Below are 72089 nucleotides of genomic sequence, written 5' to 3' on the forward strand. Positions count from 1 at the left end.
GACCATAAATAATAATTACTTTTGAACCCGACTCGGTAAAGATGGCGAGATACGGTTCTCGAGTCCCGTTGTTTTCGGTTATTACATCTTGCACAAGGACATAACATGGTTTTCCCCTCAATAAAAGAAGTTTGATTGGAAGAAAATGCGATAAAAACATCAACACCTTCCTTAAACTCACGAGAAACACAATTATTGACCGGATCAAAGTGTCGATCCATCCACTCTCTCGAATAAAAATAATCAGACATTGTACTCACGATTTCAACACCAACACATTTGAAAGAAAGCGTTTTATGTTTGATATCTCACTCGTTGTTATGAGAGTGGAGTGCTTGGTTGTTTTTATATAAAACACCTTGCTACGAAATCTGCCACGAAATGCTACGAAAAATGCTACGAAAATTTTTCGTAGCTTGCTCAAAATATCTTGAATTATTTTGCCTACACATTGTCGGACCGAGGGGACGTTGCATTCAGAAAAAAAAACACGATCTTTGCTACGAAAAGGTCTCGTGGCTTATTACGTTTTGTATTTTTCTCCCGACACTTGCGCACGATGGATGATGGGACGTTTCTTTCGGTGGGTTGCTACGAATTTGCTACGATTTTGGTAACCGTAGCTACGTTTTCTTTTTTAAAATAAATTAAAACTAAACTTACGATAGAATCGAACAATTCGTAGCTAGGTTAAACACGAAATGACACGTTAGTGAAACGTAGTAAATTGCTACGTTATTTTTAGTAGCAAAATCGTAGCAACCACTAGCTACGATTTTTGTACGTAGCACATTCGTAGCAAATTAGCTACGATTTTGTTACGATTTGCTACGTTTATGTTTTCGTAGCTAAAACGTAGCAAATCCGTAGCTTTTCTATTGCTAGCTACGATTGTACCGTAGCAACTTCGTTGCTATTTGAGTTTTTTTTACTAGTGTTCCATCATTAAATTGTCCCTTTAGTATAAACTTTTCCTAAATCCCAAAACTAACCTTGAATTAATCTAATTAAACATAATTTAATTGTGTTTGTTTCATGTGCTATAGTAAAAATTTAAAAAAAAAATCTGTTACAAAGATATATTAAAAAAGTTAAAACAAAAAGGGAACAAAACCCGTAACCCTAATTTCTTGTTGGTTTCTCCGCCTTTCCCTCAAGAAAAACAATCGAGACTTTGAAAATGGCGATCCTGTGTAATAACCGGTGAATTCAACGGCGAAATCAAGCTTCTCCGCCTCTCTGCTTCTCGCTGCTTATCTCTGTTTGCCTCCACCTCTGAACTAATTTCGTTTTCGTTTCACCGCCTCTCTCTAAAGGCCAAAAAATCGAGACTTTGAAGATGGTGATCTTGTGGACGAACCGGTGAAATCAACGGCAAAATCGAGCTTATCCGCCTCTCTGCCTCTCCGCTTCTCTCTGATTCTCTCTGATTCTCTTCACTTCTCCGCTACTCTCCGCCTCTCTGCTTCTCGTCGCTTCTCTCCATTTCTCTCCACCTTTCGGCTTCTCTCCCCGTCTCCGCCTCTCTCATCCGGCTATCTGGTCTCAATTTGTGAACGGTTTGTTTCTTTGATTTGTCTTGGTCTTTGTTTCATTATTAAGTTTGTTACTTTGACTTGGATCAATATTTGTTCGCTTGTCTGAATTGACTTTTTGATTATGTGAACCGATTTTGTTGAACAATGTTAGTGTTTGTGTTTGTCTTTGTGAGTGTTACGATACTGATTTCGCTGAACAAAGTTTGTGTGTATTTGACTGTTAATTGTCTTAGTTTGCTGATTTGATTGCGAGATGGAGATTGACTTGTCTTATTTGATTAATCGATCTACTGTGTTTCTAAATTTAAATTTGATTAGACAATGGTGTTTTGCTTTTGATTATTATCTTGTGTTTGTCTCAGTTTCACTCTTACGCTTGTTTCGGACGTTTGCGTGTTTATGATATTTCTGTTATGTCTTTTGGTATTAACAACCATGTGTTTTATTTTCTTTTGTAGATATGGAGCTGGAGCTACCTAAACGATTGTATGCAGAGGGTTCAGAACCTCGGGTTAAGAAGATCAATAACAGTTGCCGCATTGAACTTATCAGAGATCTGAAGAAAGCTATGTGTGCAGAGTACGATGATGTGAAGAGAGATCTTGTTTTCACACATATCATGGCTATTGCCGAAAATGATCTCAAGTTCTCCGGGAAACTAGTGGATAGCTTCATATGTAGGCAGCTGATTACCTCAAAGCTGCATGAGAAGTGGTTTGTTTTTGCGAGGACGCCTCTCCGGTTTTCGCTTCAGGAGTACCATGTTGTGACAGGCCTCAAGATTACACGGGAAACCAACAGTGACGTAGTGAAATGGAAAAACGACGGGGGTTTTTGCAGTAACCTACTGCACACAGGTGGTAAGATCACCTTGCAGTCGATCAGAAAGGTTCATCTACAAGAAGTTCACACCTGGACTCGGCTTGATAGGATGAGGTTGATCTACTTGTGTGTAATAGTGGGTGTGGTGATGGGGAGAGATGAGAAGGTGTCCATCCCTCATATGTACATCAAGTTGGTGATGGATTTTGACAAGGTTCGGAAGTTCCATTGGGGTCTTCACTCGTATGATTTCCTGCTGATTTCGATTGAGAAGGCTAGGAAGATGTTGGGTAAGAAGGAGAGCTACATTTTCGAGGGTTTCTCCTATGCTCTCCAGATTTGGATTATGGAGGCAATTCCTGATTTTGGAGAAATATTAGGCAGAAGAGTCTCAGAGAGCTTCAAAGGTCCAAGGTGTGGCAATTGGAAAGGAGTTGCAAAAGTTTCTTACGAAGACATCATTGAGCTCGAGGACTCCTTAACTAAGAAGGTAACATTCTCTCTATTTTTTTCTTTAATATGGCTGTTGTATATATTTTGTTTGGATTTTAATGTTTTAACTGTTTGCAGGATAACTTGTTCTCGGTCATATAAGTGACTGGTAATGGTGATGTGTTTCTAGATGCTGACTATACAAGGAAGGGTGAGATGGAAGATGAATGAGTGGACCTTCTTTTGGAGAGGATCAGGAACAACTATGATTGGAGCAGCACAGACTGGCCTGTTTTAGACCCTGAAGAAACTAAAATGGAGGAACCCGACTGCCATGATAGAGGGTCAGAAGCTGATAAGAGCGTGGATCATATGGATGTTGTAGCAGACGAGGAGACCTCTTCGGTTAAGGTTGCAGAAAAAGGCAAGAGAAAGTTTCTTGATGAAGGAGCAGAGACAAGAAAGAAGAAGGTGATGTGTAAGCAATCAGCAGAAAAGTATCTGACTTTTGGTCCTAAAACTAAGAGTTTCATTGAGGGTCTTATCCGCACATCTGTCACTTCATTGGGAGATGTGCTCAGTATGCAAATGGTGAATATGGAGAGGGTGTTTACAGAGAGGATGGGGAAGATGGAGATTGAGGTTTCACAGCTCAGGGACGCAATCAGTTTGACTGGTGAAGGAAGCTATCCTAGCAAGAAAGAAGCTGAAGAAGCTCCACTAAACAGCAAAGACAAGTCAATCTCCATCTCGCAAACCTTATTCCGCTTATTGTCAAGGCAGTTCAGCCTATGAGACACTAGAAGGATTTCACAGTCGGTGCATATACTGTTTCCTATGTCCCCGTTGGGAATCTGAATAAAAGTGCATGTGACTGTGGCGTCTATGCAGTGAAGTTCATTGAGTGCCATGCGCTTGGATTTGAGTTGTCGTTGTTGCATGATGGTAACATTATCGAAGCTCGCCACAGGATTTTATGGGATCTTTGGGAAGCAGCTAATGATCCGGAATTGATTGACAGGATGTCAAAGTATCAATCCCCAGAGTGTCTCTCTTCGACTGTAGAGGAGATTCTGTGAGACAGCTTGGTTTCTAGTTCTAATGTAATGAACAAGATTGCTTAATCTGATGTAGAACTTCTAGTGTTTTATTATCATTTTTAGGAACAAGAATGCTTAGTCTATTGTACAACTTCTAGTGTTTTATTATGATTTTTAGGATCGACTCTTCAAATCTAATGTACATCTTGTGGTTTTATTATTAAGAGTTTTTAACTGAAGAATTCTAGAATTTAACACTGTTTTAAATTAGAACCCTAACCTAAACCCTAAACATACCCTAAACAAATCCAAAACCCGGAACAAGACCACAATCAACCCTAACCTAAACCCTAAACATACTCTAAACGAAGCCAAAACACGGAACAAGACCACAAGAACAGTTATCAAAACTGTTTTACTAGATCATCCCGTAGGAGTAAATAAATCGAATCAAATGTAATACACTTAACTTGGCTTCTTGTAAACCAGACTTTTGATCCAACTCAGCAATCAAACCCGACCAGAACTAGATCCACAATAAACCTAAAACCCGACATATTTAAGACCAACTCAGCAATGAAACCCGACTTTTCACATTTTTCAGATCTTATTTTCCTTCAATCTCCTTTTTCTCTCTGAATCAGTTTCTCACACCCATGAATACTTCAAGGCAACATTCGTACGGGGTGCCATCTAGGTGCTGGTGCGGGAAAGGGGTTGTGATATTCTATTCGAGAACTGATGACAATCCTTACCGATGGTTCTATAGATGTGAAATAGGGGCACAGGTTCATAGTCTGATTCGATTTTCGATTTGTTATGTTCTTTTTTTGTCTGATTCGATATTCGATTGTGTAAGACAAACATGATGTTTTTTCAATCCATTTTGTTTCTCCTAACTTGATTTTCGTTTCTATGTAGTGAAAGAAGGAAAATCATTTATTTAAGTGGGTTGATGACGCCCTGCTTGATGAGATTCGAAAGGTAGAGGCTGAGCAAGGGAGAATTGTCGAAGAGATTGAAGATCTGAAAAGTAGTATCACACAGACACTAGAAGAAGAAGTTAGGAAGCAGAAAAATTCACTCGAATTAGGTTGCTTAGGAAGCATTCTATGGCTTTTTGGAAGATTAAGAACCCAAGAATGAGTGAAATCAGTCTACTGGTTCTAAGTATCTTCTTCTTACTGTTTTCTTGTCGTCTTTACCAGTCTACTTGTTCTTAGTATTGGCTTCAATTTGTGTTTTGTTGTTACATTGTTTGTGTCGACTTAACCAGTCTAGTGGTTCTTTATATTTTGTGCTCAGTGTTCTGTTCTTACAATCCACCTTCCTTGTTGAAAAATCGGGCAGCAGCTGTTGTCAAACAAACTCAAATTCAAACTCAAACTCAAAAGCATAGCTGAACATAACATAACTAAACAAACAGAGAGAAAGAAGTGAGGAGAAAATAATGCCAATGTATAACAATGAAACTGAGAAAATAACCATACGAGAATTATCCAAAGTATAACAATCAAAATGAAAACAAAGTTGATTGTTTTTAGAAGAAAAAACCATACGAGACAAGGCAATACTGCACTTTCAAACACCACAACTTGCATACTTGAACAGACCAACCTGTAACAGAAACACCCATACATGAAACACAATTAAATCGAGATTGAAAACATATAAACGAACTGGCTATATAAGCTGACCCTTACCATATGTGACTGACTATATTGGTATTTTACAAGTTGCTCTGTTGTGCCCACTAATACCACATCTACTACACTTGCGAGGCTGCCTCTTTTGTGATGTTTTCGATGACCGAATTTTATCTTCAACAGTTTCATATCTGCGTTTTCTATTCCTTCCAACTGATTTTCTTGACTCTGGTGGTAGCACATTGACCACGACAACATCTTCTGGCATGGACCAAGCATCCTCAGGAACAGCAATAGGATTCCATATCAAAATCCTCCAAAACCATTCTTTTAAAAACCTCTAAGGTAGAACTTGATTCCAATAACAGTAGCCTAGCCTCTTTCTCATCAGCTGAAAAAACCCATCCCGTGGTTGCTCCAAACTCCCAAACACCACATGTTGTATAGATATGCATCATAGAACAAGAGTTTGTGAAAATCACAAGACAAACTATAGAGAAATCATAGGGAAATCATAGATTGGTGAAGAAGAACATTCAAAATCGTTTTTATTTTATTTTTCACGAAGCAAATCAATGAAAACACGTTTTAGGAAGTTAGAATATTTTTAGAATATTTTTAAAACGGCAACTTCCTTAATTTTCGAAAATACAGTTTTTTTATCCGTAGAAGGCACCTTCTACACTGTGTAGAACATAACAAAATTCCAGAATGTAATTTCTACACTAAGTGGATGTTCGTGTATGTTTTAGATTTTGCATTCCTGATAACTTAGAATACTCAATAAAAGTAGAAACATCTTTCTGAATAAAAGTAGTGATCATTACAAATAGTAGAATTCGTATTCCCCATATTTAGAATTATAGTAAAAAGTAGTTTGTACGTTCTAGAACAAGTAGATGGATGTGTTCATTCTAGAATTCATTTTTTACTCACCCGTTTTGTATAGAAACAGAATTCTACTATTAGTAGAACGTAATTTAAAAACATTATTTATTATGTTTTTCAACCCAAAAAAATATGTATTTGTGTAAATGGGTGTTTTATTAATTATTTATATAATAATTTTTTTTATTCTTATAACTATTTATTTCATTAATTTTAACATATGGAAAGGGTAAAAAAGAGAAAAAATGAAAAAAAATGAATTTATACCATAGGAACAACTATGATGTTTTCTTGTTCTCTTTTGGCAATTTTCCATATTAAACTATAATTATAAACTAGAGTTTCACCTACGCGTCCACGGTTAGTTTTTTGTGCTCTTATATAGATCAAATTTTAGTTTGGCAATCTAGTCTTTTAGAAAAACAAAAAGAAAACAAAGACTTAGATGTTTGTTGCTAGATGATGTGTTAGAGCTTTTATCTCTAATCTATATTTGAAATCTTGCTAGCCCAAATTAGCAAACTATTAAAAAACATTCACTACTCATAGATTAATCAAAGAATAATTTTAATGATCTGTTGTGATTTTAATCCATAAAATATTATAAATTTATAACTCAAAGCTTTGACTCCAAATAATTAATTGACATTTCTTATAAGTGCTTTTTGCAATTGACTCAAAACTCAAAGTCAAACCTAAAACTAATTCATGGTTTTCTTGGATTTTTCTTTTGTCCTATTCACCTAACAAGTTCATGATATTCACGAAAATGCCATCACATTTTTTTTATTTTTTTTCCGAAAATGACATTTTTACTCTCTCACCCTCATCATCTTCAAGTAATTACAAGATTGTCATTGTCACCAATACCCCAACCACCATGAACAACCAATTTGAAGCTCTTAATGCACCTAAAATCGATTTACACTCTCTCTTTTTCACTTGTTATGAACTAAAAACAACATCTCTTTCACTTTGCCTCCATATTTATCCAAAAAACTCAAGCTTTTGATTCAAAATTTTTTATGGCTTATAGAGCCATTCAAGCATACTATTCTTGGTGGGTTACTTTCGTTTGAGATTCTGGGTGGTTGGAGAAGACTCTGTGTGCTAAGGAAGTCATCTCACTAGTTTAAGGTATGAAACAGAAATTTTTTTCAGATCTGTTTGTGTAGAAGACTTACCCGTAAGTAGTCTGGCTGTGGAAGACTTACGGGTAAGTCTTCTGGTCAAACGGACGACTTACTTTTAAGTTGTCATCTTTGTTTGTTAAAAAAAATCTAGAGAATACCCTAGACGACTTACTGATAAGTCGTCTAGGATAAATGGGTTAGTTTTGCATTTGACCAAATTGTGTCAGATATTTGGTTTTTCCTGGACGATTTACCAGTAAGTCGTCTCCGGGAAAATAAAAATTTCAATATTTTATTAAATCTGGACGACTTATCTGTAAGTCGTCTCAGGTTACTTTTGCAATTGGAAAATAAAACTTAAATATTTAACTTTTTCCAAACGACTTACGCGGAAGTCGTCAAGTAAGACGACTTACTTGAAAGTCGTCCAGGATAAGCAAAGTCGTCCAAATTTATTTCCTAGATTATGGTCAAACCTTGCTTATCTCGGACGACTTTCTTGTACGTCGTCTACCTGGACGACTTTCAAGTAACTCGTCTGGGTAAAGTTAAATATATAAGTTTATTTTTCGAATTGCAAACTAACCTGAGAAGACTTACAAATAAGTCATCTAGCTTTAATAAAATATTGAAATTTTTGTTTTCCCTGAGACGACTTACTGGTAAGTCGTCCAGGAAAAGTCAAATATCTGATACAATTCGGTCAAATGCAAAATTAACCCATTTATCCTAGTCGTCTAGGTTTTTTTTTTGTAACAAACAAAGCTGGACGACTTACAAGTAAGTCGTCCTATTTAAAATTCAATTGCAAAAATGACCTGTTTGGACGACTTACTGGTATGTCGTCTGCGTCAATGTTTAGTAAACTTTCATTTTCTCTATGTTTACTAATGTGTTTTATTTTGAATTTTTGTAGATGATGCGTCAGTTACATGCAGTGTATGGAGAATGGTTGTTGAAAGATTGCCGTTGCGATTTTGTGGTTGATAATGTCAAAGGAGCGAGAATCATTTTTTTGGGAGAAGGTTCGACACATGCTGAACTTCTTGCAATGGCTCAAGAAGATTATAACCTCGACATGAGCACAGAATCTGTGGAGATAACCTACTCATTACCAGCAGAAATGATGCAGGCTCCAGACACCCCTCCTATTCATGTTTCAAGTAATAGACAAGTTTGAAACTTGCTCAAGATAACCAAAACGCATGGAGTACGGCTTTGTGTATCAAGCCGTAGCAAGGTGGAAATGGTTTCAGAGTTCAGGGAAGATGATGAAGCTGATGAAGCTGATGAATGTTTTGAAGATGATGATGATGATGATTTGGTTGAAGATGAAAATCATGATGGGGAGGAGGACGATGGGGAGGAGGACGATGGGGAGGAGGATGCTGGTATCTCTATTGTTGCCGAATCGGACGAGAATGGTGAGGATTACAGTGTTTATGGAAAGGTTGAAGATAAGGATGAGGAAGATGATGATATGTGTTTTGAAGATATCGAAAAGATTGAAGGAGGAAGATCGAATGGTAACATTATCTATGTTAACCAGAGTTTTGTTAGCAAGGATGCACTGCTTTCAGAGCTGCGGTTGACAGCAGTGAGGTTTAAGTTCTCCTTCAGAATATACAAGTCAACGAAAACTCTCCTTGTGACAACATGTCCGGTTAGTGGTTGTCAATGGAAGGTCAGAGCGAGTGTGAAACATGGGACAAACACGTTTTGGGTAACAAAGTATGTGGAAAAACATACATGCTCAGCGGGAGACCGACTCGCTCAGCGGAGACACTGTACTCCGAAGTATGTTGGTAGGCTTTTCATTGATCGTGTTGGAATCATTGATGGGTTGAATCCGCAGCATATCACTGATGCAATGAAGAACATGTTTGGCATGACGCTTGATTACACCACTTCATACAGAGCACTTTTATATGCACAAACATTGGTGAGATGATCAGCAGAAGATGGGTATTCGCGTCTGCCATCATATCTCGAGCAAATCTCCTTAGCAAATCCCGATTCTATCACGGCTATAGAACTTGATTTTATCAATAGATTTAAGTATCTATTTCTCTCTTTTGGAGCTTCTATCAAAGGTTTTAAGTATCAGAGAAGGGTCATTGTGGTGGATGGAACTCACCTAAGAGGGAAATATGGAGGTGTTATGTTAGTTGCAGCCGCACAAGATGGGAATTTTCAGATATTTCCATTGTCTTTTGGGATCGTAGATGCTGAAGATGAACCTTCTTGGGAATGGTTTTTCACAAAATTGGCTAGTTGTGTATCTGATGAGCAGCCTCTGGTGATAGTCTTTGACCGGCACGCGGCCATTAAAAGTGCGTGTGATAAGGTGTTTCCTTGGGCAACCCGAGGAATATGTTATTATCACCTTCAAGATAACATTGTCAAAAAGTATAAAGGGAAACATCTCTTGTACTTGGTGAAAGGTGCTGCTTATGCTCATACGGTTTCAGATTTTGACCGGTACATGGCTGAGATACGGAGTGCAAACCCGGACCTTGCAACGTATCTGGAGAATGCCGATGTCAGCCTATGGTCAAGGGTTTATTGTCAGGGGGACAGGTACAACATAAAGACAAGCCACATCGCTGAATCTATTAATTCCGCTCTGAAGCGAGCTAGAGGATTTCCGGTTCAGTTCTTGTTGGAGTTCATAAGGAAGAAGCTAGGAAAGTGGTTTTGGAAAATGAGAGAAGATGCTTTGAGTCTCCCAACTCAACATAGTCGAGGTGTTGAATACTTGCTTGCTGTTCGATCGGAGATAGCGGATACGATGACGGTACAACCAATTGATGGATGGCGATTCTTTGTGAAAGGTGGGAAAATGGACTGTGTGGTTGATTTGGAACATAGAAAGTGTGATTGTGGTGTCTATGCAGTGGAGAAAATACCTTGCTCTCATGCTATAGCTGCTGGAACATCTGTTGGTTTGCATATCTCCACACTTGTATGTCCAGTGTACTCAAAGGATTTTCTGTTTGCAGGATACTCAGAGAATATATATCCTTGTGTTGGACAACAAGTTGAGGAACGCACATGCTTTCCTCCGGAAGTAAAACGTGGTCCGGGAAGACAGAAGAAATCAAGATGGCAATCTTGGTTGGAGCTATCCAGGATGAGAGGACGCAAACCCTGGAAGCAGCACAGGGTTTATAGATGCTACAAATGCAAGGAAACTGGCCATACGAAACCACAATGTAAGTCGTCCAGTGATTAGTCTTCCAGAAGACTTTCCATTAAGTCGTCCAGAAGGTCGTCCAGTTAGTCGTCCAGGGTTTTTTCTTCCAGAAGACCTTCAAGTTAGTCGTCCAGTGATTAGTCTTCCAGAAGACCTTCAATTAAGTCATCCAGAAGGTCGTCCAGTTAGTCGTCCAGGGTTTTTACTTCCAGAAGACCTTCAAGTTAGTCGTCCAGTGATTAGTCTTTCAGAAGACCTTCAATTAAGTCGTCCAGAAGGTCGTCCAGTTAGTCGTCCAGGGTTTTTTCTTCCAGAAGACCTTCAAGTTAGTCGTCCAGTGTTCAGTCTATGTACTAAAAATTTGTGTTATGAACTTATTTGTGTCAACTTCTTTGTCAAATTGCACTACCAAACAAATTTGAGATGGTCTTGCCCAAAAGTAGCACCCAATTCCGGAAAAGCTGTGTACACCCAGAACTGGAGAGCTTGCGCAAACCCATTAATAGTGTAACAACCCGAAATATCTTTGCCCTTCACAGAGTCCATCAGCACCTTAAACGCGACTCTCCCCCATGGATAATTCTCAAACCGTTCTAGCTCCAGCACTAGCCTTGCCAGACTAACCCGTGTAGGGGTTGAATACTTTCTCCCTTCAATGTATCCAGTGAAGATGGCAAGGTACGCGAGCCGCTTGCGATCATCCCGAGACCACCCTTCGCATCTCTCAAGTGCTACTATTATCTCCTGAGTAGATGGCCCAGCTTCGACATGAACTCCCAGCATCTCCCAAAAAGAAGTCAACTCCTTTGTAACAACAGAGTGAGGTCTCTCAAGGTCCTCGATGTACTCGCAGTTTAGACCAGTGAGGTGTTCAAACTCTAACAGTGAAAACCTCACAGGTTCTAGACCAACGAGACTCCACAGCTCATACTTCTTCTTTATGTCCAGCTGGAAATCGAGCATGTAGTGAACCAGCCTTGAAGCCCAATCAAATCCCAGCTCTTGGAACTTGATGAAAACTCTCAACTTCGACTCCTTCAGCTCTTCATATTCGTCATCATGAAGAGCTTTCTTTAAAGCAGCATGCAACGTCCAACAAGTATGATACGAAATGCTATGCACTGCGGGGGGCTCTTCCCCTAATGTATATATCATACGGGGGAGTTCTGGCATCTCCATTTTTTTTGCCTCCAAAGCAATCAAAGACAACCATCTCAAACAATCAAAGACTTATAATTAAGTCGTCTGGCAAGTTTTCCAGCTGGAAGACTTTCCAGACGACTTAATTATAAGTCTTCCAAGACTTCCAGTTTTATGTTCATCTTTTCCTCAATCAATCACTCGACAGTAAGAGATATAACATACCGGCGGCGGAGTTCAACGAGACGCCTCTGAGAGAATGTGCGCTAGGGTTTCCTCGCGGATCTTAAATAGAGGAAGCGGCTGTGAGAACGGTGGTGAGAACGACGGTGATAACGGCGGAGAGATAACCGGCGGAGAGATAACCGGCGGTGAGAACGATGAGAACGATGAGAACGATGGATTAGAGAGAATCGACGGAAATCGCCTTCGAAATCGCCTTTGAGAGAAACGGCTTCTGATTTTCGATAAACAGTGAAAAAAAAACACCTTATATATGGCCGGTAAATAATCCGGTTAGGTTTAAAAGTACATTGTAATATTAAAGGTTTGGTCCGGTTTGGACGACTTACTAGTAAGTCGTCTGTTGAATACTGTACATCAGACGACTTACTAGTAAGTCGTCCCAGACCCTAAATTTAACCCCTAAACTAAATTGACTAAATTAACTAACTAACCACGTTATAAACCCGTAGTTATACTTAAATAGTGTTTACTATACACAGAAATAAAAACACTTAGGTAAATTTTAAAGTTTTCAAAAAAACATTTATGCATTCCAAAATCTAACCCTAAGAACACATACAATATTACAACATATGTTGGCAAAACCTAAACCAAAGAATATCATGACTCACTATTTTCACTCATCTATGTTGAAAACAATTAACTTTTGTTATATCTTAATTTATATCTCTTAAAACATATGTTAATTACATGATTTCAATTTTTCACTTATCAAAATATTTTTTACAAAATTTTTAAATTATTTCTAAGTAAAACTAGTCCAGACGACTTTCTAGTAAGTCGTCTGGACGACTTACGGGGATTAGAAACGTAAAAAAATTTCGGTTTTTTTGTTTGTTCACAAGGGGTTGGTTGTAATTTCAATAGCTTTTTAGATTACTTTTGCATTTGATTCAAGTTTGGGTTAACCTTTGTATTTGAAATCAAGTTGTGAGTCATATTTGGCAATTTTCCCTTCTTATAATACACATCTTAATAAAAAGCGCTAGTTTTTATATATGCCACACACAATTTGTATCGAAGTAGATTTTCTAAGACTACATAGAGTTCAATTTCTACTATGTCATTTCTTTAAAATATCAAATCTCCGGTTCGTGCATCAAAATATGAAATTTTTATTTAATAAGTTTTAGAACCAATAAAAAATTACTACTACATTTTTATTGGTATTTCTTTAATTGTTCTTATTTTCATATAATTTTTGCTTTAAAATTATTTTTTTCATTAATTTTAATAATTAGAAAGAAAAAATGATAACAAAATGTTTATCCCAACATTAAGGGGAGTGTTTCTAGCCAGTTTAATATTAATAATTTTTATGTAATTTAGTTAAAGGTTAAATTTTAAATCACAAAGTTAGTGTAAGCTAATAAGAAACAGCATGTGTAAAAAGGATATCTTACCCTTTTTTCAGGTTCTTAGCCGAGAACTTGTTTGTTTCTCTGACACCTCTTTTTCTAGTTTTTTTTATTCCTAGTAAGTAGAACCTGTCCACTACATACCTCCAACCGGGTTGCTCTTAGGAAAAAGATGGTGAATTTTTGTCCTATAAAATCAATTTTCCCAAAATAAAATTGTGCCTACTTGTAAAATTTTTAGCAACAATAAAAAAGCGCTGAAGAGAACTTATCAACTATTACTAACCTTCCACAAATTTTCTTAACCCTGTAAACCATGCTGGTTTCTAAATGAACAAATACAAGTGATCTACGCAACCATTTATCTTCTCATCTCTATCGCTTCCGTCTCTGACTCCTCTTCTTTGTAAAGGCAGCAATAGAAGCAGGAATGCCTACAGTTGTTCTGCCTTTCCTACAGCCCCATTTCACCGGCAAATCATTGACTATGTTGCTGATATCATCTGTTCCGCTTAACTTCACCAACTGCTTTATCTGATCAAACATCTGCAGCGTCAGTGCCATGGAAAGGTCCAAGGCTATAGAGTCATCCATTGGTTTCATCTTTATGCTTGTCAGTTTCTCTTTGAAGGAACGCAATGACATTGAGTCACCATATCCTTCACGGTTTTCGCACATTGTGTTTACCTTTATGATGTGTTTGCATAGGTTCCCTTGCAAAGACCAAGCACAATCGCAGAAGGCAAACTCCGAACCTGGGTTCCACACAACTCGTGCTACGTTGGTATCCCTCTGAGACCGAACCTTTGCAACAACGGTGTTATTACTGTCTAGTATAACAGCAGAGTCTGGAATCTCCGACGCTCTGTGCCATGAAGTAGAAGCTATGTATTCTTCTTTGACATTTTGAAAAGAATCGCTTTCATCAGCATACCGATCAAGCCAATAACTCGAGTGGAGTTCTGTTGTCAGCTTGTGTACCAGCCAATCTACTCTCTGAAGAGCATTGAGATGTGTATCGTCAAACAGCTTCACTTTGAGTTTTACATGGTAAGCTTCTATAGCACCACATGCTTCTTGGCTTGCAAGTGGGAGAATTTTTATAGATGAGAGCCACATTCCTGCAAAATATTCAAAGAACACATTAAGCACTAAACCAAGAGTTACATGAATCACTTGTTAGCAGTGATACCAGAAGTTCTAACCTATTTTAGGCAACCAAGTGGATGTGAAATAGTGCATGAAGGCGGTTTGATCAGAAAAATCCAGAGTTAACCTTTCTAGAACCTTTGATGTATCTACTCCATCCCAAATGCTGTACACGACTTCTCCTAAACATTTGAATAACTCTCTTTGGACCTCAATGGTATCGCACTTCTTCACTACATTCCGAAGCCATGATCTACGAATACGCCAGAGAGAGAAAAGGACGGGGCAACGAAACGTGTCCCTGAAAAGAGAAAACGATATAAATGAGTTACAAAGACACTCCTGATTCTTATTTTAGAACTTTATGCAGAGTTGAAGCATGCCTTATGGGATCAATCTCCATTGCAGCATCGTCAATGATGAAGCCATTGATCCTAAAGCCAGGCTCAACACCCTGTGCGCGTTGGAGCAGTATTTTCATCCATTTCTCGACATCAGATTTCAAATTGCTACGAGAGATAATCCAAGCAACGGGTAGAGCATGATGTCTTGAATCAAATACAAGAAGCGTGCATAGAGGATACTGCCAATGGTGTTTAAGAGATCAGGACTAAAAGCACATAAACATGAGAAAGAAAACAAAGATCATCAATGTTGTTACCTTAAGTCTCTTGATCCCGAAAGTCGAATCAGCAGCAACGAGACTACAATGACCAAAGCGCACGAACTGCTGCAACTGCCACTCAGTTTGAATCCCAAGCATGAACTGGTCAGTCTCGGAAGACTCCTGATAAGAGAAGATTGATTTCTTGTTCCTCTCAGCCCAAATCTTGATACTAGCTTGATCATCCAAGTCCAGCTCATGAGTAGACCGTTTGATAATCATCCCAAGCTTATGAACATACTGAGAGGCAAGAGTATCAACCGTCGCATCAGAGCCACAATACCTCTGAATCCCTTCGATATGTTTCTCCAAAACATTCTCTTCAGGGATCCCAAGATAGATCATCGACATAGTCTGCTGCTGAATCTCGTTGCATATGTAAGGAATCTTCTTAGCACCAGGGCCAATGGCGTCTCTATCAAGAGGTCCATGACAGACAAAGCCAGCCTTGTTCACATGCCGTCTCTCGTTGTAAACGAGAAGCGCAAGGGAAGGACGAGCGTAGAGACGCTTCACCACGAAATGACACGTGCATCCTCTCATGGACTGAGGTCTCGCGGCTCGGTTCCTAGTGTTGAGACGGTACTTTCTACTGGGCAACACGCCGCCTCCTTCTCCGTAGTTCTCAGGACCAAAAGAGCACCAATACCTTTTTTTTTAACAAACAAGTTTAAAAAAAAAAAACAATTCAAAACAGGAAATGGAGATTAAGAGAGAGACCTTACAGTCTGTATTCGAGATACTCATCGGGCTTGTACTCCCTGAGGCTGCCTCGAGAGCGTTTCCTTCCTCTTTCGATGTGGAATCGAGTTGGGCACTCTGGGTTTGAGCATTCTCCGATGATGAACTCTTCGACCCTCGCGTAAGGGATGAGTGCTACCTCGTCGTGATGCTCCGTTGTGCCGAACTTGGTCCAGGACAAATCAGAATATGAAAAGTCTTCTGCTTGTGGGTTTTGTACTGGAATCTCTTCTAGAGACTCGATAATCTCCATTTTCGTCTTTGGTTTTGAGTCAAACAGTGGCTCTGAAAATTAGGGTTTATTTGAGGGATAATTGATTTGGGAAGAAGATGGATTCAACAGAAACGGTAGGACACTGGAAAGCAGAGGTCAAAGTTTAATAACAAAAAGGGTCTTTCACTTCTTACTTTCTTTTGATATCACCCTTTTGTTTCAATTTCTAAACTTTTTACCTCCCCATAGTACAAGAGAGTTTAGTGATCTTTTTTTTTGTCGAACCTTATTTTTAATAAATGGAAAATTGGACTTTACGACGCCGCAATAATGCATAACTAGGTTGAATTGCCTTAGCTTTTCTATACATCGATACAATTTTATGTTATATTGTTGTTTTGTTCCTAACCCCAACTGACAAAACCTCCTGAAAAAAAAAAAAAAAAATTTAACTGTGGGAAGTAACTCGTGGCGCTATTAGCATCACATTATTTTTTTTAATTTGTTTTGGTAACATTTGAGAAAAATGAAAGGTTGTTGTCGATGGTTTGCTCACCTTCTTCCAACCTACCGATTTTCTCTCCACAATCGCCACGTCGACCTCTTCTGCGTTTCTTTGACTCCTAGTAGTGCGTTGCAAAGGAGAAATCGTTTGCGCTTGTGAAATTGGTTGCGAGAAGAGTTCGTAAGTGTGATCGGCGTGAACGACCACCAGAGCCTCATCTCTTTCATATCCGCGATTATGTTGAGATCTGTTGTAACATTGTAAGTTCTCTTTTTGGGGCCTAGATTCTATTATTTCAATGTTATTTCCCCTATATGGAATAGATTCGGCCCTAGTCTATTCTAAGTTGATAAATCTATCTCATCGTTTCTGTTGCATACCCGATCGGGTAAGCTGAGGTAAACAAATTGATTTAGGGTTGAACTTTTTTCAGTTTATCGTATTCATCTGTTTACTGCGAAGGGGGATAATGATTATGGAATGAGAAGTCAATTTTACATTAAAAAAAGTTTAAATTTCTGGAAAATGGAATATCTTATGGAACATGTGCTATTTGAAATAGAAAATCTTAGTTTCAGAAACTGGTTACGTGTCATTCCATTCTTCTGCTATTTCTGAAAAATCGTATCAGAACTAATATACTATTCGCTTTTCATTCCATCTGACCATATGTTTTGGTCCATATATAAATTATATATAATATTAGATGGTACAATTCTAATTACATATGTTACTTCTTTACTCGCATATGCTATTTGGGATTGACAACTAAACATTTAACCTAAACATAAAATAATTCATATACTAGTAGCCTATCTCATATTCATATTAGACATTTAAATACTCTTAGATTATAAGTCTTGATATATTTTTTTATTTTATCTCATAATTTTTACACTTGTTACAAAATTATTAAATAGTCTTAATATATTTTTGATATTTTGTATGTTAAATTAAAATGAAAATAAAGAAAATTAAAGCTAAATATTTTTCCAAATGTCTTTTTTAAGACATACAACATTTCTTATATTTTTCAAATATAACAAAACTAATTAATTTATGAACATACGGTTCGGTTCTTCCGGTGGTCCGGTAAGTTGTCCGGCTCAATGTCGAGATCGGTTTTAAAACACTCTTTTCGAGCTAATCATATCACTTTATGTCAGATTTGTATCAGTATATACATTCATGTGATTAGATATAGTTATCGATTAATACTCGTGTCCTATTCAAGTTATCCCCTAGACTATATTTGCGAAGTGATTTTGCCACATATCCTTTCTACAATCAATTTCACAAAATAAATATGACATGGCTACTGAAATTGATGACATGTCTTATAGCTTAATATGACATGGACAATTACATTTAATGTTAATTTATATTTTTGGTAATTTTTTAAAATATGGCAATAACTCATATATTACATTTAATATCAATTTCTATTTTTGGAAATTTTTTTAGAATATGGAAATAACTCATAAATCATCATTAAAATAAATATATTCAAATATGGCATTATAAATTTTGAAATATAATTTAATTATATATTTTTAAATTATACAATTTTATTACTAAAATTTTTAAAAATGTATTGAATTTTTTAGAAAATTATAAAAATTTAATCGTAAAATCATTATTTTGTTATATATCTAAAATTTTTATAAATATTGTTTAATTTTAATTTTTGGTAATTATGCAACTTTTATAAATTTATTTAATATATTTAATCAAAATAAATAGATAGAAAAATCTATCTAAGATTATAATTTCAAATATATACATGCATATTTTTAAATATATACATGCATATTCTTAAATATAATTTTTATGTTTAATTAAATCAAATTTATATTAAAATATTGATATGAAAAATAAAATTTAAAATATTAATAAAATTTTATTTTAAAATATAATTTATATTTATCTGTTAAAAATATTTTTACTGCACATGGTGCAGGAAGACACCTAGTGTATAGTAAGATATCATATTTTTAACTAAACAATTTTCTTTGTATATTGGATGCAAATTGCTTATCTATACTATTATTTATGAAGTGATTTTGCTTATTTGTCATGTTCTCCATGATTTTAGTTAATTTATCTATTTGTCATATTTTTATTAGTTTTTATCAAAATTATTAATTTATTAACTTAAATAAATGATTTTGCTGATTTGTTATGTTCTCCATAATTTTAGGTAATTTTACTTATTTGTCATGTATTTATTAGTTTTTATTTGAGTCATTAATTTTAATAATCAATTTTAATTAGACTGATTAAAATTTCTATATCTTAATGAATATTTATGTAATTTATTATTTAACTGATTGCAAATTAATATTATAAAACAAAACCTCTAAAAATAAATGGAAAACATGTTTGAAAAAACAAATAATTCCATGTATGTATTTTCTGTTTGTCTACATCTTTTTTTTCTTATTTGTCAGTTTCTAGCATTATACTAAAATATTAAAAATATTTTTATTAAAAAACATATTTATATATTGTTTTAAACATAATATGTCATGACATATTTGTTTTTTAATAATTAAGTTTATTAACGAGGTATATAAGAAATAACAATAAATTTAATATATATTTGTTTGTTAACGTGGTCTTTATTATTCAGTTGCAAGAATAACATTTATTTGTTTTTTAAGTCGAACAAGTTAATATTTTTTTATTTTTTATTTTTCTAAATATTTTTATCAGAATATTATAAAATATTTTTAAAAAAAAACTGCCTCCTAAAGAGAATATTTTCAAAATATTAATTTTTTGTTTAGAAGAAGTACCTTATATTTATAAAATCAATTAAAATTAAATTTATTTACTTTTTCAAGAGTGTTATGACATTGTTTAAATAAGAAAATTCTATTATAAGACTATTATGTAAAAAATGTGATTCTATATTTTTATATAAAAACTGTATTTTCCAAAATGACTTATTTTAGTTATAATTATTAAAGTTTGAAAGTTTATAGAACATTTGAAAATAACAAATTATGATTTTATAATAAAAAATAATATTTTATAGGAAAACATCAATTTCTATTTTAAGTAAAAAAAAATATTGATTGACTATAGCTTATTTTTCTCTATTATAGAATTAAAAAATGAAAATAACAATATATAGAAAATGTTATTATCTTATACATTACATATTAATGTTTTGTTTGTCAACACGGTTTGTTTGAGTGTTTATTCAGTTATTATGGAAGGTATTTCACAATATAATTATACATATATCAATATTATTATTTACTTTGATTAATATAAAATGCTAAGTTGGGTTCCGTGTGTCATTCGTGTGCTTTTGATTTATTTTTGGGGTTTTGTGAGTTTTGGTAACTCCAAGAATTTGGTTTAATAATATCACTTTATATTAACAATTATATATTTATTTTTTTAATTAAATAACTTTTATAAAATAATATAATAAAGATAGTTAAAGATAAAAAACATATTAAAAATATTAATTTTCATCCAAAAATAATATTTTTAGATCAATAAAAATTAAAATTAAGATGTTGAAATATTCATAAAATAGTATAAATTTGAATTTTATTTCAATCTTTTTATATTTAAACTAATAGTATATTTATTAATAAGTATTTATAAAATATTTATGCCTGTATGTGCGAGCAAAACACTTAGTATACTATAAATGACAAATAAAATCAATGTTCCATTTGCTTCACAAAAATATATCATTTAAATATTAATATTTTACACAAAAAATGTTATTTTAAAATTCTATGATAATTTATACTTATTTTAATTTTAATATTAATTAGATAATTGTAAATAATAAAACATAAATATATTTCAATCATTTTTTATTTTTGTATGGAACATATTTTAAATCCAAAGAAGTATTAACTGTTGCTTGGAAACTCGGATATGCAGAGGTGATATGACAGTGAAATTTTCAATCTCTGACGAGTGGTGATTTATTCTCTTTTCCAGATTTCTCTCTTTATTACCTTTTCTTGTTCTTTTATGATCAAACAGTGGGACGGTGAGAAAAGACACATAACCTCCACTTCCCATTTAAGAAAGACACTTGACCCTAAATCTTCTTCTCATCTACTCTCTCTTGCGCTGGTTTAAACTTTGGAGATCCGTTGGGGGTTTCTGAAACTTTGGAGATCTCTAGTAGATACTTTGTGAGTCGATTTCCCTCAAGTATTCTTATTGTCTTTGATTTCAAATTTTTTTACCTGTGTTCCGATTTTCTATTTACGTGTGTGTTCTTAGTTATCCTGATAAGTTTTGTAGACTGAAGCTTCTATATAAATTTGTATAGTTTCTTTTCTTCGCTCACTCTGTGGTGATTTTCAAAACCTTGTTTTCGTTACATATGAGCGGAACTGTATATATGTGAAAAAAAAAACTGTATATATGTGTAAACAAAACTTTGTTTTTGTTCCTCGAGATTCTTTTAAGAAAGGACATAGTAAAAAAAAACTTGGAACCTCGTGAAACAACATATATTGGTCAATTGATATATTTTACTCATGTGTTTCTTTTGCTAAGAATCTTAGAAAAGGGACTATATTAATCGTGAGTATTTTTTTTTTTGACAAAGGGGATAAAGTTTAGGGAAATTGGGTCGTATAATCATCAAATAAATTATAATTCACCCATTACTTAAAAACCTTTTTTTTTCTATATACACTGTACACATTATAGATTATTGTCATATTACCCCTATATTCAACCGGTGAAACCTACAACCAAAAAAAATTAAATAAATAATTAATTAATGTAACAAGTAAAATATGTGGCCACGTTGTATTCAGCCTCACCTCCCAAAATAATTAGGTTTCAGGAAGATGAAGATGAACGTGGTCTTTCATTATGCACACATCTTTTTGAACTGAATTTCTTCTCATGAGAAAAACAAAGAACAACGATGAAGGCGTATACGGTGAGCAGAAATAACAACTTTTTCATTTCTTTTCCTCCTTCTCTTAAATCATTGATTCTCACATCATGATTTTGTTTTCATACTTTGTTTTCGTTTCTTTGTTATTTTAGTGATCCAATGGTGAAGACTAACGACGACAGACCGGTAAAACCCTCGCCGTGTCAGAAAAAAGGAGAAGAAATGAAGATGATCTCTATATGGTAGTGAAGAATAACGACGGTGAACGAAGTGAAGGTGTATCAACATGTTTGACAAAAAGAAGAATTGAAGAAGATGAACTTATCGTCTATACTATATTCAGGAAATGAATAGTATAGTATATATTCTTTAGTGTATTTATTTATGTAAAGTTACTATACAATTTGGGATATATATCTATATTTATATACTACTCCTTAAAAATGTGATCATCTTTATATTTACAAATTTGATATTTTTCTTCTATGTCATTTTGTGTAATTGATTGTAATATGAAATTCATACTATATTGGTTTAAGTGTAATGATTAAAACCAATTTTGGATAAATGATAAATAAACTCTTATACTAGTGTACTATGTTACATTTCTACACTATAAATAATATTTATATAGTATAAACTAATATTACATAATATTATGTATTATTTTAGATTTTGATATTTGGATTTAGAGTTTATATTTGAGTTTATGGTTTAGTAATTACTGATTAGGGTTTAGTATTTAGAGTAATATGGGTGAGTTTTAGGTCCGTATTTTATTTTGAGATTTGGGTTTAGAGTTTAGGGGTTAAGGTTTATATTTGAGTTTAGGGTTTATTGAGTAAGATTTAGGGTTTAGTATTTAGAAGGGAGGAGTTGGGATTTGGGTGTAGTGAACATGTATCGTTTCATTTGACGATTAATAAAGAATGTTCTATTTTGTTCACCAATATGTACTATATTATTTATTTTATTTCATTCTATTTGGGTTTAGGGTCTATACTTGGGTTTAGGATTTAGTGATTAGAGTTTAGAGTTTAGTATTTGGAAGGTGTGGGGTTAAGGTTTGGGTTTAGTGATAGCAGTTTAGGGTTTAATATTCAAAATGTGCCTTCAAGTGTCCAATATTGGAAAAAAATTTATAGATTGTATTTGAGTTTATAGGTTCCTGCCTAGGGTTTAGTTTTACTAAGTAGAAGTTTGGGTATAGTAAATCATATTATATATACACTATTTGGGTTTATGCTCCTTAATTAGGGTTTAGCTTTAATAATTAATGGTGTGTCTTGTATTGTTGTATTTTTGCGGGTGAGGAAGGTTTACTATTTGCATTCCATACTATGGATACACCATTGAAAAATTTTGATTATTTGAAACATTCGTGTACTATACTACTTAGACTATATGGAATAGAAGAAATGTAACACGCTATCCAAGTAAATGTGCCTTTAAGTGTCCAATATTGGGAAATAATTTATAGATTGTATTTGGTTTATAGGTTCATGCATAGGGTTTAGATTTAGTAAGTAGAGGTTTGGGTTTAGTAAACCATATTATATATATTCTATTTGGGTTTATGCTTCCTTTATTTAGGTTTAGATTTATTAATCAGTGGTGTGTCTTTCTTCTTTTTTTGGGTCATTTCTTTCTTCTTCTGTGCCGGCAACTTGCATATGTGGAGGGTATAACCGAATAATATGAAGTCTAAATGTTAGTTTATTCATTTAGGGTTTAGTGATTAAGATTTAGAGTTTAGTAGTTGGAAGGTGGGGTTGAGATTTGGGTTTAGTGACCCTATCATGTATCGTTCCATTTGATGATTAATAAAGATTGTTCTCTTTTGTTCACAATTATGTACTATACTATATGTTTTGTTCCATTCTATCTGGGTTTAGGGTATATACTTGGGTTTAAGGTTTAGTGATTAGGATTTAGGGTTTAGTGATTAGTATTTAGGGTTTAGGGTTTAGTGATTAGTATTTAGGGTTTAGTGATTAGTATTTAGGGTTTAGCAATTAGGGGTTGGGTTTAGAGTTTAGTATGATATTTTCCATCTTTATATAGTATAGTTTAATATCACAAAGTATTATATATATATTTTCAGATTTTAATTTTATTTTAAAATTATAAATATATATAAAAGTTTACATTTGAGTTTGGGTTTAATGATCCATTTAGGGTTTAGTATTTTAAAGTTGGAGTTAGATTTAGGTTTATATTTGAGCTTATGGTTTATATTTGGATTTAGGGTTTAGTGGTTAGGGTTTAAGGTTTAATATTTAGAAATTAGTTTTAGATTGAGATAAGTTCTAGTATCTAGATTTAATTGTTGATGTATAATTAATATTCTATATTATTTTAGTGATATGAAGTAGAATTAATGAAATGTTTGTGTTTATTATGTATGTGATATGGCTGTATTATCTTCCTTTTGTTGGTGACAGTTTGCATTAATTATTGGCCACACTTGGATTTTGTTAACGTCATCTCTACGTCTTTAAAACACTGACAACTTGTAAGAATCAAGGGTAAAACCGGTGGAAATGAAACACAATTGTTAGATAATAAATTATGTCAAAATCAATGCTCTTCCTTAGTTTATTTCCCAAACTTAGTCATTTCACAAATTCACCCCGAAAGTTTAAGGGTTCTGCTACAGATTTGGGAGTATATTAATCGTGAGTATAGAAATGAAAAGTTAAAACTCGAGTGATTTTAACTTGCGAGAATATTGGTTTGGAGGACTAGTAATCAATTGTTACCTGTACTTAAAAGTCCCAGTGTAAATTATGTTTTGCTCTGGCTTATATGTTTTATTTTCTTTGGAAGCTGATGAAAAATTGATCTATGACAGATTAGTCTAGAATATTTCTTTTTCTTTCAATAGTGGTTTGGAGGACTAGTAATCAATTGTTACCAGTAAAGTCCCAGTATAAATTATGTTTTATTTTCTTTGGAAGCTGATGCAAAATTGATCTATGACAGATTAGGCTAGAATATTTTTGTCTTTTTCTTCCATAGACATAGTTTTGAGATGTATTTCTTTGTCAGATTTGTGAATTGTTATTTGAAACCTTGTTTGTTTCTGGCAATTGCTGGGTGTTTGCAATTGAAGTTTGTGAGAAAATCTCCTTTTGCTAGAAAAGGTGTAGCCAAATGGAGGATAAAAAGCAGACGAGTTTCACGTTTGAGATAGATAACTTCTCGGAGAAGGAAGCTGGGAGACGGTCACCTCAATTCCTGGCAGGCGGCTGCGAATGGTAAAATATTGTTTTACTTTTTGATCTAATCCTCTAGGTTGACTCAGTAAGTTGTCTATGTTATTATGTTTATAACAAAACATTTAGTTAGTCTCTTTTTTTTTTAAAGTCTGTTTTCTTTTGTTTTCAGGTATATTCAAGTTTATTCCAATGGCGAGCTTGTTTATGATCACTTGTCTATGTACCTAGGTATAGCGAATCCTGAGAGCAGCATCAACGGGAACACTTAAGTGGGGGGAACTTAAAAAAAATTATTATAATAGTGGGTGGGTCCCACATAAAAACTAAACACCAATCGCCTATGTGTTCTATTTAAGCGCCGTGTTTTTTCAGTGCTTGCACTGTTTCGCGGGCTCCACTAACACGTAGCGACCCGCGATTGGTTCGTTTTTATTTTTTTTTACTTTTTTTTAATTACACAAAAAAACTTGAAAAAAAAAAATTAAGAACCCCATTTAAGATGCTAGGGTTAATGGTGCTCTGAATCATTGCGACTGTGATGGAAAAGACGAGCTAGTTTTTCCTTTGTTCTGCTGAATCAATCAGGCAAAGAGGTCTACAGAACAAAAGGTATTTTTAACATGGCAGACGTAACAGTGTGTGTATATGTTTTTTACTTTTGATCTAATCCTCTAGGTTGAATCAGTAAGTTGTTTATGTTATTTTGTTTATAACTAAATCATTTAATTAGTCTGTATTTTTAACTTGTCAGACGTAAAGTGTGCATATACGTTATTTATATTAGCCTTTGTATCTTTCTTGCAGAACTGTGCGCATTGTTCTGCAATCAGCTAACCACAGCATGGGGTCGGTCAAAGGCCTTGCCTCTTAAAAAGCTTCAAGAAAAAGGGTTTCTGGAGAATAAAAAATTGATCATTAAAGTGGAAGTAAAAGTAATTGAAGTGATCGATGAAGCAGAAGAAGTAACAAGGAAGGAGAAGGTAGATGTGCAAGGTTTCAAAGTTCTTCATTCTCAGGTATGATTGCAAGAATGCCTCTTGTTGTCTTCGTTTTTTTTCGATTCCCATTCATTGTTAACATAATGTCACTTTTCTCATGTTGACAGGCTGTTCTAGTGAGTAGGCTTTTCGAGAAGCATCCGGACATTGCGGTAAATTTCAAACCAAAGAACCAACAAGTGAAGACGACATACATGATATTCCTATTACATCTCATCGAGACATTGAGAAAACCTCCACATAGCATCTCTGAGACTGAGCTATGGATCGCTGGCAACGAGTTGATGGAGCTTACAGAAGCAGGCTTCAAGCTAGATTGGTTGAAGACAAAGCTTCGTAAGGTTTCATTTAAGCGGATGACATCATATGATAATGTCTCTAGAGTCCAAGAATTCGAAAATCAAGTCGAGAATCTCAAAGCTGAAGTTTCATTGGAGAGGAAAACAACATATGATCATTGTTCAAGAGTCCGAAAACTCGAAAAACAAGTCAAGAATCTCACAGCTGAACTGAACATCGAGAAGGAAAAATCTGCCACTTATGCTACTAAAGTGTATGCCTTAGAAAAGACCATGTCGGATATCATTGAGTTCAACAAGAAGTGGAACTCAGAGCAGGTCTGATCTTATGGATTTCAAAACTAGCACTATATGTTTCTGGTACTCAGTCTCGTCAATGAACGGAAAGTCAGTAACAAAATGTGTTCTCCGATGATATTTTATGAAGATAACTATTCACTTAATGCATGAGTCTTGATGAAGTCTTTTTACTAAAGCTTCTGGATTATTTGTTTTGAGTCAAATCGATAGCTTTTGAACCGGTGACCGTTTCTCTTCTTTTTCAGGTCAGCTCTATAAGAACTGTGGGCTACTATGCTTGTTTTCATTTAAATACAAAGTATTCGTATAATCATTGACTCATGTGGGAGAATGATAATATATAACTTCTATCTTGACTATAAACCAAATGTCAAGAAACCTCCATATTTATAGTTCATTTTAATTTTTCATTTGCCATGGAAGCAAATATTATATTTTTTGAAATATGTTAATATGTTTAGAAGAATCTGTCAGTCTAAATTCTTTTAAAATTTAATTTTACTCATGTGGGAGGATGACGATAATATAATTTTAATCTTGCTTTTTTTTTTGAGACTAAATTCTTCTAAAAGTAATCATACAAGAATTTAGAAGAATCTAGTAAAAAAAAATACAAGAATTTAGTATATAACAATACCAAGGAAGTAAAGAACGTCTATATCAATAACTTCTTTCCCAAGAAACTCAACCTGCTTACATCTCCCTTTTCATTTGTTTATTGCGTTTCTTGTTTCTCTCGCTTGATCACTTTCTGCAATTCTTCTTCTTCTTCTTCTTCTTCTACTACGAAAATCTGAGTTGCCCCCCTACACATCTGCAGAAGAGAAGAATCATGACGATGATTTATCCACCAGAGGATGAAACCGTCGGTTATTATCTGAAGATGATGCTCGATAAAAGAAACAAGTGGCCTAGCAACTTCCTCCGAAGCGAAGACGTGTACTGCGTCAACCCACGGACGCATTTCAATACTCAAGAACCTTTGATCCTACACGACGGACGATATTTGTTCGTTAACCGAACAAAGAGTTCTGGTAAAACCGATGGATGTGACTCTGGTTGCTGGAGGATCATGGGTCGTGATAGACTGATCAAGTCGGAGAAGAGCGAGGAGATTCTAGGGTTCAAGAAAGTTTTCAGGTTCTGTGAAAAGAATGAGGAGAAGCCAAAATCGTTTTTTAAGTTCAGCTGGGAGAAGGCAGAGGAGAAGGAGAAGAGACGAGCAAGAGACAAGAGGGTTTGGGTGATGGAAGAGTATAGGCTTGCGAGTAAATGGAAACAAGATTACGTGATCTGCAAGATTCGGCTTCTGAATCCAAACCCACTAGAGTTTATGTTATCCAACCATGTTCGAGGTTAGGTTACTATCTACGATATGATTTTGGATTCAAGACTCGCTTTATGGTTTCGATTTCTGGAAATTTCAAACTATCCTTTATGATTATGGATCTGCAATATGATTATGATTATAGATATGATGATTATGGAATTAGTGTTCGAGGTTCCAGTTTTTTTTTTTTTTTGGCAAATTCGAGGTTCCAGTTTATGATTATGGATCTGCAATATGTTTTCTTTTTATTTTCCCTTTTCTCTTTTTACAAATATCTGTTTTTCAGTAGTTTGTAATACAAGAAACCCAAAAATACAAACTTTTTTTTAAAAAGGAAAGAGAAAATAAACATACCAGGTGTGTTAATGTGTTAATTAATGAATATATTTCTAACAGTTTGATTTTAGCATAAAAATGAAGTAAACAATTTGAGATGCAACAAGGCCAAAAGACAAACGAAAGAAGTGAAATCTTAGCGAGCGATAACGAGTCCCAACGACAACGCGGCTCCAAACAAAGCGTGGAGTCTCACACAATAATACTTAGCCATGAATATCTTCTCATTCTCCTGCATTTCAAGATTCACATAATTAAACAAAGTATTTCAATCTTCAAATCTTAGATATTATTGCTTCTTCTTTTTTTACCTTGTGGTACTTTTCGACATAGCTTGACCCTAAATTCCCTACTGGTAGTGTCAGAAAACACAACAACTGAAACACCCAACAACAAAAGTAGAGGTTTTTAGATGTTCTTGCGTCTCATTCATGTTCTCTCAAATCTGTGTGTTAACTTACTGTGCAAGTTACTGGCAAAATCTTGGTTAAACCAAGAACAAGAAGCATCAAATAGAGCAAACGAATAGCCCATCTCACCACAAAAGCTCCCTTTTCAGTCCCTAACCGGACCTAAGTAAAACACTCAAATCAAAACACACATTAATCATCATATCCCCTACTAATCCCGGTTTAAAAACACATTGGTACCAGAGGTGAAAATTTCCCCACAGCTAAATCTCCTTCAACCTGTCAAATGGCAGCATTGTTGAGTGTGTCATTTTCTGGAAATCATTAGACCATATTTATTTCCTTAACCAACCTGATGAAAGTGGCTGCAGAAAAGGATGAGAGATGTGGTAAAACCAACAAGGAGAGATGATGAAAGAACCCTAGTGCTTAATGGAAGATGCCTCATCTCGCTGCCAAAATACAGATTTAACCAGTTTTGAATATTAATAATTCATGGAAATTGAAATTGATTAGGGTTATAACAAAGTTTCAATATCACCTTGAGCCACCACCAAGAAGTAGATAAAAGGCAGTAGTTGCAAATGGACCAAATGCTGCAAAGCATAGAGGCTCTCCTAATCCTTGGTAACTTAACCGAAATGGCGGACACTATAACCAAAATTTCAAAGTATTGTTCAGGTTGAAAACCTTTTAGGTTATAGAATGACATTGTCTCGAAAGGAAGTTGCATTCACCTGGTATACATAGCCGCATAATATTGCTGAGGCAAGCAATAGTATTGCACGGATATTACTTGCTGTCCAAGATATCCAAATTAAACCAGAAACACCGAGCACAAGAGTTGTGATTGCAGCTGCGAAGGTTCCTGCCCGGCTTCACCCAAGTAAACCAGTGGAAAAGAAATTATAAGATTTAAGGAAAAGAAAAAACATAAACTTCAAAGTTGCAAACTTACCTTCCAACCATATTCACTACGGATTCTCTTTTGTTCTTATCAGCTCCGGTATCAAAATCATAAACATCATTGCTGCCATAAAACAATGTTTAGAAAGAGGGAAGAAGACATGAAAGATATAGTGTTAGAGAGAGGGAACCAATAAATGACCTTAAGTTGAGCCAAGTAATGATAAGTACTGATGAGAGCATTAGAGTAGCATAACGTCTAACGAGGACTAAACCAGTCTCCAAATAGGCCGCTGAAGCAGCAACCTGTGGCATATGAATAGTGAATATTTTATATAGCATATAATGGAAAATGGAGGGAAGAAAGTGGGTTTTCGAGGAAACATACGGTGAGAGGAACCAAAGCGACAGAGTAAATGGGTAGTTTGATTGCTCTCCATATCAATTTTGCTTTGGGAATTTCCTCTTCTTGGTACAATTTTTCTGTATCTTCTTGATAGCTCTTACAAACGATTGGCCCACCAACTCTGAGGTTTCTTTTTCTTTTAGCATTCAGATTCTCAAGCACCGGTAGTCTTGTGATTAAATCTCCTCTGGGAAGCTAAGCTAAGTAGTTTTAGTGACAGTCACAGACTCACAGTACATGAATCATTATTAATCAAAATCAGACTGAATGACGCACTCTGCACATACCTTCTGAATCTCGGTTTCACAAACAGATTGGTTGACTTTCTGAGAACAAACCCAGACGTTATACCGCAGAGAGAGACTAAACTCATCATTTTAACTCTCTGTAAAACAAGAAAGAAGTTTTTTTTTTTTCAGTTAAACAGCAACAGAGAAACGTACAACTAAACACCAAGTTCTGAAATTCTGGGACCTACATAACTAACATCTCTGTTTCAACAATAAAGAAAAGGAGATATATGAAGCTAGGAACTGAACCTTTCGAAGACGAATCCTTTGATTACAATAGGAGATTGAGTCATAATCCTCTGAACTTTGGTAGTCGCCGAGATCAAAAAAGCTATTCTTCGGAGCTAAAAGATTGAGTGACCTGAATCAGACGGGCTACGAAGGAACCTAAGCAACTCAGAAAGAAAAGAGTTTTGGATTTCGCTTTTTTATTTTCCAGTGAGTTTGAATGTCGAAATTTTGAGGGAGAGAGAAATGAACGACTGTGAACGCTGATGTACCCACAGAAGATAATGTCACCTGATGTTCACGTGTCTTTGTTCTGTTTTTACTATGGGCCTGGGCCTCCAGCACCAAAGTATACCCAAAAGTTAATTGCTACAAGTTGTTGCAGTGATTTTCTTACAAAAGTAGAGTACTGTTGACATAAATTTTCAATTCAACCTAGCCAAAGTTTGTGTGAGTCATCTCATCTCTGCTAATAGAAACAGTGTATATTATTATTATCTACGGTAAAATTTCAAGCTTCTGACTTGATAAACAGTAGAAAAAGTCAGATTAGGGTTCAATTTCTTTCAGCACTGAATCTAAATCCACACAGCTATTGATTGACATGTCAGCACTTGTTTTTCTTGGAATTTACTAAATTGCAGTATCATCAATCGTGTACACGGTTTCATCTTTTAGTTCATCATAATCATCACATACAAATATGATCATCTGTCTCCACAATCAACAACATTTCAGGAGTATGAAGACGGACTCTATTTCATGGATTTTACTCATGAGAAAAAGACTTGAACGCTAGAAGTTTTGAAAGACTGACAAACAGGACAAAAACCAGTGAACACATCACAGTCTTTACACAAACTCAAGTGCCTACACGGTACAAGCAAGACCGAAACCTCCTTTACGTTACACGACTTGCATCTCATCCCAGTGTTTGGCATCCCCCGGATGTTCATGTAGTTGTATGAAGCTGCCTCATCATCAATCTCGCTATCCCCGTACCCTTCTTCCACTGCTAATACACCACCTGGATTGGTGTTGTTTCCATGTGACATCACTTGTTGCAGGCTTACCTTTAAGGCATTAACCACAGATTCATTGTACTTTGCCCTGTAATGCCAGTTCTGAGATTCTACCGCCACTTGTTTTATCTTTTCCACGAGTTCCCGGTTCTTCTTCTTCATGTTTTCGATCTCCTGGTCTTTCTCTTGAAGCTTCATGCTCACATCCTTCTCTAAGGCCGTGACAAAGGACGTGACATGTCTCTGTTTTATATCGCTCACACCTTTCGCCAGTTGGTTCCCCTGTTTCCAAAGAAAGTACAATCAACAACATTGGATATATATATATAAGAAATAACGGATAGAATTAGTACCTGGAATTTGAGAAACTGATCAAGCTCTTCTTTCTGTCTATCCAAGTCCAATCTGATAGTGTCACCGAGTGACTGAAACATTGGAGTTGTGATGCTTCCATTTGCACAAGAGTTTCTCTCATCATTGTCATAAGATAGTCTCAGACCAGTGGACACTAAGTTCTGCTTTGGGGCTTCATCTTGAGCAACACTATTGTTGTTGTAGTTATAGTCCAAAGAGCTCTGCAGCTTCTGCTGTCTCTGGATACTATGGTTGGTCTCGGTCTCCCTAGCGCGTTTGCTATTATTCCGAGACATTGTAGCAAGGTTATCGTTAGCAAAGTAGTTTATAGGATCAATAGTGCAACCAGCTCTCACTGTAACCACATACAAAAGGGAAAAAAGCTTTAGCTCTATGATAAAGTTGTAACGACATTCCAAGCAACAGAAAATCAAGAAACTTACTGGTTCCAAGCAAGTGAAGCTGATTCAACGAAGTGTTTGTTTGGTACTGAAACTGGCTATCCTGTGGTAAAGGGTTCTCATTGTTGCCTCCCAACATCTTTTCTAATGCTTAACCGTTACAAGTATTCAATTTTTATAAGAACAACAGTTAAGAAACCTGCAGACAAATGAAGATAATGAGCTGAAAGCTTATACTTCTTGTGTTCCTGACATGAAAAGCCAGGACATACACAAAAAAAAGTTTTGACTGTCCTAAGCAATACACAGATTACAATCCAGCTAGAGATGAAACTCTCCTTCAAACCAAGGCCTGGAGCTATTTAAAAATAGTAACCGTTGATTCTTTATAAACACACACATGGTCAACCAAATATAACGAAATATATGGAGAATAAAATTTGCATCTTTGAATTTAAGTTTCTATGATCTCGCCAATTAAGTAGGGATACATGACCATATTTTGATCAATTGGCACTGGTCAAAGATTCATCTGAATAATTAAACTAGAATTAATAATCAAATCTCACGAACATGGAAACAACATGCCAACTTTGAATAAAGGTTACCTTTTTAGAGATTGCCCAACAGAAACAAAATTATCAACCTAATGATACAGTACACACAGCTATCATCATCACCATACACAAAAAGAAATGAAAAGAAAAAATCACAGAGACCTAGATAAGAGAAAAGATTGCTTCTTTTCCGATCATTAAGTTCAGAGAAAGAAAAAACAAAATACCTGCAAAAAAAAACAAGGAATCGAGAGGAGCCAATTAATTGCGATTGAGAGTTTTAAGAAGGTGGTGGGATTGTTGAAACGTACAGAAACGCAACATCTGATGATTTAAAAAGGCTAAGATGAATGAAAGAATAAAAGAAGAAAAGAAACGGATGAAATGAATGATGGACGTGAGAAAGCGGGTCACAATGGTTAAGGAGTGGGAGAAGTTGGCTGCCAAAATCGATAATAATAATTTTTTAAAAATAATCGATAGCAATTGAGAAAATATAAATAGAATCCCAAAAATAAAAATAATAAAGTTTGATAATGATAAGAACTGGTGCCGGTGGGTATTGGTTCTGCACATATCTCCGTGAGTTGTGCCTCGTGACGCCATTCACTCCACTTTTCTGCATCTTTCGATCTTTTTCCTTTTTAAAATCTTTTATTTTCTTTTGAGAAAAAAAAGAAACAGTAACATTTTCATTTAATTTTTTAATTTAAATATTTTATTTTTGACTAGTTAATTATTTTAAATAAGGAAATTTTAAAATGATAACAGTAACATCTTAAATTATGGAAACAACCTGTTTTTTTTAAATCCTTCCACAATTCCATATAAATTCAGAGTTTTTTTTTTTTTTTTTTTTTTTTTGGTAAAAATGTTAAAATAAATTCAGAGTTGGACAAACTCGAACCGGTATGATTCAGTTTTGTTATATAATAGACTAAATGTGAAAATAAAATGCGAGCTGGTTAAACGGATTTTTGACAGCCATCTAATTATCTACTCTGTAACAGTGTTTCTTTGTTAGTTTATGTAGTTTCGTGTGTGAGTTGATTAGAATTAGTTTTGGTTTAAGGTTTGTTTGGTCCAATTTCAATTTTTTTTCCTTTTCTTGGCTCATTCTTACGGACAAGTTACCAAAAGAATTCTCAACAACCTATCACATACATATCGTTGAGAATATTTAATTGGACACATACATGTAAAAATTTCTTATATATTATTTGAGAATCCTTTAAAAATTTATAACATCAATTTTGTATTAATTACGAACTGAACTTGTATAGGTGTCATTTTCTAACTTTTTCTTAGCACTGATGTGGCATGTTTAGAAAGACTTTAGACAAAAACCTTAGGGGTTAGTGGAAATAGAATTTTTATAGAATTGGTTGATTCTAAAAATCAAGAGATTTGTTAAATTTGGAAAGAGTTATAAAGAGTATTTCATATTTTAAAAGTTTATGAAAATGTTATAATTCAAGGATTTTAAGAATCTAGAGGAAATATTCAAGATTTTTGAAGTTTTGTCTTATGAATAAAATAATCTAGAATTTAATTCCCAATAACTCTAGATTTGATGGAAACTTAGAAACATTAAAAACTAAATTTTTTAATAACAAGAGATTTTGTAAGTCATTAAACAATCATCAAACCAATAACACTAGATTTTAGTAAGAATCTTAGAATCCACCAACTAATAACAATAAAATTTGAGAATTTCAACAATCACTACAAATCCATATCCCACTAACACCCCCTTAGTCTAATATTTATTTCCCTAAAACATTTTATTAACTTTACATTAAAACGGTAAGCACGTTTGTACATAAACGTTACATTGACGATTATACATTACTAGGTGATAATCCGTGCGCATGCGCGGAGTGAGTTTTTATAATAATTGTTTATGAAATGATTTTAACATTTTGCAAAACTACAATCTTTATCGATTATAAAATGATGAATACAAATGTTGGTCTCTTAAATATATAATCATTGTTAAAAAGTTAACGTGTTACATCTCATTTTAATTATTTTTAAGACTTCATATGCACAAAAAAAAATTAAGTTTTGCGGCTGAAACAAATCACCAAAATTAAATAGGCAACATCGATTGTATGATGACGAAAGGGGATTAGGTTTTCAGCTCTCGATCTGTTTACTATTGACTCTCCATAAGTAATTTCATTTTCTACTTCTATATAATTGTGCTTTCGTTCTCATCTTTGTTTCATTGATATGGGTTAAGTTTCTTTTTTTAACTTTTTTTATAAATTTAGTGAATTACATAAGTGTCAATTAAAAAAATTGAAATCTGTAAAAATTAGTTTCACTCCATATGCATATCTAAGAATCAAAATTTGGAAAAAAAATCACTGGCAAACTATATTAACAGGTTAGTGTTCAAATCTAATATATCAAGTTGTTATAGAATATAAGTGCAGACTCGAAATATAAATGTTTGTCTAGTATATATTCACCAGCTCGGTCTAAAAATCATCTAATTATAACAACAAAACAAATTACTTATTTCACCAGTTCGGATAATATCTGAATCCGAACGGGTAATATCCAAACCCGAATAGATATCTGAAGATAACCAAACATAAGTATACTTAACTCTATATTTCTAGTTTATTTCTCTCATTTTATTCAAAATATTTATATTAATGATTTTTATTACACAAAATTAGATAATATACAATTAATTATTGACAAAATCATTTGATACTCACTTAAAATACATATCAAGTTCTTGTTTATTGCATTAACAAAAGTTGCATCTAAAATTTCAAAACAACAACAAAATTAGTGTTTTTCTATTTTTAAAGTTTATCTCCAAACCTATTAATAGTTTAATCTTTTAAAAATAAAAAAAAACAGTTAAGTTAAAATATATTTTCAATATAAAAAACTTAAACAATGAATAATTTATTTATTTTTTCTTCAAAATTTAAATATCCGAATCCAACCCAAAATATCCGAACCCGAACATAAAATACCTGAACCCGATTCGAAGTGTAGAAATACCCGAACGGGTTCTATACCTTTATAATGAAATATCCGATACAAACCCAAACGTGTATCCGAATGCCCCTCCCTATGATATATGATCATTTGTATTTTGCTTGAACAAAAAAAAAAGTTAAGTCATTGATCACAAATTTTTTAATGTGGGACTTTTACCATTTTTAGTAATTTATAGTCGTTTTTAAAAATTCAAAATATAACATATAAGAAAAAATCTAATTGTTTTTATTATATGCTTAATGTGATTGTTTAATTTTTTAATAGTATAACATTAAACAAAAAAGAGAGAGGTAAGAAATATTTTTATCAAATTTTGTATTATTCATAATCATTAATTGTCATATATATTAATCATATTAGGTAATTCCGTAGTTTTTATTTAAGAAAAGAAAAAATATTATTTTGTAAACTATTAATTAATCTGATAGTTAGTTTAATAAAAAGCATAGTATATGTTTATATGGACCAACTTATTTTTCTAACAATTCTAAGAATCATTCTCGAGATGACACGTGGCTACGAAAACATGTTGTAATGCTCCAGGATTAATATATAGGGGATATCAGTATCAAAGTTAGACTAACGTACATTAAGATTAAGGTAGCATACTAAACGAACATTCCGAAAACTATTTTGATTTTTGGAACTTCTGACCGTTAATCAAGTGTTCTTAACCATTACAACAACCACTTGAGCGTCTGTTACTAAAGCTAATCCGAGTATAAATAACCTACACCAAATATAAAACATATGCACCGATAACACATCACTGGGATAAGATCTACGCCTTGCGCATGTCGAACTTATATGAAAATTATTTAAAAAATATCGTATGGAAAAATTTATATTCTTTATCGAATAAATATTTTGGTCCTTAAATAAGTTTTAATTTTTTTTTTGTTAATTATATAATTTGTTTACTGATGAACTGATCTCATTTTAAAAATATTTTAGGTCAAAAAATCATTTATCGCATAAGAACCTAACATTTAGGCCGAAGAATCTCAGGCCTACTATTTGGTTACAATGAAAATATGAGAGCTTGGTTTTATATCATGATTTAGCAATTTAAAAGTTAATTATGGTTTTGAGAAGTTTACGTTCACGTGCCAATCCTAATATCTTCAGTATTTTTCTCATTTTTGTGTCACTTTTTTCATTTTGGTTATTGTTCGATATAAATATTGATTTTTTGAGTTTATTCTCATTTAATGATATTGTTTTGGCTTGAGATTTAGAAAATGTTTAAGATTTAAAATTATCAAAAAGATACATACTTAGGTTAAGATCCGCACCTTGAGTAGAATAAATATTTTATATTTATTACTTATTTTATGTTTTTCTTCATATTATGAAATAATAAAATAATAATTATATATTAAATAAATAAGAAATCAGCTACTGTTATGTAATAAATTGGCGTGCACATATAAATCAAACGATGGCTCTTGTTTATTTGCAATCATTTTAGGGTAAATAAATCAAAACAATCAATCTTATCTATCGTATATGATATATAATTAAATTTAAATGATATTAATATAGATATATAATATATTTTTAATATGGATATTTATTAAATGAGGTTTCTACTCATATGATTTTATGATTATTTTCATATTTGTGTAACAAAATTTGACACCAACGATTTTTTTTAATGTGGAATGTTTAGTGGTTTTAATAATTTATAATTATTTTTTTTAAAATGAAGATTTCAAAATTAAAATATTAACTTTTCAATATATATTCAGCGTAGATATCAAAATATAAGTATGTATTTTCATATGATGTATATAGTTTAATTTAAACGATATGAAATATATATATATATATATTAACATAAAAACCTATTAAAATAAAAATATTTATTCATATGAATTTATAATCATTGTATCTTATTATAGAAAAAAATTTAAACCTTGATCACAAAATTTTATGTGAGACTTTTAACAGTTTTAGTAATTTATATTTTTTTGAAAATTTCAAATTACAACATATACAAAAAAATCTAAATTTTTATATATATGATTAATGTAATTATGTAATTTATCACAATACTAAAAGCACAATATATTCAATGGTGAGACTGCCACGTCCTAAAAAATATCAGCCAATGAGGAGCAATTAATCGGACACGTCAGCACTGCTTCAGTCAACTTAGATCCGGGCCATCCATATGGGCTTCTAAAAGTCCGCAATAGCCCATATCATGCCTATCTCGCCTACCATAATTTTCCTTATCGTCTCCGACCCTTCCAATTCGTCGTCATCCTTTCAAATTCTCTGCAATTCACCGTTATTACGACCACTCTGAATCATTCAATATATTTCTCTTCGACGGCACCCGATCTAACAATCCCTCTTCCTCTTCCCTATCCTCACGATACAACCTTAACGTCATCCTCAGGCCTAATGACAGTCCTCCTTCCTTGAAGTTATTCAAGCACTCTTCAATGCTGTAACATCCGAATAGTCATAATCCCTTCAATTTCCCAGTCTAGCCATATATAACTCACTCTCCCATTTCACTTCTGCCCTATTCACACACCAGCGATACAAATCCCACAATGTTGTCAATCGTCACTATCGAAAAGTCATACCTTTTAACTCATGCGTTCACTTCAACTCCTCCATCCTTCCATCTCTCAGGTTCATCACTTTCTTGATAGTCCCAACGTCATGCCTCTTTGTGACTCTTTCCACTTAGGTCATGTTATCGTATCAACCACATCAGCTAACCAATTCACTCTCTTTTAAATCTATCTCCCAGGTCTTTCTCATCCCGTCATACCAATTAGTCAGATTATGAGAGTTCCAGCTCCATATCCATCCAAGGTAGTGTTTATGTACCAATTTCATTAGAAACCAAACATAAATTTAATTTAGAGTCATAACATCTCACAAACAATCTTTTTTTTTTTTGGAATTTAGAATTGTTAATGCTATGTGTAATCTCCCAGCTCTAACTTTCAGAATATGATTAAGTTGAAATCGTGCCTGTGAAATCTAGGGGCAAAAGATAGAGAGGTATAAGCAAAGCTACCATTTTGTCTGCTTCTTAACACTTATGTGTATCACATTCTTCGACCACTCAAATTCATCATCCCAGTCACTTGTTCTTCCATCGTAATGAAACAGAACAATGGTAAAGTTGTCTGAAAACTGTTTTTAGGAAGACAAAACATGGTGTTCAAAAAAAAAGGAAGAGAAAACATAAATGAGAGTACCATTAAAATTAAAATAAAAATTTAGAAAAAAAACAAAAAGGACAGGAAGCAACCTTCTTAACACATGCATCTATGTTTTGTCTCTGTTTGTAACCCACTGTAAATGTTACTAGATATCTCGGTTTCTTTTTCAAATTCTGAGTAAACAGAGAGAAGAAAATAAACTGTAAAATCCAAGAATGAGATTGTGTGTTTGAGAATCAAACCTCTTCAGGGTTCCCCCAAAACCTGCGCAAATACAAGTCTGACTCGGATGCAATAATACCGGGTAGTAATCTCTCAGCTCCTTTTGGATTTGAAGGAACCCATATCTGAGAAAAATGTGAATCAAATTGTTCTGGAAACATGCAAACAAATGTGCAAAATTTCTAAACAATTACATAAAACATACCTTTGAGATATCAGTGGCTTGTACAGGAGATACAAATTTTGTTAAAAAAAAATACAACCGGTCATAAAATCATATAAGTAGAAAGCTTCATTTATTAGATAGTCATATAAAATATATACTATATATATGTTAATAATCTAATCTATTAATTTAAAGTACTATTTTTATCTACTACTAAGAGATTGTCATTTAAGCTTTGAACCTATCATTTTTTTTATTAATAGATATGATTAGATATACAACTCTCTTACATTAATAAATTTTGCTTACGAAATAGCATTCACAATAAAAACTACACGTGACATATTAGAATATTCCAACATTTTTTTTAGAATAGCACAACTAAACCAGATTTTTGAAATAACAACGTGTAATCCATTAAGACGGCTAGGGTTTTGGCGACGACCGTGGCGACTCTGGATCTGTGAAGACGTGAAGTGCAAGACAAAGACGAGAGGGAGACTATCGACACTCCTCTCCTTTCTACGGTGTCCTGTAGTGCATACAGAGTTTTCTTTACATAATTTTCCATCCCCTTGATGTGTTTGCGTGCTTAGCAAGGTTTGTTGCGACTAAGAAAGCATGAGCCGTCAAGTAGGATCCCGGGTAAGAAGAGATAATGACATGACGATGAGACGTCGCATACAGGAGAATGAAGAAGAGATCATCAGGGTTCCTGCGTTTGATAACTCGGATTTGATTGATAAGTTCAAACAAACCCTTATAGGAAGGATGTTCCATTCTGACGGAAGAAGCGTTGAGGCCCTGCTGAAGTATATGCCCAAGCGTCGGATCTGGGATGTCGAGGGCCGGGTACGAGGAACAAACCTTGGGAACAACAGGTTCCATTTCGACTTCGATAAGGAGGAGGACCTGATCAAGGTACTAGAAAAACGTCCATGCCACTTCAATAAGTGGAGCTTTTCATTGGAAAGATGGACCCCTACTGTCAAGGAAGACTTCCCCAACTCCCTGCCTTTCTGGGCGCTTGTATCTGGAGTTCCGATCCACTATAAGAAAATAGAAACCTATGAAAGTGTGGGGAAAGCACTGGGAGTGTTTGATAAAGCGGATGTGGATGGAAGTCGGGTGAGAGTCTTAGTGAATGGAGATTTACCTCTGAAATTTGAATGTAAGGTTGGCTTTGAGAATGGCGATGTGGTAAAGGTAACGATCCAGTACGAGGACCTCTATAGACATTGTTATTCCTGTAAACGGATATCTCATGAGGAAGGAACTTGCCCTGAGATAAATGATAATCAAAGAGAGAGAAACCGCTTGGCAAGAATTGAACTGAAAGAGAAGGAGGATATGGCGATGAAAGAAGCCTTCTCACAACCCCAACGTCGGTCCCCAAGAGCCTACACTGACATATCAAACCGAGACAACAGGGGGATAGAGATGAGATCGGCCTATCAAGAATCTTCAGACGTACGTAGAGGAGATCGCAAGGAGGATGAGAGATACCATGATCTACGTAAGCAATTGAAGGAGAGACGGGATGCTCACTCAAAGAATGTATGGAACAGACTTGAAACTGGTAATCACTCCGAGCTTCCCCGCAATCGGGAGAGATACCATCCGTATCAAAACAGTTCAGGAGCGCTGTCAAAAGAGAGGACCAGAGACTCTGCTTCATCATCTGAATGGAGACCAAAAAGAGCTACAGAGAACCGATACGAGAATCAATCTAAAAAGTATGGGGACCATGGATACACGAGCTCCAGGAGCAGGATGTCATTTGACTCGCAAAGAACCATATCTGTGAACCCCCGACGACATGGTTTCATGGACTCTGGGAGAGGACGAAACTCAAGATCCCCACCTTCTGGGGTGATGGAATGGAGACCAGTTAATAGAGGTCGAGACTCCGACAAACCTCGTGGCTTACTTAAGAAGGACAGCACGCTGGAGAATTCTAAAAAAACCCCGAGAGTAAATGCCCCTGAAGAATCAGCAAGTAGAAGAAGCAACTCTGAGGATCACGGTCCAGAGAGAGTGAACCAGACTACACAGAACAGAGAGATTGTCTCTGAGGAAAGAGGTCAAGAAGATGAACTGATAAAAAACACTGGGAATGCGCAGCAGTCAAGTGATAATGCTCAAGGGATCATGATGGGAAAAGACTCCAATAAGGGTCAAGAAACAGAGAAGATGAGAGAGGAGAATGAACTGGATGAAAACATTGAGGAGTACGCTGATCTTGTCATGACAGATGAAATGATCAACGAGGATGATCTTCTGAAAGATTGCGCGGAAATGGAGAAAGAAGCGCTAGCTGAGATGGAGGACGGCCGGATAGAAGCTATCTCACAATTATCTCCGGAGAGACCAAGTAACAAAACGACAGAGGTCGAGGCAAATGCTCCGACTGAAAAGCTTGCCAAACAAGGGATAAAGAAGAGTCAAACGCAAGAAACGATTGCAAAGAATCAGAAGAGCATGCGCGCTAAGCAGAGTTCAACATTGGGGAGAAAGAGGGGTGCTCGTAGCCCGGATCTTAAAGGAGCTTCAGCATCCCGAAAGCAGGCAAGTAGAGGACGGCTATCACCAAAATCAAAGGTCATGAAGCCGGTCCGAAAGATGTCTCATGACTCTCGCCATGTCCCTCGCCATGAGGTGTATCCATCTGCGATTCCAAGCAGAAAACCAGTGTCTACCCCAGGTTCGATGGTGTCCCAGAAACCATCCAGTTCTAAGATATGAATGCAATCACATGGAACTGTCAGGGGGCTGGAGCGTACCTGACTAAGCAACACCTTCGGGAGTTGCATCGCTGCTTTCATTCTCGCTTTCTTTTTCTTTCTGAAACAAAAAACAATTTTAATTTTTTGCAAGACTTTAAATTTGAGTTTGGTTATGATAATTTGTTCACCGTAGAGCCGTTGGGGTTAAGCGGTGGACTTGCTTTGTTTTATATGAATGATGCTGATGTGAAGGTTGGATTCTCAAATGAACGGATGATAGATATCGAAGCTAAGATAGAAGGACACAAAGTGTTTATTACCTTTGTGTATGGCGACCCGGTCATTGAACGTCGGGAAGCAGTATGGGAGAGACTTATGAGAATCAGCCTGCAAAGATCGGGACCTTGGCTTATGGTCGGAGATTTCAATGAAATTACTAGTAATTTGGAGAAAAAAGGAGGTAGAAAACGCCCGGAATCGTCCTTCTTACCCTTCAAGAATATGATCTCAGCATGTGGTATGATTGAATTCCCACATTCGGGCAATTTCTTCTCCTGGGCCGGTAGAAGACGATCTGGAAGAGTTCAATGTCGACTTGATCGAGCTCTTGGAAATGAAGACTGGCATCAAGCCTTTTCCCACACTGATGTGGAGTACTTACTTCGATGGGGCTCGGACCACCGGCCTGTCCTAGTACAAATAAAATCAAAAGAGTCTACTGGACGCAAAGGGTTCAGGTTCAATAAGAGGTGGCTCGGGAAGGAAGGCTTCACTGATACCGTGAAACTAGGATGGGGTGATGAGGTTCCAACGGAACCAAGATGCCTACATGGAAAAATTGGTCGTTGCAGGAGAGCTATTTCGAGATGGAAGAAACGGAATCCGTCGCACAACCAAAAGCTAATAGAGAAGCTAAAGCAAGAACTGGACAGAGCCCAAAATAATGACAGTATGTCTACGGAAGAGGAGCTTGAACTAAAGTGGAAGTTATGTGAAGCATATAGGGAAGAGGAGCTCTTCTGGAGACAAAAAAGTCGAGCTATTTGGCTTAGAGAGGGAGATAGGAACACAAAGTTCTTTCATGCCCGGACGAAGCAGCGCAGAGCACGCAACCGAATCTCGAAGCTCCTTGACTCACTCGGCAACTGGGTGGAGACAGCGGAAGGTATAGAACATCTGGCTACAGAGTATTTTTCGAACCTGTTCACTGCCTCAGAACCGAGGGACCGAGAGGAAGCTCTCCGGTTTACTACCGCGTCGGTCACTGAGGAGATGAACATAGCCCTGATGAGAGAACCAACAGAGGCGGAGATCAAAGAAACAGTGTTCGCGATCAACCCAGATAAAGCGCCCGGTCCTGATGGGATGACGAGCCTTTTCTACCAACGGTTCTGGACTACCATTGGTAGAGACATCGTACACACGGTTCAAAATTTCTTTGTATCGGGCGAGCTGGATGAGAGGATAAATCAGACTAATATATGCCTGATACCAAAGATGGAGAGACCTAGATCCATGACAGAATTTCGGCCAATTAGCTTATGCAACGTAAGCTATAAGATCATCTCAAAGGTCCTCTCCTCTCGACTTAGAAAAGTGCTTCCAAAAATAATCTCGGAAACACAATCGGCCTTTGTGGCTCGTAGACTGATTACCGACAATATCCTGATTGCACAAGAACTATTCCACGCACTGCGAACGAATCCGAGCTGCCAGAGTAAATACGTGGCTATAAAGACGGACATGAGCAAAGCATACGATCGAGTGGAGTGGAGTTTCCTGGAACAATTAATGAGAAAAATGGGGTTCGACGAGAGATGGACCAATAGGATAATGCGCTGCATCTCGTCTGTCTCCTATCAAGTCCTCATTAATGGGGAAGCAAAAGGAAACATTATACCGTCTCGCGGACTGCGACAGGGAGACCCTTTGTCACCTTTTCTCTTTATTCTCTGTACCGAAGTGCTTATTTCTCAGATTAAGCATGCGGAACAGGAGAAGCAGCTCACTGGCTTAAAGATAGCGAGAGCAAGCCCACCGGTATCGCATCTACTCTTCGCGGACGACAGCCTGTTTTTCTGCAAGGCTGATCAAGGAGAGTGCAGTGAACTGATGAAAATCATCGACGTCTACAGCAACGCTTCAGGACAGCAACTGAACAAATCAAAGTCTTCAGTTATGTTCGGTTCTAAGGTAGTAGCGTCTTCAAAAATTGACCTGAAAAGGTCGCTAGCCATTAATCAAGAAGGTGGAATGGGAATGTATCTCGGTCTGCCAGAAAAGATATGTGGCTCTAAGAAACAGGTGTTTAGTTTCGTCCAGGAGCGTCTAAATGATCGTACAAATTCATGGTCGACGAAACTTTTATCGAAAGGTGGCAAAGAAGTCCAAATTAAAGCGGTTGCCCAAGCAGTACCGTCGTACACGATGTCTTGCTACCTACTGCCAAAAGGAATCACGAAGAACTTAACGAGCGCTGTTTCAAGATTCTGGTGGAGTACCAAGATCAATAATAGAGGATTACATTGGGTAGCTTGGGATAAAATTTGTGTTCCAATGGACAAGGGAGGATTGGGATTCCGTGATTTTCACGAGTTTAATCTTGCCTTACTAGCAAAGCAGCTGTGGAGGTTACTTAAGTACCCACAGTCCCTCTTAGCCCGGGTACTTAAAGGAAGATATTATAGACATGCTAATCCAATGAAGGTGGACAGAGCTAGCAACCCATCCTATGGATGGCGAAGCATAATAGCCTCTAAAGAAGTTCTTCGAAAGGGTCTTAGCAAAAAGATAGGGAATGGATACGATACAAGGGTATGGGACGAGCCATGGCTACCCACGAGACCAGCAAGACCTCCACAACCCGCTGGTAATTTTCGGGACGACAATCTACGGGTCCATCACCTGATCGATGAAGAGAGTAACTCTTGGAACATGGACCTACTAAAGGAGTTCGTGGCTGCAGAAGATATAACCAGTGTTACTTCGCTCCGAGTGAGCCGTACAGGACGCCAAGATAGCTACTGCTGGGAATTCACGAAGTCCGGCTTGTACACGGTTAGGTCAGGCTATACTATAGCACATGAGATGTACTCAGAAGTTCCGACTCCTGTGGTAACTGAACCAAGTATAACGGGACTCAAGACAGCGATATGGAAAATCAAAGCTCCAAGGAAGCTCAAACATTTCCTCTGGCAAGCTACCTCGGGATTCCTGGCCACGGCAAAACAACTTCAAGAGCGACATTGTGCCCGAGACAGTACATGCGTTCGATGTGGTGCTGATAGCGAATCTATAAATCACACTCTTTTCGAATGCCCGCCGGCCTTACAATGTTGGGCCCTCTCACCTCTACCAACCCTTCCGGGGATCTTCCCGTGTGAATCCTTATTCTCAAATATGGATTTCCTGTTATTTCGCGCCAAGGAAAAAGGAGTGAGCTCGGATGTTATGGCCGCATTCCCATGGATCGCTTGGTATATCTGGAAAGCGCGTAATGAGAAAAATTTTAAAGATAAGGATATCTCGCCACTGGACTCACTTCAACTTGCCGTCAAGGAAGCTGAAAGCTGGATGTTAGCGCAAAGAGTAGCAGAGGAATCTACAAGGGAAAGTGACGAGCAACCAAGATCATCGAATATGATAACACACGCTCCAGCTCCACCGCGATGGAGATGCCAAACTGACGCTTCCTGGATAAATGAAAACGATAGAGCTGGACTGGGGTTTGTGCTGCTTGATGGCGAGGCCCCGGCCCTATTTGGAGTGCAGGGAATAAGAGCTACAGCATCTCCTCTTCACGCTGAAGCTGAAGGGGTGGTATGGGCTATGCAGGAACTCTTGAAGGCAGGGAAAAGAGAGGTACGTTTCGAGTCCGATTGTGAACAGTTGGTTAAGCTGATAGTGAAGGAAGAGGACTGGCCAGCAATGGCACCTGAATTAGATGAGATTAGAGCTCTATCTACAGAATTCATTGATTTCTCTATAGCTTGTATTCCAAGATCTTCGAACGTCCGTGCCGATTCACTTGCTAAAGGTGGAAGATCACGAGTATTTGGATCCCCTCACGTCAACTGCTTTGCACCAAGCTGGCTAGCTACATATGCTGGCCAAGAGGCTGCGAACTAGTATTGAGTTTGTTTTACTTTCGATGTCAAAAAAAAAAAAAAAAAAAACCAGATTTTTGAAATTTAAATTTAGTCTAACAATAACAGTGAAGTGATCAAATAGGCTATATTCCAGTATTTCACCTTTATGCAATGCTAGATCCGTGGCCACAGATCAATAAAAGTTAGTTTAACGAAAGTTTCAGTTTTTTCATCTAAATTGTTCAAATGATATATATAAACAAATATATGAAATTCCTGTATTTTAGAGTGGTTTTTTTACATTCATATCAATTTAGATATTTTTTCCGCGCTACGTGCGGATTAGGAGTGGACATGTTATTCGATATCTTAATTCATACCCGAATCTGATTCGAAAAATCCAAACCGAAATCCGACCAAAGTGGAAAAAATACCCGAACGGATATTAAGTTAGGAGAGACTGGATATCCAAACCCGAATAGATAATATTCGAACCCGAATAGATATCCGAAGATAAGATAATATATGTATATTTAACCCTATGTTTCTACTTTAATTCTTTTATTTTATTCAAAATATTTATATTGATGTTGCATATGGTTCAGAGATTAGATAATATGTATATAATTATGGACAAATTGATTTACTTCTCACTTAAAATGCTTTTTTCATACATTAATAAAAATTGAACTCAAAATCTCAAAATAACAACCAGATTAATTTTTCAATTTTAATTTTTTTTATCTCTAAATCTGTTAATCGTCCAACCAATAAAAACAGAAAATCAGTTAAGTTAATGGTAAAAAATTTAGTACAAAAACTTGAGCAATGAAGAATTTTTTTTTTCTAAATCTAAATATCTGAACCCGGCCCGAAATAACAAAACTGAACTAAAAAATATCATAACCTGACCCGATATGTAAAAATACTCGAACGTGTTCTAGACCCCATTACCGAAATACCCCCAAAATCTGAAATATCCGATTCAAACTCAAATAGGTATCTAAACGCCCATGCCTAATGCAGATTGTGTCTTATTATTTTTTATATTTAAAAATTGCTTAGATTGTTTTGCACCAAAAAATTATAAAATGTGTAAGACAACAAAGAATATTTAAAGATTTTTTTGTTGTAATTCTTTAAGTTGACGAATTTCACTTTGTTTTTAACTATTGTGTATTTTACTGCATTTATTGTGTATTGAAAAAAAAATTAGATGATTCAAGCCACATACACAAATAAAACAATAGCTCTAAATTGACTATACTAAATCTAAAATTAAATATAATATAAATGCAACAATTTATATATAAGTAAAAATGGTAAATATTTCAAAATACACAATCCGCGCGAAGCGCGGAAAAAATCTCTAGTTTTAATAATAACTAATTAAACAAAAATGATAGAAAGTATACAGATTGTTCGCAAATCTTTATTATTTAAAATCATTAATTGCCATATATATCTTAATCACATTAAGTAATTTCGTAGGTTTTATTTAAGGAAACAATTCAATTTGATAAATGAATGGTCCATAATGGACATACTATATAATATAACATTCCCTAACCATTTAATTTTGGACTAACAAAATTCTCAATTGATTCTTCAGCCGCCACGTAAGCAAAATTAACATTCTAATTACGTGACAACTCAGCATGACACTTTTTTAATTAATAGAAACTACATGTTATAACTTTTTAAATGTTTTTCTATTAATATATAGGGATTTCGTAAGAATCTAAGTTGGCAAAACAACAATATTGTGAAGAACAAACAAAGAAACATTTCAGTAACTAACCAAAATTGCACTTCACATAAGACAGAAATTAGTAATAATTTCATCGTCATAACAAACAAAGCAACATTGCACCGTGTATGATTGTTAGTAGGTCCACAACAATTCAAATGTTCGTTGTTAGTAGGTCGACGACTAAGGTTGATGAGGTAATACGAGTTATTAATTGTGTAATTATTTGAGTAATAGTAAGTTTCTGTGGCTGCAGACAACTGTATGATTGCCAAGTCTATTATAATATCAAGTGTGTATGATATTATCAAGTATGAGTGTGACAACATGGTGTTCATATTGGAAGAGACATAGTCTATTATTCTAATCTATACTCGAAAAGGTTAACTATATCATTAGAATTACTAGGCATGGGCATTCGGGGTCCCAATCGGGTTTCGGTTTTATCCATTCGAGTTTTGGTTTTTCGGGTTTATCAAAATCAGCCCCATTCGGGTTATATAAAAGTTCGGTTCGGAACCGGTTCGGGTTCTATCGGGTTCGGGTCGGGGTTAGTAAATCTCCAATTAACTGGTATAACCCATTGTACTTTCGGATTCGGGTCCCAATCGGTTCTTCGGTTTAAAAATACATGATTTGTACATATTTTGTAACTAAAACATAAATGAAATCGGTTCTTCGGATTTAAAATACATGATTTGTACATATTTTAATAGCCAAAACATAAGTAAAATCGATTCAAAAATAAATAAAAACATCAAACGTGATCATTCACAATCAAGCGAAAGATAAACATAGTTAGTGATAGAAAGAAAACCAGATAAATGAAATCATAAAACAAAAACTAAGTTCTCATGAAATTTGAGAAACATTATTCAATGAAAACAAAACAAAAATCTAAAAACTTTAGGCTTCAACCGCCACATTCCACCATCAACCTTTGTGTAATAGAAAATTATTTTAGAAATTCAATAATATTTAAAGTATTTTTGGATACATATTAAGAATTAAGATCATATTTGGTAGAAGTTCTTTTTTGTGATTTTAAATGTTTCGGGTTCTATCGGATATCCATTTAGGTCCGGATTCGGTTCAGATAATACCCATAACCCAAAATACCAAAAAACAAGATCCATTCGGTATTTATGTCAGGTTCGGATCGGTTCGGATTCATTTTTATCGGATCGGGTTCGGTTTGGATTTTCGGGTTCGGTTTATTTGCCCAGTCCTAAGAATTACAAAGGTTTTTTACATTTCTGGCCGGTTAATTGTCTATTTCAATTGAACCGAAGGAGAACCAATGATTTACCGCCGGTTAAAAGACAATAAAAATCATATAACGTTAACAAAATTTTCGTGAATATTCGATTTAAGAATTAAGTTCATGGGAAAATTAGCTCAATATACTAAAAGAAGTGGAATACCATAGAAAGGGAGGGAAATGGTTATAATGGGGGCGGGGGGGGAAAGAGGGTACGGAGCTAAATATAGGAAACATGGTGGATAGGGAGTACAAATACTCTAAGTTCATTTGGTAAATGTAATCATCGTGTTTATATCCCAGCCTCTTTAAATATATAAAAAATTTCACCAACTTTACTGATTATCTCAGATATTTTCTTTACAAGACGACGAAAATTAACGAGGAAAAGTAATCCTCGTAAAACTACGTCGAGTTTACGAGGAAATTACGTGGAAAAGTAAAATCAGCGTTATTTCCTCGTAAATTATCGGTTTCGTCGTAAAGTCGGTGTAAAGTGATGTGGCTTTTACGAGGAAATACGCTTTCCTCGTAAATTCAACGTAAAATTAGCGTGTTCTTTACGAGGAAATAATTACGTGTACTTAGCGAGGAAATTATAGTTGTGACACGTTTTTTTTTCGGCCACCTAACTAATTTTCGTCGTAAATTCCTAGGAAAATTACACCTACTAGATTCGAAAGTTTCCTATAAATATGGACGTTTTAACATCATTTTAAACACACCAAAAAACAAAAACGTGAAAGAAAAAAAAATGGCGAGCTCCGGGAATATTTTCGAGTTGCGGAAGTGGATGTATATGCATAGAGATGCTAATGGGAGAGTGGCGAAAGAATACCTTGCGGGGCTGGAGACATTTATGCATCAAGCAGATTCGACACCGCTCGCCCAAGAAAGTGGTAAGATGTTCTGTCCTTGTCGGAAATGCAACAATTCGAAATTGGCAAACCGTGAAAATGTTTGGAAGCATTTAATAAATAGAGGTTTCACGCCAAATTACTATATCTGGTTTCAACATGGGGAAGGTTATAATTATGATCAGAATGAAGCTAGTAGTAGTAATAGCAATTTCCAGGAAGAACCGGTTGATCATCATTTGCATAATGAACATAGTTACCATCAGGAGGAGATGGTAGATTATGATAGGGTTCATGATATGGTAGCTGATGCATTCATAGCTCATGATGAAGATGAAGAACCTAATATAGATGCAAACAAGTTTTATGAAATGTTAAACGCGGCGAATCAGCCACTTTACAGTGGTTGTAGAGAAGGTCTCTCTAAATTGTCGTTGACTGCTAGAATGATGAATATTAAAACTGATCACAATCTAACTGAAAGTTGCATGAATGAATGGGCAGACTTGTTTAAAGAGTATTTACCGGAAGACAATGTGTCTGTTCATTCTTATTATGAGATTCAGAAACTGGTTTATAGTCTTGGGTTGCCTTCGGAGATGATAGATGTTTCCATCGACAACTGCATGATCTACTGGGGAGATGATGAAAAATTAGAAGAATGTCGATTCTGCAAGAAGCCACGATTCAAGCCGCAAGGACGGAGACGTAATAGGGTACCGTACCAAAGGATGTGGTACCTACCAATTACAGACAGATTGAAAAGATTGTACCAATCAGAGCAGACTGCTGGAAAGATGAGATGGCATGCCGAGCATACTCAGACGGATGGTGAGATGACTCATCCATCATATGCAAGAGCGTGGAAACATTTTAACAAAGTACATCCGGATTTCGCTAGCAATAGTCGGAATGTGTATCTCGGATTATGCACAGATGGATTTAGTCCATTCGGAATGTAAGAAAGACAATATTCATTGTGGCCAGTCTTTCTTACGCCATACAACCTGCCACCGGAGCTGTGCATGCAACGGGAGTTGCTATTCTTGACCATATTAATACATGGTCCGAACCATCCAAAAAGGTCTCTAGATGTTTTCTGTTGGGGTCAAAATCGGTCACGACGGAATCAATGTCTGAAAGTCCGTAAAAATCGGCATGAACGTTTTTACGAAAAATAAATCTTCGTAAAAGATTTATTCTTACGAAGAGCCCTGCGGAAGAAACACGAGACATCGGAGCAAAGCCCGAAAAAGGTCGCACGGTCCCTACGTAGCGACCGAGCTCGAGCCAAGCTCTTCCGAAACGTCGATACGACACGAATCCATGCATTCTCGTTTACCCTTCGATGCTATCTCCCGAAGACCGTAGCGAAACCATTTCATGTTTTCCGCCATTCGAAGTCATCAATCAAACTTTACGATAAAAACCGGGAAAGTTCGTTTATATCGAAAGAAGTTGTAATAAACGCTGCAAGTCAAAAGACAGCCCAAAGGGACCTAAGGCATGACTCGAAGCCCACCTTACGATTTCTTAACCAGCAGCCCGTAAACCGTGGGACGGTTTACGCTTGGTTCGCAAGAGAAGATAAATGTCAAGTTTCCGCAGATAAATACGAAATTTTGAAGATAATTACGAAGATCGGGAAAAATGGAATATCTCCATTTTTAGGCTATGACGGCTTAAGGGCAGAAGGGGAAAAGCGTAAACCGACCTAGGAGCAAGTATATAAGGAGTCCTCGGCGAGAGGCATGAGGGACAACTTTTAAGACTCAGAACTCTTGGGACTTAGAAACTCTGAGGTATTATTCTCGACATGCTCTGTTTCCATGACTGACACCCGATTACCAGACGAACGTGCACAAGCAGTTCGATCTCTTGGTTCACTCTTGAACTACGTTCGGCTTGATTCTCGAAAGGGGTACGTAGGCAGCCTTTCATAAGGTTCAGTCCGAAATCAATCAAAAACCTTTTATGTATTTTCTTCGTCTTTTGTTATCGAGCTGCGAGTCAACTAGGTTTGAGCTTTTAGGCCGCTAGAACTAGGTAACTCGCTGACAGCCTTTGCGGCCAAAGCTTTTATGATATCTTGTAATGATCGCAACACTCTCACGCGGACTCGAAATAAGATCTACTGTTTTCTCTAAACTCGTTTGTTATCTTTTCATGATTTCCGCATATATTTGGTCACTTGCCATTGGCTCTCGCAGAGATCCGGGACCTCTGGGAAATTAGGGTTTTCCTAGTTTCATAATTTAAATGGAAATCGACAGTGCGAATTTCGGTTCCCCCAGTTTGGCGCTAGAAGGAGTGGAGGTACGGATTACTCTAACTCATAGCCGCAAAACGCTTGATCAAAACAATGTTTGGAAATACGAAAGAGAAAATCGCAGTTCACAGCAATGCTGGTAAGAAAACTCCAGCCGCCACTGCACCTATGGCCAACGCCTATGCAAACGCCACAGTTCTTGAGAAAATCAAAAACCTTGCTGCGACTTTTCGCCACAAGAAGTGCAATGAAACGAGCTCGCGATTTCTCTTTTTAAACATAAAGGGAAACGATAAATCTTATCAAACCCCGTAAGTTTGGCTCATTACCAAAAAAAGAAATCTCAATGCGTAAGGGTTTTACCAAAACACGTTTTCCCAAAACATTTCGGAAGGGTAAAACTTGTTCTCCCAAAAACCGCGGAAAACCCCTAGGTTAATCGCGGAAAAAGGAAGCGCAACAAATCGATTACACAGCTCGGTCGCCACGTAGCGACCAAGCTCCAGCCAAGCTCAGTCGCTAGAGCACGCACACAGCTCGGTCGCTACGTAGCGACCGAGCACGCACACAGCTCGGTCGCGACGTAGCGACCGAGCTCCAGCCAAGCTCGGTCGCTACGTAGCGACCGAGCACGCACACAGCTCGGTCGCTATCTAACGACCTATCAGGACTAAAAAGGGTCCTCCTTTGCGTTCTCTTTTGAATCCTCATCGTAACGCTTTTCGTTTCGTCTCAATCGGAGTTTCCGTTGAGATTTTACGACGAAAACAAGTAGGACTCTTTTTGGCTTGCTTTCACTCGCTACGTAGCGACCTGTCAGACCTCCACTCGCTACATAGCGACCTGTCAGGCCTCAGAAAAGTCCTACTTTGCGTTCTTTTTTGAATCCTCATCGAAACGCTTTTCGTTTCGTCTCAATCGGAGTTTCCGTTGAGATTTTACGTCGAAAACAAGTAGGACTCTTCTTGGCTTACTTCTACTCGCTACATAGCGACCTGTCAGACCTCCAGCTCGCTACATAGCGACCTGTCAGGCCTCAAAAAGCTCCTCCTTTGTGTTCTCTTTTGAATCCCGATCTAAACGCTTTTCGTTTCGTCTCAATCGGAGTTTCCGTTGAGATTTTACGACGAAAACAAGTAAGACTCGTCTAAACTCCTTCGCTTGCTCCTACTCGCCCTTATCTCCATCTTTTTGTTCTCCTTCAAATCTCGATCGAAACGTCTCTTGTTTTGTCTCGATTGGAGTTACCATTGAAACTTTACGATAAAAAAAAAACCCGCAAAGACTAGTTTTCTTGCGTGGATTCAGATTAATCGTATAATACGGCAACGGTTAACTTAACACCTTAGCCACCTCAACTATACGATTACGTTGAACCTTTTTATTGACTTCTTATCAGTCAAGTTCAGAAGATAAATGTCAAGATTCAAAGGATAAACACCAATATCGAAAAAGGCGAACATACACAAGAAGAGGAAGGGGAAATGAGCAAGCAAAACTGAGAAGAGACAAAACTGCATCTTCGAGAGAACTAAGGTATTTGCGACTTGAAATTTTTGAAATCAGACTTGGAGTTTTCGTAGGAAATTACTAAGAAATAAAAACGCATTTGAGACTGCCATAGAACTTTAGGGAACATAAAACCTAGGTGGATAGTCTAGCGAACTATGTCTTAGGTGATTTTTCCGGTCTCGATATATTGTCCCATAACTGTTCGTCCAGATCTTGCAAACCGATCTAAACTCTCCAAAAATCGAGAAACGATCGCCACGCATGTCAAGCTCGCTTCCTAAGGAGAGAAAAAACTAGAGACATGAACGTCGTCTTAAAACCGATTCATTTCTGGCAATTCTCTCGGAACCGACATATTCCAAGTCTTCAACCTGGAAACAACCAAATCACAGTCCAAGCGTCGTCTTCAAACCAACTCGGACTGTCGATCATTCTATTCCTCGAGAAAAAAGGAACGGAGTAGGTGTGTATACTATACTCGTATACTCCCATACTTCAAAAACATATTCAAACAATGCGATGTCTCGTCAAGATCAAGAAAACGCTTTCGACAAGAAAACGCTTTCGACAAAGCAAACTCTCGTAGAAATATGCGGAAACATATTCATACAATGCGATGTCTCGTCAAGATCATCCTAAAAGCAAACGACAATCTGAGATTCGTCTAAACGCTAGGAACTGATCCAAACCATGTTGGAAAAATTCTCAAAGACTATACAGCATCTATCATCGCAATCATTCGTTTAGAAAACCTCTGCCAAACTTCAGAATGAAAGTCGATGATTTGCTGAAGTCATAAAGATCTTTTCCGATTTTATAAAACGAGTTTCGTATGAGAATAATTACACGAGAAATCTTCAGGCATCAAAGCATCACTCTCATTTTCCGTTGAACCAACCGACTCACGGAAAAACATCAAAAACATTTGCGACAAAGCAAAATCAAGAACAAAAGTAACAGAAAATACGACAAAGAGAACACGTCCTCCCCGCTCGTCGACTATGTTTATCGCTGTTTAACTGATTCATTCAAGAAACCTGCTTAAACGTTTTGCGACTAGATCTCGGTGAAATAACCTTTGGTAAAACTCCATGAGTGACTCAGAGAAACTTTCACTGGAGAATAAAAACAAAAGCGAAAACGTTTCTAAAAAATCTGCGGAAACATCGTTATTTTGACATCTCCATATTTCGCGTCAATTTAATAAATTCGTAAAAACCGGTCGACCGTTACTTACGCAAAAAATCCTTCGTATAATCAGATCATGTCATACGAAGTAACTTTCGAAAGTAAACGTAATAGGTTTTACGAAAAAATATTTTCCTTATAGCAAAAAACCAAGCTGTATGATCCAACATTGGACGACCAATATAAACTTTACTTCCTCGCCCCACGATCTGAAAGGTCTCATTCTTTAGCCCCTCGACTCACTGGCATCCGCTCTCATTCCGCTTGGTAACGTCCGAGCAGGAAATCACCCCGCAACTGACTCCGCACGGGCTCTGTATCGAGCTTCTTAGGCTTTATCTCCCTCAGAAACAAAAGAAACAACTTCCATACGAATAAAGGAAACACTATACGAAACTTTCATCGTATAAATTAACCCTAAAGTGGAAAAAAATTTTCTACCACCATGGGCATACTCGGCCTATCAATCTCGATAAATGCCATTCGTCACTCGCCCAATTACGCATTTCCTTCAAAGCTGAACTAGGTTACAGCATCCCCTTTAAGGATGATTCTAACCGAATTGACCTTATTGACAGCACGAAAGTGTCATGGTCTAATCCTTTGGCAACAACGTCCTTGGCTATAAAGCTGAGCACAACCTTCATGCAAAGCCAAAACAATTGAGCGACCACCGCTCCAATAACTTGACGGCTAAACGGTAATCCGGAATTTGTCTTGAAACGCCAAATAATGATTACACAAACAATTATCGTACCACCCAAAAATGAGAATCATACGGTAAATTCTTCATAACAAAACTCAGTCCTAACAACCAAACAGTTAACGGAAAGGTTCCACTTGTCAAAAATCGACCAAGTTCCATATACTACGATTCACTTTAAGCCCGCTGTGTTTTACTCGTAAAATGCGGCATGTAAGGAAAACTCGTAACAGAGCTCCTATAGCTATACGGAACATCCTCAAATAGACACGAAAGAAATCTCGGAAGGCCAACACCACACAAAGCACGATATAGGAGGATGCCTCTTTCCGGGGACAAATTTACGCGACCCCTTGGTCCTAACTCCTCGATCGCAAATTAAATCCAAACAGGAACAACAATTCTGGCTGAGAACATCCGTAGTCAATCCAGAATGTTTCCCAAACGCAGGGCTAAGACTAATCCCTTGCAACATCGCGAAACATCTTCAAGCCCGCGAACATTTCAAGCACGAAATGCGGCATACGAAAGAATAACAAATCTTCAGCATCGCGAGACGTCGCAGACGCCTGAAGATTCGTTCTTCGACAAAATTTCCTTACTCGATAAAAACACTTTCTTGGAAGACCAGACAGTCATACGCACTAACATCTTCTCAAAACATATCCTTCGCGAAGACTCGAAACGGTAATTTTAACCATTAAGTTTGTTGCTGATCACAACAAACTCTTAACGTCCTAAATAGACTTAGCCATCTCGTAGAGATGACTCTCGTACATCCGACACAAGGATAATAGCGCTATAAAAGAAACCCAAAATTTTTGGTCAGCACTTCCAGGAGGCTTAAAAATTGTCCTTGGAGAGATGCTCGGTTCCAACCATACAAGTCGTATAAGCCGAGAAACTATCGCGGACTTTAAATCGGTATGGAATCAGGATGAAACTGAAATGGGATACGTAAGTCGAATTAGTCATCACACCCTCTAAAACCAGGAGTAAACCTAGGTCTTGCCCTAAACCCAGCGCACTGGTATCAAAAACCTTGATACGAGATCCCAAAATTTGTCTATTTGCTAATATATATTCGAGCGTCTTCAGAAATCCTGTAAGTTTACACACTGCGGAAAACTCTCGAAACAGATCACGGATATAGCAGTTCACACAGAGTTAGATTACGAGATGACAACTCGTAGTCTTCCTTCTACACCCATATAAAATGCCATCGGCAGCAACACGCCTGATAACCTCTACATAAAAACCAGACCGTAAAGGTCTCGCTGGAAAACTAGTCATACAAACCTTAACTCCAAGACGAACTACGAAATGCTTCATCCCTTCAACAAGGGTACGTAGGCAGCCGTCATAAGGCGCTGCCCCAATCTTATCGCGTTCTACTTTTAGAAGAGCGAGAAGACCACTTACTACAGACCTTTTCGACCATAAATTCCGCCTAACTCACCTAACTTGCCTAACTTGCCAAGCCACTCGCTAGAACCTCACGCTAGAAGCTCCTAGTTCTAACAAGCTGGGGGGGGGGGGCTAACTGTTGGGGTCAAAATCGGTCACGACGGAATCAATGTCTGAAAGTCTGTAAAAATCGGCATGAACGTTTTTACGAAAAATAAATCTTCGAAAAATATTTATTCTTACGAAGAGCCCTGTGGAAGAAACACGAGACATCGGAGAAAAGCCCGAAAAAGGTCGCACGGTCTCTATGTAGCGACCGAACTCGAGCCAAGCTCGGTCGCTACATAGCGACCGAGCGTCCGTCCCGCCCGGTCGCTACGTAGCGACCGAGCTCGAGCCAAGCTGCCACCGGAGATGTGCATGCAACGGGAGTTGCTATTCTTGACCATATTAATACCTGGTCCGAACCATCCAAAAAGGTCTCTGGATGTTTTCCTACAACCACTGATAAAAGAGTTGAAGGATTTGTGGTCAACAGGGGTAAGGACGTATGACTGCTCAACGAAAATGAATTTTACGATGCGAGCGATGCTTTTGTGGACCATAAGTGACTTTCCTGCCTATTGGATATTGTCTGGATGGAATACACATGGGAGATTAGCTTGTCCATATTGTAATGGAACGACATATGCGTTTCAACTGAAGAATGGTAGGAAGACAAGTTGGTTCGATTGTCACCGTCGATTTCTTCCCATTGATCATCCGTACCGAAGAAACAAGAATTTGTTTATGCACAAAATGGTTGTGAGAGACACTCCTCCTCCATATCTAACTAGAGAACAAATTGAAGCACAAATCGACTACTACGGAGCTAACGAAACAGTTCGTTGTGGTGGTAATTGGCATGTCCCTCGTAATATGCTTGATTCTTACGGTGTTCATCGCAACTGGCACAAGAAGAGTATATTTTGGGAGTTGCCATATTGGAAGGATCTTCTTCTGCGCCACAACTTCGATGTGATGCATATAGAGAAGAATTTCTTGGAGAACATCATGAATACAATATTTAATGTCCCATGGAAGACAAAAGACAACATAAAATCGAGGTTGGACTTGCCGGACATTTGCTCAAGAAGTGAGTTACATATAAAAAGCAATGGACAAGTTCCCGTTCCGATATTCAGATTGTCTTCAGAAAAAAAGTTGGTGTTGTTCAAGTGGGTGGCATCAGAAGTGAAGTTCTCCGATGGGTATGTTTCAAATCTCTCTAGATGTGTTGAAAAGGGTCAAAAGTTCTCCGGGATGAAGAGTCATGATTGTCATGTCTTTATGCAACGATTATTGCCCTTTGCATTTGTCGAGCTACTTCCAACAAACGTACATGAAGCACTTGCAGGTAGTATATTATAGCGCAGTAATTTTGTAATGGTTTAGTTTGCAATAATATATGACTAATAATGTGTTTAATTGTTTTTGGAATATAAAATAGGCATTGGAGCATTTTTCAGGGATCTGAGCACACGCACTCTTAAAGAAGAAATTGTAGAACAGCTTCAGGAGAACATTCTCATCTTATTGTGCAACTTGGAGAAGATATTTCCTCCGGGATTTTTTGACGTCATGGATCATCTAGCTGTCCACCTCCCATATGAGGCATTGCTTCGTGGACCTGTACATTACAGATGGATGTATCAGTATGAGCGAGCCATGAAATATTTGAAGGGAAAAGCAAAGAACCTCGCCAAAGTTGAAGGTTCTATAATTGATGGAAGTTTGACGGAAGAAGTTTCTCACTTCACATCGTACTACTTTGCGTCAAAAGTACTGACCCGAAGAAGAGCTCCAAGAAGATATGATGATGGTGGTGTTGCGCCAACATATGCAGTTGCTGGTGTTCCAGACATCTTTAGCCAGATTGGGCGACTCGGTGGGAAATCAAAAGAGGTTTGGTGGTCGAGTGAACAAGACGCTCATAGTGCACACACCTATATTCTACTCAATTGTGAGGATCCATTGATGCGTTATTTTGAAAGGTAACATATATGGACACTTCTAAACACATATAAGTATATAATTGCGAAAGATTAATTAATATAAAATGTGATTTTACAGCCTATTTGTTCTCAAGTCGAAGAAACATTTCCATGTATATCCACAAGTGACGTAGACAAAAGGAAAGATCAACACTTTATTAAGTGGTTGAAGAATCAGGTATTAACTCAAACTCTTTTTCATACATGATCTGTATTTCAACGTTCTCTTTATTTTTGCAGGTTGATTATGACGACGATGCAGATTATCCTAAGTGGTTACACGAAGTAATTCAATCTAAACTTGTAAAGGTCACCACATCACAGATGTATTTCACACGAGGCTATACTTTTCACACATATGAGTATGGTAGACAGCGGGTAACCAGTAACTATGGAATATGTGTGAAAGGGGAAACATATTTCTACGGGATCTTGACGAAGATTATTGAAGTCGAATTCCCAGGGATATTGAAGCTGAAATGCGTCCTCTTCAAATGTGAATGGTTCGACCCCGTCGTCAACAGAGGTGTTCGGTTTAACAAATTCGGTGTAGTTGAGTTCAACGGTGGACGAAGGTACAACAAATTCGAGCCTTTCATCTTAGCTTCACAAGCAGACCAAGTTAGCTTCCTTCCATACCCTCGGATGAGAGATTCGAGTATAAATTGGTCAGCCGTGATCAAAGTTACACCTCGAGGACGAATCATCAGTGGAGAAGAACCACCATTGCAAGAAGAACAGATAAATGAAGTCGTGGAACCTGAACAAGAAATTGATGACATCCTTCTCATTGATCCGTATAATCACGAATACGAAGATCTTACCGATGATGCCACAGACGAAGCTGTTGAAGACGAGTTTAATAAAAATGATGATGTTTCTAGTGATGACGAGAATGTCGATGTATTCGATTGATGTATTTGATTTTCTGAACGGTAATGGGTGTTTGTTTTAGAAATAAGATATATTGAGATTATAAGTTATGGAATTGTGGTTTTAGAATTTGGGGTTTGGAATGGAAAGAATAGATTGAGGTTAAAGAATTGATTAAGGTTAAAGGGAAGATGGGTTTGGAGTTTGGAATATATGAAGTAGAAGATAAGGAAGATGGGGTTTGGGGTTTTGAATTTTGGATTTTAGGGATTTAAACATAATCCTCGTTATTTCCTCGTATGCTAACGAGGAACTTACGAAGAATCCTAAAAATAAAGAACGCGAGACTCGTTAATTCCACGTAAGCAGAAATTGTCGTAAACAACTCGTACTCTAACGAGGAAATAACGACGAAATAAAAAAATAAAGAACGCGGTGCTCGGTAATTCCACGTAAGAGGAAATCGTCGTAAATACCTCGTAATCGGAAAACGCGGGCCTTGCTAATTCCTCGTAGAATAAAAACTAGAAAAAAAGAGAAGAGAAGAAAGATATTGGAATCACATGTGGCGAGACCTACGTAAGTCTAGCCCACATGTGTTCCAATATCTTTCTTCTCCTCTCTTTTTTTTTCAAATCTTTCTAATTTGAGATAGTGTGTGATTTGTGAGTTTGTGTGTGATTTGTGATAGTGTGTGATTTGTGAGTTTGTGTGTGATTTGAGAAGGAAACTTGTGGGTATTTATAGAAAAGCGGGCCTCTCTAATTCCTCGTAAAGGGAGGACTCGTTAATTCCACGTAATGCAGAATCGTCGTAAAGACCTCGTAATCTGAAAACGCGGCCTCGCTATTTCCTCGTATAGTAAAACACGGGCCTCGCTATTTCCTCGTATTGTAAAACGTGGGCCTTTGTAATTCCTCGTAACTTTACGAGGAAATTACGAGGACATGTAGTCTCTTATATATACTCCCGAGCGCTCACTCTTTATTTCGTCTCAAATTCCTCTCCACTTCCTCTCCACTTCCTCTCTATTTCGTAGCAATGGTAAGTCTCTCTAATTCCTCTCTAATTTGATTAGTTTAGGATAGATTAGGTGGTTAGTGTATGGAATTTAGATAGGTTTACGGATTTTATGTTATTAGTGTTGATTATGTGGTTAGTGTAGGGAATTTAGATAGGTTTATAGAATTTGTTAATTACTGTTGATGTTAATTTTAAAAATTAATTTTTTTTTCAGGTTTGGGGTTGACAATTGTCTTGCATCAGACGTAACCGAAAGAACAGACTTACTCCCCATTACAGAGAGATGTTCGGTGAGCCGGGTAGTCGTTTAGACCCGTCTTCTTCAGCTCCCGGTTCTTCTTCAGCTCCCGGTTCTTCGGGTCCGGAGACTGTCCCCAAGACTCAGTCTTCTCAGAGAGTCTCTCGGTCGCCTTCTTCTAATGCACCTCATGTGCCTCTTCTGATGCCTCCTCCTGTGCCTCCTCCGATGGCTCCTCCGATGCCCGCCAAGATTCATCCCGATTTGATGGTGCCTCCGAGTGCTCCTTACTCGCAGTACACTGTCGAAGACCTTCTCCGTCAGCCAGGCAGAGAAGGTTTACCAGTCATAGACCCCGACCGACCGGACGGAACTTTGTGGTATGTTACATTAATTTTTTTTTTAATTCTTTTTCAATTCTTTTATAACATTAATAAATAATTTATACTTTAAATTTGTTTTTTCAGGTTTGGGGTTGACAATTGTCTTGCATCAGACGTAACCGACACGATCAAATGTTACTTCTCCATGCCACATCCGAACTAGAGAAAGACGCCGATCTACGTCAGAAAGACGTGGTTCAAAATTTACGCTGTAAGTTACTTTTAATTAATTATATGTACTTTTATTTTTTCATGATTTATATATATATATATTTTTTAACTAATTATTAAAATAATTTTTTTTGCAGCAAAATATCATTGGTCCATAGGGGTCACGGAGAGGGTGAGGAAACAGTTTTACGCAAAGGCGAAAGTTCGCTTGTTGGACACGGTGACTGGATCGTGAAGGGATATGAGCGCGGAAAACCCGCTGAGCTCACCACAGATGTGTGGGATGGCCTCATCCGTTATTGGCGGGATCCTGAGTCCATCAGAATCACCCAGTCTTGCTCTGCCTCCCGTAACACGGTATATGAGCACGGCCACAAGCCGATGCTTCACTCTACGGGCCAAAACCTCCACGCCGGTGTCCGTTTGGAAATGGTAATTAAATATTTTGTTTAATTAAATTTTTAATATATATATATATATATATATATATTCTAACTTTCTTAAATGTTTTTAGGCCAAAGAGACGGGACAACTCCCGTCTCTTATGCAACTTTACGAGAGGACCCACAAGAATAAGGCGGGCCAATTTCTAGAAGGCAAGTCCGAGCAAATCTTCAACGAATTGGTTGCTCAGGTTGACGACCGCCAGACCCAGCTGACCCAGCAGTCCACGATGGATTACCCGTCACCTTATCCACACATGAAGTGGATAAGATTTACGAGGAGGTAAAATTTTTAAAATTTTAATTTTTTTATTATTCATTTAATTTAACTTTAAAATTTTACTAACAATATTTATTTTTTTTGTTTTTAAGGTGGTCCCTAAGAAAAACGGACGTACGTTTGGGATTGGTTCCGTCAACGATGTTCCGAGAACGACATCGTCTTATGCTCAGACACGGGAAGATGAAGTCACTGCGCTGCGTAGAGAGTCCGAGCAGCTGCGTAGAGAGTCCGCTCAGATGCGTAATGAGATGGACTCGACGCGATCTACGTTCACAGCTCGTATGGGTGGACTCGAGGGCTTCTTGGACGTTGTAGCGGCCACAAAACCGGAATGGGAGTCCTTGTTGAGGAACTTGCGACGAGAAAATCCCATTCCAGGCAAGTCATCATCCGACACACATCCCGAGGCGGATGTAGAGAGGAGGAGTGATGAATTCTACCGGGCGATGAACGACTCTTAGTTTTTTTTCGGTTGTTGAATTATAAATTCAAAACTTATTTATATATAAAATATTTTGGTATTGTTTTTTTTAAAAAAAATTAATTTAATTAATAAATTAAATAATTTTAATTATTTTTTAAATTATATTTTAAAATTTTGTAAAATAAAATACCGAAGTAAATTCGTAGCTAATTTACGACCTATTTGCGTTGAAAATTTACGAGGAAATGACGAGAAAAAGTAAACGAGTATTTTACGAGGAAATATTTTCGAGGATATTACGAGGAAAGATAAACGAGTACTTTACGAGGAAATACTTTCGTGGTTGTTACGTGTACTTTACGAGGAAAATCTTTCGAGATATTTACGTGTAGTTTACGAGGAACACCTTTAGAGATATTTACGAGGAAATCTAGCGACCTCCTTACGTGGGATATTTACGTGGTCTTTACGACGAAATGATTACTTCGTCTTTACGACGAAATATTTTCCTCGCTAATTTACAACGAATTGGCGAGGAAATATGTGTTACGACGAACGAGTAACGACGAAACGTGTTTCCTCACTAATTCCTCGTAAAACCTCTTTTACGACGAACTCACGAGGGAAACCTTCCTCGTAAAACTTATGTTTTCTTGTAGTGTTTAACTTAATACACATTTTTGAGGAATAGGTATAATACAAGTTTAATTTAGGGTCAATTTGCCAAATAACCAAATTAGAAAAAGAAATTAAGTGCAGGGCATTGATTTTGACATAATTAAGTCCATAATAATTATGTCAAGTTTTATCTGGTATTACTTTTTTTTGTTCAAGTTGCCTATAGAGAAAAAATTGATGACATCAACAATTTGACACTCCACAATTAATTATTACACGTAATACAACCAACACCACACTTTTGTTTAACACATAAATATACATCTAATTTTTCTATACCATATTACTGAAATATAATAGGATTCAAAATCCACTCACATCTAGTAAATACTAAACTTTACTCCAAACCTCAACTCCTTAATACTAAATCCTAAACTTTAAACATCACCTTTCTATCTAAATACTAAATCCTAAACCCAAATATAAACCTTAAACCCAATTATCAAAATCTGAAAATAGTATATAATATTATGTAATCTCTTATATACTAAAGCGCAAGTCGCATCACCAATCTAATGTTGACATGTGGAAAATCTATTTTTTTTTTAAATGAAAAATTCAGAAAACTAAAACACGTTATCAAAATATTGAAGTTTGAAAATAAGACAAATAACCAACCTTTTACGACCCAATCAGGTAAAATAATTTTGTATGAATTTTTCTTTGCATCTCCTATTTTTCTGGAGTCTAAATATAAACTAACACAAGTCATTTAACAATTCTCTGATTGGCATGTGTCATTTACCGTTTCTAAAAAAATTAACCTTTTGTTTTCACAATAATTAATTAAATACATTCAGAATTTTCAGCAATTGGGTAAACCTAAAAAACAAATAAAACAACCTCAAAATCCCTTGCATACTTTTTTGAAACTGCAAAATCTAAATCCCTGAATTTTCTTAGATCACCACGTCCAAAAGTGAAGATATCATCATAACTTCTATATCATGGCACGTTTCGAACTGTTTATTCTTATGTATATATAACTTTCAGTCAACTAATTTGTTTCTATTCGCTCTTTTTTTTTCCACAGTTTCATCTTCCTCCTCGAATTGTTTTTTTCTTTTGGGTTTTGAATGTAGCAAAAGAAAACAGATACATGTTTATATTTTTCCTAAAAAAAATCCAGATTCAATGTTATCTTCTTTTTTTTTGGTAATCGATTCAATGTTATCTTCTTCTTAACTTAATGCTCTCTTCTTCTTTTTTTGCATGATTCACAATAAAGATACCAATGGAGTTTTCTCCTGATTCAGAGCTTAGTTCTTCCAGAAAAATGGGAAATCAAAAGCATTGTCAAGGTAATAATAAGTATATATGACTATATTATATAACATATATTGGATGTAGATTACTTCTTTCTCTTTCTTTGACAAAAAGGATTTGACTATTTACAAATATGTGTTTCTTTCATTGGTTTATGCTTAAGAAGACCAAGGGACAACAGATTTAGATGTGTATACAGAGATTCCAAACACCAGACCTTAACTCGATTTGAAATACTAACGTGAGTATTTGACAATTTTTTCAGCTTACCAGAATTTGTTTTGGTGTTTTAAAGCTTCCTCTCCCAAAAATTAGGTTTATAATGGTTATAGAGAAAAATAAAACCTGGGCCATATTACCACTGAGGAACGTGAAAATAGTTTTTGGTGCTGCGGTGGGAACTACCGAACATGATTAAGGTCAATTGTTCAAGTAAGTTTATGGATAATGAAAGTTGTTATATTTTCCTTGGTACATATAATTTATGGCTTTTAGTAGAAGAAGTAAGTTTATAAAAGTGTGGATGATAAAGCTAATTAGTTTTGTAACATGTACATAGAAACAAAAAAACGGAACAAATGTCATGTGATTTAAATTTGTATATCACCAAGTTCTGAAATTAATCCCTTTTATTTTATTTTGACAAACAAATTTATTATATCCTTTATAAATACAAAGAAATTGCATATTTTTTGTTTTATAGTTTGTCACTATCTAAATAAAAATTTCACTATCTTTTATGAATTTGTTATGATATATTAATAAGAAGTTAAATTTCTTTTTCATAACCTATGGAAAGCTAAAACATAAATATATCTAAACTTATTTTCATTCAGAACTATTTATATTTATCTTCAGATTTAATACTCTAACTTAAATTTGACTCAAAATAGTGTTTTCGAATTTAGAATGTAATACTATTAAACACTATATGAAGACGAAGAAACAACAAGGTCGCACAAATAGAGTTAAGAAATGAGACCATGTGTAGAAATACTAAAGTAATTGTTTTACCACTTTTATTTCGGTTGTTTCATTGTTATTGTTTTTTCATATATTTATAGTCATTTGGCAAAAGAAAGACAACTTATGTTTCCGTTAAGAAACGTGAAGATGACATATTGGTGGTGCTGCTGGGACGCAATTGAGGTAATTGTTATGATTTTCTCGATATATTATCCATAATTTATGTTTTATGCAAATATAAATTAATACTCTTCGGTATCTCTTGACACCCAATAAAAGTGGTATGACAATATACGTGGAGTTAATATCTTTTTAACCCAAAGTGTGTTGTCAATACACGTTCAAAATATATGTTGAATTTATAAAAAAAATAAGATTGTTTCCCGTACGTAGTAGTACGGGATCAACACACTAGTATTAAACTAAATCCAAACCTAATTTTTGAATAGTATAGGACTCCAATCCAACACACAACTACTCAATGCTAAACTCAGACCTAACTTTTGAATACTAAACTCAAAAATACTATCACTAAACCCAAACCTAGACTCTCACCTTCCAAATACTAAACCTTAAACCCAAGTATAGACTCTAAACCCAAATAGAATGGAACAAAATACATAGTATAGTACAAATTGGTGAGCAAAATAGAACACTCTTTATTAATCGTCAAATGGAACATACATAATACGGTCACTAAACCAAAACCTCAACCCCCACCTTCCAAATACTAAACCCTATATCTTAATCGCTAAACCCTAAACCCAAGTATAAACTCTAAACCCAAATAGTATAGAACAAAATACATAGTATAGTACATATAGTTGTAAACTAGAAATTGATAAATAATGAATTTATCAAACAATCGATGGTACAATAATACAAGAACCGTAGCATACTATTTAGTTTAGTACTTGCGAATGGCACAAAAATATAAGAATCGTACTAGACTATAATTTTCTTTCACTACATATAGTATAGTAGGCGAGTTCATCTTCTTCACATCTTCCTCTTTTTGCAGACATGGTGATACAAGTAGGGGTGGGCGTTCGGGTATCCATTCTGGTTCGGGTCGGGTATTTTGGATTTTCGGGTATTTCGGTATAGAGGTGTAGAACCCGTTTGGGTATTTTTGAACTTCGGGTCGGGTTTGGGTATTTTTAGTTCGGATTCGGTTATTTTGGATCGGGTTCGGATATTTAGATTTTGAAAAAAAAAATTAATTTTTATTTTCTCAAATATCTTGTATTTAAGAATATAACTTTCACTTAACTAATTTTTTATTTTTAATAGATTAGATGGTTAATAGATTTGGACATACCATTTGGAAACTAAAAAGATTAATTTTGTTATTGTTTTTAAATTTTGGATGTAACTTTTTTGTTAATTCTTGAAATAAAAAGTTTGACATGCATTTTAAGTGAGTAACAAATCATTTTCTTCATCATTGTATGTTTATCATATGAACTTAAAGTATGTGTAGTATTAATATAAATATTTTATATAAAATGAGAGATGTAAACTAGAAATATAAGGTTAATTATACATATGTTCGGTTATCTTCGGATATTCATTCGGGTTTGGATATTATCCATTCGGGTTCGGATATCCAATATCTTCTAATTCAATACCCGTTCGGATATTTTTCTACTTCGGTTCGGATTTCGGTTCGGGTTTTTCGGATCGGGTTCGGGTGCGGCTTCGGATATCGGATAAAGTGCCCACCCCTAGATACACGCATTCACTGGTCCAGTGTAATTATTCTTCAACATACCATATCAATACAACATACTATAACAATTTAAATAACAACGAAAAAAATCAAGATCAACAACATTAAAGAAACTCAAAAAAAAAAATTGTGACGTCACCTCGTCGTTCTCTTCGGTGCCATCTTCTCCCCCAAACTCAATTCCACAAGCCCAGAATCCACGCTCGTTCTTCGTCTTGAGATGAAGTGGTTTGTGTTCGTATGTATGAAAAAGAAACAAAGATTGGAGGAGAAGAGGAAGAAGAAGAGAAAGAGATGTGCACCAATGATAACCACAATTTATTAAATCATTTATTTAATATTTCTTTTAATAAATAATTCTCAGCAAATTACACAGGTTGAGTTGAAGGGTAATATAACATTATTACATAAAATACATGTACTGTAGATGAAAGTTAGGGTTCTTAGTTATCTAATGAATTATAATTTGTTTCAAGGTTATACAGCCCAATTCCCCTTTAATTTAAGACAATATATTACTTTGTCACGAGGTATATTTTCAAATATTACTTTGTCACCAAATATATAATTTTAGTCCCAAAACCTTAGTAACATCATCTATTAGTGAACCTTTTAGCCCAAATCTTTTTATAAAAATGGCCGGTCCATCAAAAAATAATATAATTACTAAAAGATAAAAAAAATAATTGTATATGTGCCAAAAATATAAAATTCATTGTAAATATAAAATTTTATTTTTTCAATACTATATATTTTAAATATTTATTATATAAACTCATCATGCACAGGGCTCATGTCTCATCCTAGTAACTAGTAATCCATGATTCATGTTTGTCAGAAAACGATTTAAAAACTGGCAAACTACATCGCAATGGAAGATGCTTCTATTCTTCGGTTTTGTGTATCAAAAAGAACAAATATATGATGGTAATGATAGAGAGTAATGGAAAGGATGTACAGTATTGTAGTGTTGAAAATGAAGATTGCTTTGGTGGCACAGTTGAGTTGGGTTGTAATGATCGAGATTGTCTTTGTGGGAACAATGTTAGGAGAAATAATTCAGGTGATATCGTTCATGGTATTGGTTGGAATATAGTATGATAGCCGATTGTAATGTTTGGACTTGGCATGTATATTTTGGTTTGAGGAAAATAGAAGATCGTGAGCCTTCTTTGTCATTTCAATCCTTTTTATATTAATTGAGAAACATTACAACATTGTTTTGTAGGCACGTATCACCATGAGAATGAAATTCAGATTTCTTATAGAAATCGGTTGGTCCATCTTAACTTATATTATACTTTTTATTAAACTAACTATTAAATTGATAAATAGTGTACAAAAGAATATTCTCGCACTTTCCTTAAATAAAAGCTATGGAATTGCCTAATATGATTAAAGTATATATGACAATTAATGATTATGAATGATAAATATTTGATAATAATTTTTGTATCTTAGATTTTTTTTGTTTAATTTTATATTATTAAAAGATATTAAACAACCACTTTAACCATATAATTAAAAATACATTTTTTTCTTATATGTTATATTTTAAATTTTTAAAACGATTATAAATTATTAAAAACGTTAAATGTCTCACACTAAAATTTTGTGGTCATTGGTTTAATTTTTTTGGTAATAACAAGATACAAATGATCATAAATCATATGATATGAAGTCTCATTTACTAGACATTCATATTATATATTAGTAGAGTTTAAAATTAAACTATATAACATAGAAAAATACTTGAATATGATAATTTCTAAATTTGTATTGAAAAAGTATTGAAACCTTAATATTTTAAATTTGAAATTTGCATTAAAAAAAGCGCACATTAGAAATTGTGTGTTTATCGTATGAGTATGAATTCTCAATAATAAATATTTATATTAAAATATACTATGTATATATGTCCATGTCATTGAGATTTAGTTATATACCATATAAAATAAATAAAATGATTGTTTTGATTTATGTACCAAAAAATAATCGTAAATAAAAAGATGTATTGTTTTGATTTATGTCTTTATTCTAATTTAATTATATACATAATACGTAAATAAATACAAATATATAATAATAGATTAAAATTAGTTTTATATATAACATTCATTCCGCGTAATTGCGCGGGTCTTAAGCTAGTGACGAATTAAAAGATCATTTTTTTTCAACTGTGCTTTCACTTTGGGTTTACTTTCGATGTGGGACCTCAAATCAGGGCCGGCTCAGTGGGGGAACAAGCGGTGTGATCGCCCCGGGCCCAAGCCCGTGTCCCTCCGTATCTATATTATTATTTGCGAAGTAAATTTTATCAACAGAGCTCTCACGTTAAAAGTTAGAGCGGTTAATATCTATATTACTCTTAATGAATTTATATATAAGTAACTATATAATCAAAACGAATTTTTATTTATAATATTAATTTTTATCTTAAAACATATTTTTCAGTTATAAATTTAAAATAAGATATAAAACTTTCATGTTAAAAGTTAGAGCGGTTAATATTTATATTACCCTTAATGAATTTATATATAATTAACTATATAATCAAAACGAATTTTTATTTATAATATTAATTTTTATCTTAAAACATATTTTTCAGTTATAAAATTTAAAATAAGATATAAAACTATTTAAAATAATTAAGCGGTTAAAGTCATTGTTACCCTTAATGATTTTTATATATAATTAATTATATAATTAAAAACGAATTTTTATTAATAATATTAATTTTTTTAAAATAAGATAATTCTTATATATTGTGTTGTTATCTTAAAATTTATTTTTTCAATTATAAAAGTTAAAAAATAACAAATAAACAATCTATAATTAAATATTAATCAACTAAATTTGTATAAATATATTTACTAAAATATTTTTTATATGTGAATGTTTTCTTTTAAAATTTCAGCACAATAATAAACATATATATTTTATTTAAATTTACGTCATATATATATATATATATATAATTTGATATTTGATTTAATGTTTTTGAAAACATAAATAATAAGTTATCATGCCGATTTTTGAATTAATAAAATATAAACTAATATATATTTGTAAAACGATTAAGCCCGCATGTGCAGGCAAAACATCTAGTAATAATAATAATTTAGGGGTCCAATTTTTTATAAATTTATATTTTTATTTATAAAAAAATTATAAATATAATAAATAAAATTGAAAAGGGTCCAAAATTATTTGATATGTATATAATTTTATTTTCATCACAAATTTATACAAAATATTACATATTAAATTATAAATATATTTTAAACATTATCTGTATATAAATTTTAGAGGATAAAATTTTTTTTTTGTCCTAAGACCCCTAAGAATATTGAACCGGCCCTGCCTCAAATGTTTCTAACTTTTGAACTTGATTATTGATTACATGCAAAATCGCCAGACTCGTAGATCTTGAGCTTCTAAGCTTCTCTTGTTATTTTGACAATGTCTGGTATACATGCTTTGGACTGAGAGAAATAAAAGGATGCATTGTCAAACTCGATCTTTAACTCAATTTTTGCACACCTACAAACGCACATTGCAGCTTTGCGAGTCACAAACCCTAAACTAACCTTTGGTCTCTACTCAATTTGACACTCCATCGATCAATGAAGCATATAATGGGTCATTATCAGAAAGCACTCGTCCTCTTGGGTTGATTGACGTTACAGTGGTCTAAATATCGTCTTTGTATGTAACCCGAGGGTAACTGATGTAGCAAACCTCTAAATTAAATTCTAGGTATTATTAATATGTTAAAAATAATTATATTATTGAACTATTATGAATAAATTGACATACCTGAGCAGCTTGCGAAACAAGAATAAAAGGATCATAATATTAAAGTTTCCTTCGCAAATGAACTGATGTAACACCAAATGCGTCAGTTTTCACCCCTCGATCTGGAGTGTTGTCATACCAATCACAATAGAATACAGTACACCCCAATCCAACCATACCAGGATACTGAATTTCCAAATTTTATTTTATGTTGCCGTAGTACACATCGTCACCGGATGAAGACCAAACACCAGCGTCATAAATTGTCCTAGAATGACCTTTTTTGTGAATGCATATCCCAAGTACAATATTTTAGATATGATTTGACCACATAGTTTGGTCTCCGCACAAATTTGCATATCAAATCATCGAACCTTCACCTCTGGCCAAACCTTCAGTCACCTATAAATAAAAAACATGTTAGTGCGTTTACCTGTGATAAGTTATTTAATTAAATATATATAACTAATTTTTTTGTACACACTCACGTAATTAAGAAGCCATCCGACAAATTTTTATGTCCGAGTTGTTCAAGCACCTCTTATGTGGCGTGTCTGTAAGTCAACTGCAGCTCTGCCATATAAATACTATACAAAAATGATGTTATAAATCTGAAATAAAACTTATTGAATAATCTGACCATTTGAATGAAATAAAAATATTTACCTTCACAGTTGGTGAGCAAATATGTTTGCAAATGAGCGTGCTCCCTCTCAGCGTGCAAATAAAAAACTATGTTTGTTTAAG

The 72089-nt window shown here is 35.5% G+C and overlaps 6 protein-coding genes, 1 long non-coding RNA gene and 1 pseudogene across 9 annotated transcripts; 5 read left to right on the forward strand and 3 right to left on the reverse strand.

Annotated features, from left to right (window-relative positions):
• The first annotated feature begins 1998 nt into the window (after positions 1-1998).
• LOC125579947 lies at positions 1999-3587 on the forward strand. The gene is made up of 3 exons (XM_048743859.1): positions 1999-2850; positions 2931-2938; positions 3050-3587. Exons 1-3 carry the CDS (start codon positions 1999-2001, stop codon positions 3585-3587), a joined length of 1398 nt encoding a protein of 465 aa, XP_048599816.1.
• A 10021-nt stretch (positions 3588-13608) lies between these two features.
• LOC106347058 lies at positions 13609-16389 on the reverse strand. Its single transcript, XM_048745900.1, has 5 exons — positions 15978-16389; positions 15250-15901; positions 14972-15171; positions 14645-14889; positions 13609-14560 (listed from the first exon to the last, which is right to left on the reverse strand). The coding sequence occupies exons 1-5, from the start codon at positions 16244-16246 to the stop codon at positions 13815-13817; spliced, it is 2112 nt and encodes a 703-aa protein (XP_048601857.1). The 5' UTR covers positions 16247-16389; the 3' UTR covers positions 13609-13814.
• Positions 16390-23825: 7436 nt separating this feature from the next.
• Positions 23826-26505, forward strand: LOC106349976 (annotated as a pseudogene).
• Positions 26506-27079: 574 nt separating this feature from the next.
• LOC106435018 (protein CUP-SHAPED COTYLEDON 1) lies at positions 27080-28204 on the forward strand. The gene has a single exon (XM_048744887.1). It carries the CDS (start codon positions 27257-27259, stop codon positions 27782-27784), a length of 528 nt encoding a protein of 175 aa, XP_048600844.1. The 5' UTR covers positions 27080-27256; the 3' UTR covers positions 27785-28204.
• LOC106435024 (2-carboxy-1,4-naphthoquinone phytyltransferase, chloroplastic) lies at positions 28066-30608 on the reverse strand. Its single transcript, XM_013875876.3, has 12 exons — positions 30352-30608; positions 30100-30197; positions 29795-29999; positions 29609-29712; positions 29459-29530; positions 29238-29376; positions 29042-29151; positions 28853-28952; positions 28741-28779; positions 28552-28662; positions 28402-28467; positions 28066-28322 (listed from the first exon to the last, which is right to left on the reverse strand). The coding sequence occupies exons 2-12, from the start codon at positions 30186-30188 to the stop codon at positions 28227-28229; spliced, it is 1131 nt and encodes a 376-aa protein (XP_013731330.2). The 5' UTR covers positions 30189-30197; positions 30352-30608; the 3' UTR covers positions 28066-28226.
• Positions 30609-30974: 366 nt separating this feature from the next.
• Positions 30975-33272, reverse strand: LOC106435025 (BOI-related E3 ubiquitin-protein ligase 1). Of its 3 annotated transcripts, XM_022695082.2 has the most exons (5): positions 32892-33157; positions 32716-32753; positions 32150-32306; positions 31706-32061; positions 30975-31634 (listed from the first exon to the last, which is right to left on the reverse strand). In XM_022695082.2, the coding sequence occupies exons 3-5, from the start codon at positions 32244-32246 to the stop codon at positions 31104-31106; spliced, it is 984 nt and encodes a 327-aa protein (XP_022550803.1). In that variant the 5' UTR covers positions 32247-32306; positions 32716-32753; positions 32892-33157; the 3' UTR covers positions 30975-31103. The 3 variants fall into 3 exon arrangements, with proteins under 3 accessions (XP_022550803.1, XP_013731331.1, XP_048600843.1); XM_013875877.3 differs by lacking the exon at positions 32716-32753 and having other exon boundaries at positions 32892-33272; XM_048744886.1 differs by lacking the exon at positions 32716-32753 and having other exon boundaries at positions 32150-32311; positions 32896-33157.
• Positions 33273-37712: 4440 nt separating this feature from the next.
• On the forward strand, positions 37713-42025 carry LOC111201952. Its single transcript, XM_048746179.1, has 3 exons — positions 37713-38340; positions 38462-38526; positions 38702-42025. The coding sequence occupies exon 3, from the start codon at positions 39892-39894 to the stop codon at positions 42013-42015; it is 2124 nt and encodes a 707-aa protein (XP_048602136.1). The 5' UTR covers positions 37713-38340; positions 38462-38526; positions 38702-39891; the 3' UTR covers positions 42016-42025.
• A 21505-nt stretch (positions 42026-63530) lies between these two features.
• On the forward strand, positions 63531-66805 carry LOC111201991. The gene is made up of 4 exons (XR_002654922.2): positions 63531-64881; positions 65013-65087; positions 65162-65278; positions 65911-66805. It is a non-coding gene; the product is annotated as an uncharacterized LOC111201991 (long non-coding RNA).
• The last annotated feature ends 5284 nt before the right edge of the window (positions 66806-72089 follow it).

Source organism: Brassica napus, chromosome C1 (assembly GCF_020379485.1).
Source record: "Brassica napus cultivar Da-Ae chromosome C1, Da-Ae, whole genome shotgun sequence".
Taxonomy (NCBI): Eukaryota; Viridiplantae; Streptophyta; class Magnoliopsida; order Brassicales; family Brassicaceae; genus Brassica; species Brassica napus.

Coding starts and splice junctions, on each gene's coding strand:
- LOC106347058 (XM_048745900.1), bottom strand. CDS start 16,246: ATGGAGATTATCGAGTCTCTAGAAGAGATTCCAGTACAAAACCCACAA. Junction 14,890..14,971: donor ATGGAGATTGATCCCATAAG/GCATGCTTCAAC, acceptor TTCTCTTTTCAG/GGACACGTTTCGTTGCCCCG. Junction 14,561..14,644: donor CACTTGGTTGCCTAAAATAG/GTTAGAACTTCT, acceptor AATATTTTGCAG/GAATGTGGCTCTCATCTATA.
- LOC106435018 (XM_048744887.1), top strand. CDS start 27,257: ATGACGATGATTTATCCACCAGAGGATGAAACCGTCGGTTATTATCTG.
- LOC106435025 (XM_013875877.3), bottom strand. CDS start 32,246: ATGTTGGGAGGCAACAATGAGAACCCTTTACCACAGGATAGCCAGTTT. Junction 32,062..32,149: donor GCTTCACTTGCTTGGAACCA/GTAAGTTTCTTG, acceptor ATGTGGTTACAG/TGAGAGCTGGTTGCACTATT. Junction 31,635..31,705: donor ATCAGTTTCTCAAATTCCAG/GTACTAATTCTA, acceptor CTTTGGAAACAG/GGGAACCAACTGGCGAAAGG.
- LOC106435024 (XM_013875876.3), bottom strand. CDS start 30,188: ATGATGAGTTTAGTCTCTCTCTGCGGTATAACGTCTGGGTTTGTTCTC. Junction 29,713..29,794: donor TCGCTTTGGTTCCTCTCACC/GTATGTTTCCTC, acceptor CATATGCCACAG/GTTGCTGCTTCAGCGGCCTA. Junction 29,377..29,458: donor GTAGTGAATATGGTTGGAAG/GTAAGTTTGCAA, acceptor ACTTGGGTGAAG/CCGGGCAGGAACCTTCGCAG.
- LOC125579947 (XM_048743859.1), top strand. CDS start 1,999: ATGGAGCTGGAGCTACCTAAACGATTGTATGCAGAGGGTTCAGAACCT.
- LOC111201952 (XM_048746179.1), top strand. CDS start 39,892: ATGAGCCGTCAAGTAGGATCCCGGGTAAGAAGAGATAATGACATGACG.